Source organism: Triticum dicoccoides, chromosome 6A (assembly GCF_002162155.2).
Source record: "Triticum dicoccoides isolate Atlit2015 ecotype Zavitan chromosome 6A, WEW_v2.0, whole genome shotgun sequence".
NCBI lineage: Eukaryota > Viridiplantae > Streptophyta > Magnoliopsida > Poales > Poaceae > Triticum > Triticum dicoccoides.
Genome location: NC_041390.1, coordinates 34,137,535 through 34,209,623, shown reverse-complemented (window position 1 = coordinate 34,209,623; position 72,089 = coordinate 34,137,535). Strand labels below are relative to the sequence as shown.

At 44.5% G+C, this 72,089-nt stretch overlaps 3 protein-coding genes and 2 long non-coding RNA genes across 11 annotated transcripts; 1 reads left to right on the top strand and 4 right to left on the bottom strand.

The window, feature by feature from the left end:
• The first annotated feature begins 29,642 nt into the window (after positions 1 to 29,642).
• On the top strand, positions 29,643 to 30,628 carry LOC119319232. 2 transcript variants are annotated; one of them, XR_005154395.1, is made up of 3 exons: positions 29,643 to 29,768; positions 29,901 to 30,068; positions 30,257 to 30,628. It is a non-coding gene; the product is annotated as an uncharacterized LOC119319232 (long non-coding RNA). The 2 variants fall into 2 exon arrangements; XR_005154394.1 differs by having other exon boundaries at positions 29,862 to 30,068.
• A 1,334-nt stretch (positions 30,629 to 31,962) lies between these two features.
• On the bottom strand, positions 31,963 to 32,468 carry LOC119314359 (histone H4). The gene has a single exon (XM_037589084.1). It carries the CDS (start codon positions 32,395 to 32,397, stop codon positions 32,086 to 32,088), a length of 312 nt encoding a protein of 103 aa, XP_037444981.1. The 5' UTR covers positions 32,398 to 32,468; the 3' UTR covers positions 31,963 to 32,085.
• Positions 32,469 to 49,044: 16,576 nt separating this feature from the next.
• On the bottom strand, positions 49,045 to 52,116 carry LOC119314361. Its single transcript, XR_005152283.1, has 4 exons — positions 51,842 to 52,116; positions 51,489 to 51,628; positions 50,103 to 50,361; positions 49,045 to 49,305 (listed from the first exon to the last, which is right to left on the bottom strand). It is a non-coding gene; the product is annotated as an uncharacterized LOC119314361 (long non-coding RNA).
• Positions 52,117 to 57,435: 5,319 nt separating this feature from the next.
• Positions 57,436 to 61,205, bottom strand: LOC119314358. Of its 6 annotated transcripts, none has more exons than XR_005152282.1 (5): positions 60,722 to 61,205; positions 60,597 to 60,618; positions 60,392 to 60,468; positions 58,220 to 58,321; positions 57,436 to 57,848 (listed from the first exon to the last, which is right to left on the bottom strand). XR_005152282.1 is itself a non-coding variant. In XM_037589083.1 (5 exons), the coding sequence occupies exons 1-4, from the start codon at positions 61,078 to 61,080 to the stop codon at positions 58,267 to 58,269; spliced, it is 591 nt and encodes a 196-aa protein (XP_037444980.1). In that variant the 5' UTR covers positions 61,081 to 61,205; the 3' UTR covers positions 57,436 to 57,848; positions 58,220 to 58,266. The 6 variants fall into 6 exon arrangements, 1 of the variants encoding a protein (XP_037444980.1); XR_005152278.1 differs by lacking the exon at positions 60,597 to 60,618 and adding an exon at positions 59,989 to 60,092; XR_005152280.1 differs by lacking the exon at positions 60,722 to 61,205 and adding an exon at positions 59,989 to 60,092 and having other exon boundaries at positions 60,597 to 60,711.
• Positions 61,206 to 67,592: 6,387 nt separating this feature from the next.
• Positions 67,593 to 68,201, bottom strand: LOC119314360 (histone H4). The gene has a single exon (XM_037589085.1). The coding sequence runs from the start codon at positions 68,141 to 68,143 to the stop codon at positions 67,832 to 67,834; it is 312 nt and encodes a 103-aa protein (XP_037444982.1). The 5' UTR covers positions 68,144 to 68,201; the 3' UTR covers positions 67,593 to 67,831.
• Between the last annotated feature and the right edge of the window lie 3,888 nt (positions 68,202 to 72,089).

Below are 72,089 nucleotides of genomic sequence, written 5' to 3'. Positions count from 1 at the left end.
CACCATCGCACACTCCATCTGCCTTCGGGATTAGTATTGAACCTAGATAAATGTTATCAGGTGTCTACATTGAGCATGAATATGATTAGATCATGTTCATTACAATACGGTTATTCATTTAAGGTAGGGAATAATGGTTATTCTGATTACATGAATAATACCTTTCATGGTCATGCACCCTATGTGAATGGTTCATTGAATCTCGGTCGTGGTAATACACATGTTCATGCCAAAAGATGTAGAGTTAATAATGATAGTACCACTTTCTTGTGGCACTGCCGCTTAGGTCATATTGGCGTAAGATGCATGAAGAAACTCCATGTCAATGGATGTTTGGAGTCACTTGATTTTGAATCACTTGACACATGCGAGCCATGCCTCATGGGCAAGATGAATAAGACCTCGTTATCAGGTACAATGAAACGGGCAAGTGACTTGTTGGAAATCATACATGCTGATGCGTGTGATCCAATGAGGATTGAAGCGCGTGGTGGATATCGCTATTTTCTCATCTTCACTGATGATTTGAGTAGATATAGGTATATTTACTTAATGAAGCACAAGTCTGAAACGTTTAAAAAGTTCAAGCGATTTCAGAGTGAAGTTAAGAATCATCGTAACAAGAAGATCAAATTCCTGTGATCTGATCAATGAGAATTTCTGAGTTATGAGTTTGGCAAACACTTAAGACATTGTGGAATTGTTTCATAGTTGAAGCCACCTGGAACACCACAGGGTAATGGTGTGTCCGGACGTCGTAATCGAACGTTATGAGATATGGTGCGATCTATGATGTCTCTTACCGATCTACCGTTTTCATTTTGAGGTTACGCGTTAAAGACAACTGCATTCACTTTAGATAGGACACCATCTAAGTCCGCTGAGACGACATCGTGTGAACATTGGTTTGGCAAGAAACCAAAGTTGTCGTTTCGTAATGTTTGGGGCTGCGATGCTTAAGGCTTCAGCCGGAGAAGCTCGAACCCAAAGCGGACAAACACATCTTCATAGGATACCCAAAGATGACAGTTGGGTATACCTTCTATCTCAGATCCGAGGGAAAATTGTTTGTCGCTAAGAATGGGTCCTTTCTCGAGGAGGAGTTTCTCTCGAAAGAATTGAGTGGGAGGAAGATAGAACTTGATGAGGTTGTCGAACCTTTATTTCAACCAGAGAGTGATGCAACACAGAAAGATGTTTTCTGTGGAACCTACATCTGTTGAATAGGAAGTTAATGATAGTGATCATGAAGCTTCGGATCAAGTTGCTATCGAACCCCGTAGGTCGACAAGGATATGTACTACTCCTGAGTGGTACGGTAATCCTGTCTTGGATATCATGTTGTTAGACAACAATGAACCTACGAGCTATGGAGAAGTGATGGTGGGCCCGTATTCCGACAAATGGTTAGAAGCCATGAAATCCGAGATAGGATTCATGATCAGAACAAAGTATGGACTTTGGTGGACTTGCCCGATGATCGGCAAGCCATTGAGATAAATGGATCTTTAAGAAGAAGACGGACGTGGGCGGTAATGTTACCGTCTATGAAGCTCGACTTGTGGGAAAGTATCTTTTCACAAGTTCAAGGAGTTGACTACGATGAGAATTTCTCACCCGTAGCGATGCTTAAGTCCGTCGGAATCATGTTAGCATTAGATGTATTTTTCGATTATGAAATCTGACAGATGGATGTCAAAACGAGTTTTCTTACCAGTTTTCGTAAGAAATAGTTGTATGTGATACAATCAAAGTTTTGTCGATCCTAAGGATGCTAAAAGGTATGCTGGCTCCAGCGATCCTTCTATGGACTAGAGCAAGCATCTCGGAGTCAGAATATATGCTTTGATGGAGTGATCAAAGCTTTTAGGTTTATACAATGTTTGCTAGAAACTTGTATTTACAAGAAAGTGAGTGGGAGCACTACAACATTTCTGATAAGTATATGTGGATGACATATTGTTGATCCGAAATAATGTAGAATTTCTGGAAAGCATAAACGGTTGTTTGAAGAGTGTTTTTTCAAAGGAAGACCTGGATAAAGCTGCTTACATATTGGGCATCAAGATCTATAGAGATAGATCAAGACGCCTGATGATACTTTCAAAGAACGCACACCTGGACATGTTTTTGAAGGAGTTCAAAATAGATTAGTCAAAGAAGGGGTTCTTACCTGAGTTGTAAGGTGTGAAGTTGAGTAAGACTCAAAGATTGACCACGGCAGAAGAAAGAGGAAGGACGAAGGTCGTCCCCTTTGCTCTTGTCATAGGCACTATACGGTATGCCATGCTGAGTACCGCACCAGATGTGTGCCTTGCCACATGTCTGGCAAGAGGGTACAAAGTGAAGGAAATATGCCCTAGAGGCAATAATAAAGTTATTATTTATTTCCTTATAATCATGATAAATGTTTATTATTCATGCTAGAATTGTATTTTCCGGAAACATAATACATGTGTGAATACATAGACAAACAGAGTGTCACTAGTATGCCTCTACTTGACTAGCTCGTTAATCAAAGATGGTTATGTTTCCTAACCATGAACAATGAGTTGTTATTTGATTAACGAGGTCACATCATTAGTAGAATGATCTGATTGACATGACCCATTCCATTAGCTTAGCACCTGATCGTTTAGTATGTTGCTATTGCTTTCTTCATGACTTATACATGTTCCTACGACTATGAGATTATGCAACTCCCGTTTACCGGAGGAACACTTTGGGTACTACCAAACGTCACAACGTAAATGGGTGATTATAAAGGAGTACTACAGGTGTCTCCAATGGTCGATGTTGGGTTGGCGTATTTCGAGATTAGGATTTGTCACTCCGATTGTTGGAGAGGTATCTCTGGGCCCTCTCGGTAATACACATCACATAAGCCTTGCAAGCATTACAACTAATATGTTAGTTGTGAGATGATGTATTACGGAACGAGTAAAGAGACTTGCTGATAACGAGATTGAACTAGGTATTGGATACCGACGATCGAATCTCGGGCAAGTAACATACCGATGACAAAGGGAACAACGTATGTTGTTATGCGGTCTGACCGATAAAGATCTTCGTAGAATATGTAGGAGCCAATATGGGCATCCAGGTCCCGCTATTGGTTATTGACCAGAGACATGTCTCGGTCATGTCTACATTGTTCTCGAACCCGTAGGGTCCGCACGCTTAAGGTTACGATGACAGTTATATTATGAGTTTATGCATTTTTGATGTACCGAAGGTTGTTCGGAGTCCCGGATGTGATCACGGACATGACGAGGAGTCTCAAAATGGTCGAGACGTACAGATTGATATATTGGAAGCCTATGTTTGGACATCGGAAGTGTTCCGGGTGAAATCGGGATTTTACCGGGTTACCGGGAGGTTACCGGAACCCCCCGGGAGCCATATGGGCCATCATGGGCCTTAGTGGAAAGGAGAAAGGGGCAGCCCAAGGTGGCTGCGCCTCTTTCCCCTCCCCTAGTCCTATTAGGACTAGGAGAAGGTGGCCGGCCCCCCTCTCTCCCTTCCCCTCCGAGGAATCCTAGTTGGACTAGGATTGGGGGGAGGAATCCTACTCCCAGAGGGAGTAGGACTCTCCTGCGCCTCCCTCTATGGCCGGCCAGCCTTCCCCCCTCTACTCCTTTATATACGGAGGCAGGGGCACCTCTAAACACACAAGTTGACACAAGTTGATCCACGTGATCGATTCCTTAGCCGTGTGCGGTGCCCCCTGCCACCATATTCCTCGATAATACTGTAGCGGAGTTTAGGCGAAGCCCTGCTGCTGTAGTTCAGCAAGATCGTCACCACGCCGTCGTGCTGACGAAACTCTTCCCCGACACTTTGCTGGATCGGAGTCCGGGGATCGTCATCGAGCTGAACGTGTGCTCGAACTCGGAGGTGCCGTAGTTTCGGTGCTTGATCGGTTGGATCGTGAAGACGTACGACTACTTCCTCTACGTCGTGTCATTGCTTCCGCAGTCGGTCTGCGTTGGGTACGTAGACAACACTCTCCTCTCGTTGCTATGCATCACATGATCCTGTGTGCGCGTAGGAAATTTTTTGAAATTACTACGAAACCCTACAGTGGCATCCGAGCCTAGGTTAATGATGTTGATGTTATATGCACGAGTAGAACACAAGTGAGTTGTGGACGATACAAGTCATACTGCCTACCAGCATGTCATATTTTGGTTCAGCGGTATTGTTGGACGAGATGACCCGGACCAACCTTACGCGTACGCTTACGCGAGACCGGTTCCCTCGACGTGCTTTGCACAGAGATGGCTTGCGGGCGACTGCCTCTCCAACTTTAGTTGAACCAAGTATGGCTACGCCCGGTCCTTGCGAAGGTTAAAACGGAGTCTATTTGACAAACTATCGTTGTGGTTTTGATGCGTAGGTGAGATTGGTTCTTACTTAAGCCCGTAGCAGCCACGTAAAACATGCAACAACAAAGTAGAGGACGTCTAACTTGTTTTTGCAGGGCATGTTGTGATGTGATATGGTCAAGGCATGATGCTGAATTTTATTGTATGAGATGATCATGTTTTGTAACCAAGTTATCGGCAACTGGCAGGAGCCATATGGTTGTCGCTTTATTGTATGCAATGCAATCGCGATGTAATGCTTTACTTTATTACTAAACGGTAGTGATAGTCGTGGAAGCATAAAGATTGGCGAGACGACAACGATGCTACGATGGAGATCAAGGTGTCGCGCCGGTGACGATGGTGATCATGACGGTGCTTCGGAGATGGAGATCACAAGTACAAGATAATGATGGCCATATCATATCACTTATATTGATTGCATGTGATGTTTATCTTTTTATGCATCTTATCTTGCTTTGATTGACGGTAGCATTATAAGATGATCTCTCACTAAATTATCAAGAAGTGTTCTCCCTGAGTATGCACCGTTGCAAAAGTTCTTCGTGCTGAGACACCACGTGATGATCGGGTGTGATAGGCTCTACGTTCAAATACAACGGGTGCAAAACAGTTGCGCACGCAGAATACTCAGGTTAAACTTGACGAGCCTAGCATATGCAGATATGGCCTCGGAACACGGAGACCGAAAGGTCGAGCGTGAATCATATAGTAGATATGATCAACATAATGATGTTCACCGATGAAACTACTCCATCTCACGTGATGATCGGACATGGTTTAGTTGATTTGGATCACGTGATCACTTAGAGGATTAGAGGGATGTCTATCTAAGTGGGAGTTCTTTAATAATATGATTAATTGAACTTAAAATTTATCATGAACTTAGTCCCTGATAGTATCTTGCTTGTTTATGTTGATTGTAGATAGATTGCTCGTGCTGTTGTTCCGTTAAATTTTAATGCGTTCCTTGAGAAAGCAAAGTTGAAAGATGATGGTAGCAATTACACGGACTGGGTCCGTAACTTGAGGATTATCCTCATTGCTGCACAGAAGAATTACGTCCTGGAAGCACCGGGTGCCAGGCCTGCTGCTGGAGCAACGCCAGATGTTATGAACGTCTGGCAGAGCAAAGCTGATGACTACTCGATAGTTCAGTGTGCCATGCTTTACGGCTTAGAATCGGGACTTCAACGACGTTTTGAACGTCATGGAGCATATGAGATGTTCCAGGAGTTGAAGTTAATATTTCAAGCAAATGCCCGGATTGAGAGATATGAAGTCTCCAATAAGTTCTATAGCTGCAAGATGGAAGAGAACAGTTCTGTCAGTGAGCATATACTCAAAATGTCTGGGTATAATAATCACTTGATTCAATTGGGAGTTAATCTTCCAGATGATTGCGTCATTGACAGAATTCTCCAATCACTGCCACCAAGCTACAAGAGCTTCGTGATGAACTATAATATGCAAGGGATGAACAAGACTATTCCCGAGCTCTTCGCAATGCTAAAAGCTGCGGAGGTAGAAATCAAGAAGGAGCATCAAGTGTTGATGGTTAACAAGACCACTAGTTTCAAGAAAAAGGGAAAAGGGAAGAAAAAGGGGAACTTCAAAAAGAACGGCAAGCAAGTGGCTGCTCAAGAGAAGAAACCCAAGTCTAGACCTAAGCCTGAAACTGAGTGCTTCTACTGCAAGCAGACTGGTCACTGGAAGCGGAACTGCCCCAAGTATTTGGCGGATAAGAAGGATGGCAAGGTGAACAAAGGTATATGTGATATACATGTTATTGATGTGTACCTTACCAATGCTCGCAGTAGCACCTGGGTATTTGATACTGGTTCTGTTGCTAATATTTGCAACTCGAAACAGGGACTACAGAATAAGCGGGCATTGGCAAAGGACGAGGTGACGATGCGCGTGGGAAACGGTTCCAAAGTCGATGTGATCGCGGTCGGCACGCTACCTCTACATCTACCTTCGGGATTAATACTAGACCTAAATAATTGTTATTTGGTGCCAGCGTTGAGCATGAACATTATATCTGGATCTTGTTTAATGCGAGACGGTTATTCATTTAAATCAGAGAATAATGGTTGTTCTATTTATATGAGTAATATCTTTTATGGTCATGCACCCTTGAAGAGTGGTCTATTCTTACTAAATCTCGATAGTAGTAATACACATATTCATAATGTTGAAACCAAAAGATACAGAGTTGATAATGAAAGTGCAACTTATTTGTGGCACTGTCGTTTAGGTCATATCGGTGTAAAACGCATGAAGAAACTCCATACTAATGGACTTTTGGAACCACTTGATTATGAATCACTTGGTACTTGCGAACCGTGCCTCTTGGGCAAGATGACTAAAACACCGTTCTCCGGTACTATGGAGAGAGCAACAGATTTGTTGGAAATCATACATACCGATGTATGTGGTCCGATGAATATTGAGGCTCGTGGCGGATATCGTTATTTTCTCACCTTCACAGATGATTTGAGCAGATATGGATATATCTACTTAATGAAGCATAAGTCTGAAACATTTGAAAAGTTCAAAGAATTTCAGAGTGAAGTTGAAAATCATCGTAACAAGAAAATAAAGTTTCTACAATATGATCGTGGAGGAGAATATTTGAGTTACGAGTTTGGTGTACATTTGAAAAACTGTGGAATAGTTTCGCAAATCACGCCCCCCGGAACACCACAGCGTAATGGTGTGTCCGAACGTCGTAATCGTACTTTACTAGATATGGTGCGATCTATGATGTCTCTTACAGATTTACCGCTATCATTTTGGGGATATGCTTTAGAGACGGCCGCATTCACGTTAAATAGGGCACCATCAAAATCCGTTGAGACGACGCCTTATGAACTATGGTTTGGCAAGAAACCAAAGTTGTCGTTTCTTAAAGTTTGGGGCTGCGATGCTTATGTGAAAAAGCTTCAACCTGATAAGCTCGAACCCAAATCGGAGAAATGTGTATTCATAGGATACCCAAAGGAAACTGTTGGGTACACCTTCTATCACAGATCCGAAGGCAAAACATTTGTTGCTAAGAATGGATCATTTCTAGAGAAGGAGTTTCTCTCGAAAGAAGTGAGTGGGAGGAAAGTAGAACTTGACGAGGTAACTGTACCCGCTCCCTTACTGGAAAGTAGTTCATCACAGAAAACTGTTTCAGTGACACCTACACCAGTTAGTGAGGAAGCCAATGATAATGATCATGAAACTTCAGATCAAGATACTACTGAACTTCGTAGATCAACCAGAGTAAGATCCGCACCAGAGTGGTACGGTAATCCTGTTCTGGAGGTCATGCTACTAGATCATGATGAACCTACGAACTATGAAGAAGCGATGGTGAGCCCAGATTCCGCAAAGTGGCTAGAAGCCATGAAATCTGAGATGGGATCCATGTATGAGAACAAAGTATGGACTTTGGTTGACTTGCCCGATGATCGGCAAGCGATTGAGAATAAATGGATCTTTAAGAAGAAGACTGACGCTGATGGTAATGTTACTGTCTACAAAGCTCGACTTGTCGCAAAAGGTTTTCGGCAAGTTCAAGGAATTGACTACGATGAGACCTTCTCACCCGTAGAGATGCTTAAGTCCGTCCGAATCATGTTAGCAATTGCCGCATTTTATGATTATGAAATTTGGCAAATGGATGTCAAAACTGCATTCCTGAATGGATTCCTGGAAGAAGAGTTGTATATGATGCAACCAGAAGGTTTTGTCGATCCAAAGGGAGCTAACAAAGTGTGCAAGCTCCAGCGATCCATTTATGGACTGGTGCAAGCCTCTCGGAGTTGGAATAAACGTTTTGATAGTGTGATCAAAGCATTTGGTTTTATACAGACTTTTGGAGAAGCCTGTATTTACAAGAAAGTGAGTGGGAGCTCTGTAGCATTTCTGATATTATATGTGGATGACATATTACTGATTGGAAATGATATAGAATTTCTGGATAGCATAAAGGGATACTTGAATAAAAGTTTTTCAATGAAAGACCTCGGTGAAGCTGCTTACATATTAGCCATTAAGATCTATAGAGACAGATCAAGACGCTTAATTGGACTTTCACAAAGCACATACCTTGACAAAAATTTTGAAGAAATTCAAAATGGATCAAGCAAAGAAAGGGTTCCTGCCTGTGTTACAAGGTGTGAAATTGAGTAAGACTCAATGCCCGACCACTGCAGAAGATAGAGAGAATATGAAAGATGTTCCCTATGCATCAGCCATAGGCTCTATCATGTATGCAATGCTGTGTACCAGACCTGATGTGTGCCTTGCTATAAGTTTAGCAGGGAGGTACCAAAGTAATCCAGGAATGGATCACTGGACAGCGGTCAAGAACATCCTGAAATACCTGAAAAGGACTAAGGATATGTTTCTCGTATATGGAAGTGACAAAGAGCTCATCGTAAAAGGTTACGTTGATGCAAGCTTTGACACTGATCCGGACGATTCTAAATCGCAAACCGGATACGTGTTTACATTAAACGGTGGAGCTGTCAGTTGGTGCAGTTCTAAACAAAGCTTCGTAGCGGGATCTACATGTGAAGCGGAATACATAGCTGCTTCGGAAGCAGCAAATGAAGGAGTCTCGATGAAGGAGTTCATATCCGATCTAGGTGTCATACCTAGTGCATCGGGTCCAATGAAAATCTTTTGTGACAATACTGGTGCAATTGCCTTGGCAAAGGAATCCAGATTTCACAAAAGGACCAAACACATCAAGAGACGCTTCAACTCCATCCGGGATCTAGTCCAGGTGGGAGACATAGAGATTTGCAAGATACATACGGATCTGAATATTGCAGACCCGTTGACTAAGCCTCTTCCACGAGCAAAACATGATCAGCACCAAAGCTCCATGGGTGTTAGATTCATTACAGTGTAATCTAGATTATTGACTCTAGTGCAAGTGGGAGACTGAAGGAAATATGCCCTAGAGGCAATCATAAAGTTATTATTTATTTCCTTATAATCATGATAAATGTTTATTATTCATGCTAGAATTGTATTTTCCGGAAACATAATACATGTGTGAATACATAGACAAACAGAGTGTCACTAGTATGCCTCTACTTGACTAGCTCGTTAATCAAAGATGGTTATGTTTCCTAACCATGAACAATGAGTTGTTATTTGATTAACGAGGTCACATCATTAGTAGAATGATCTGATTGACATGACCCATTCCATTAGCTTAGCACCTGATCGTTTAGTATGTTGCTATTGCTTTCTTCATGACTTATACATGTTCCTACGACTATGAGATTATGCAACTCCCGTTTACCGGAGGAACACTTTGGGTACTACCAAACGTCACAACGTAAATGGGTGATTATAAAGGAGTACTACAGGTGTCTCCAATGGTCGATGTTAGGTTGGCGTATTTCGAGATTAGGATTTGTCACTCCGATTGTCGGAGAGGTATCTCTGGGCCCTCTCGGTAATACACATCACATAAGCCTTGCAAGCATTACAACTAATATGTTAGTTGTGAGATGATGTATTACGGAACGAGTAAAGAGACTTGCCGTTAACGAGATTGAACTAGGTATTGGATACCGACGATCGAATCTCGGGCAAGTAACATACCGATGACAAAGGGAACAACGTATGTTGTTATGCGGTCTGACCGATAAAGATCTTCGTAGAATATGTAGGAGCCAATATGGGCATCCAGGTCCCGCTATTGGTTATTGACCAGAGACATGTCTCGGTCATGTCTACATTGTTCTCGAACCCGTAGGGTCCGCACGCTTAAGGTTACGATGACAGTTATATTATGAGTTTATGCATTTTGATGTACCGAAGGTTGTTCGGAGTCCCGGATGTGATCACGGACATGACGAGGAGTCTCGAAATGGTCGAGACGTAAAGATTGATATATTGGGAGCCTATGTTTGGACATCGGAAGTGTTCCGGGTGAAATCGGGATTTTACCGGGTTACCGGGAGGTTACCGGAACCCCCCGGGAGCCATATGGGCCATCATGGGCCTTAGTGGAAAGGAGAAAGGGGCAGCCCAAGGTGTCTGCGCCTCTTTCCCCTCCCCTAGTCCTATTAGGACTAGGAGAAGGTGGCCGGCCCCCCTCTCTCCCTTCCCCTCCGAGGAATCCTAGTTGGACTAGGATTGGGGGAGGAATCCTACTCCTAGAGGGAGTAGGACTCTCCTGCGCCTCCCTCTTTGGCCGGCCAGCCTCCCCTCCTCTCCTCCTTTATATACGGAGGCAGGGGCACCTCTAAACACACAAGTTGACACAAGTTGATCCACGTGATCGATTCCTTAGCCGTGTGCGGTGCCCCCTGCCACCATATTCCTCGATAATACTGTAGCGGAGTTTAGGCGAAGCCCTGCTGCTGTAGTTCATCAAGATCGTCACCACGCCGTCGTGCTGACGAAACTCTTCCCCGACACTTTGCTGGATCGGAGTCCGGGGATCGTCATCGAGCTGAACGTGTGCTCGAACTCGGAGGTGCCATAGTTTCGGTGCTTGATCGGTTGGATCGTGAAGACGTACGACTACTTCCTCTATGTCGTGTCATTGCTTCCGCAGTCGGTCTGCGTTGGGTACGTAGACAACACTCTCCTCTCGTTGCTATGCATCACATGATCCTGTGTGCGCGTAGGAAAATTTTTGAAATTACTACGAAACCCAACACAAAGGTGATCTAGGAGTGGATCACCAGATAGCAGTCAAAATTATCCTTAGAGGAATAAGGAAATGTTTCTAGGTTATGGAGGTGATAAAGAATTTGACATAAAGAGTTACGTCGATGCAAGCTTAACACCTATCCGGATAGCTCTAAGTAGAGATACCGGATACGTATAATGGAGCAATAATTTGGAATAGCTCCAAGTGTAACGTGGTAGCAGCATCTACGATATAAAGTTTTGCGAAATACATAGGGATCTGAATATGGCAAGACCCGTTGACTACAACCTCTCTCACAAGCATAACATGATCAAACCCAGAACTCTTTGAGTGTTTATCACATAGTGATGTGAACTAGATCATTGAGTCTAGTAGACTCTTGGATGTTGGTCACATGGCGATGTGACCTGTGAGTGTTAATCACATGGCGATGTGAACTAGATTATTGACTCTAGTGCAAGTGGGAGACTGTTGGAAATATGCCCTGGAGGTAATAATAAATTAGTTATTATTATTATATTTCATTATTCATGATAATCGTTTATTATCCATGCTAGAATTGTATTGATAGGAAACTCAGATACATGTGTGGATACATAGACAACACCATGTCCCTAGTAAGCCTCTAGTTGACTAGCTCGTTGATCAATAGATGGTTACAGTTTCCTGACCATGGACATTGGATGTCGTTGATAACGGGATCACATCATTAGGAGAATGATGTGATGGACAAGACCCAATCCTAAGCCTAGCACAAGATCGTGTAGTTTGTTTGCTAAAGCTTTTCTAATGTCAAGTATCATTTCCTTAGAACATGAGATTGTGCAACTCCCGGATACCGTAGGAGTGCTGTGGGTGTGCCAAACGTCACAATGTAACTGGGTGGCTATAAAGGTACACTACAGGTATCTCCGAAAGTGTCTGTTGGGTTGGCACGAATCGAGACTGGGATTTGTCACTCCGTGTAAACGGAGCGGTATCTCTGGGCCCACTCGGTAGGACATCATCATAATGTGCACAATGTGATCAAGGAGTTGATCACGGGATGATGTGTTACGGAACGAGTAAAGAGACTTGCCGGTAACGAGATTGAACAAGGTATCAGGATACCGATGATCGAATCTCGGGCAAGTATCGTACCGCTAGACAAAGGGAATTGTATACGGGATTGATTGAATCCTTGACATCATGGTTCATCCGATGAGATCATTGTGGAGCATGTGGGAGCCAACATGGGTATCCAGATCCCGCTGTTGGTTATTGACTGGAGAGTTGTCTCGGCCATGTCTGCATGACTCCCGAGCCCGTAGGGTCTACACACTTAAGGTTCGATGATGCTAGGGTTATAGGGAAAGTATGTACGCGGTTACCGAATGTTGTTCGGAGTCCCGGATGAGATCCCGGACGTCACGAGAAGTTCCGGAATGGTCCGGAGGTAAAGATTTATATATGGGAAGTCCTGTTTTGGTCACTGGAAAAGTTTCGGGTGCTATCGGTAACGTACCGGGACCATCGGGAGGGTCCCGGGGGTCCACCAGGTGGGGCTACCTTCCCCAGAGGGCTGCGTGGGCCAAGTGTGAGAGGGGACCAGCCCCAGGTGGGCTGGTGCACCCAATCCCCACTAGGGCCCAAGGCGAAGAGAGAAGGGAAAAGGGGAAACCCTAGGCTCAGATGGGCCTAAGGCCCACCTAGTGGTGCGCCCCCCTCTCTCCCCCCTTGGCCGCCCCCTAGATGGGATCTAGGGCTGGCCGCCACCCCTAGGGGTGGAAACCTAGGTGGGGGCGCAGCCCCTCCCCTCCCCCTATATATACTTGAGGTATGGGGCTGCCCAACACGCGTGATTTGCTCTTCCTGTTGGCGCAGCCCTACCTCTCTCCCTCCTCGTCTCTCGTAGTGCTTGGCGAAGCCCTACTGGAGTCCCGCGCTCCTCCACCACCACCACACCGTCGTGCTACTGCTGGATGGAGTCTTCCCCAACCTCTCCTTCTCCCCTTGCTGGATCAAGGCGTAGGAGACGTCACCGGGCTGTACGTGTGTTGAACACGGAGGTGCCGTCCGTTCGGCACTACGATCATCGGTGATTTGGATCACGACGAGTACGAATCCATCAACCCCGTTCACTTGAACGCTTCCGCTTAGCGATCTACAAGGGTATGTAGATGCACTCTCCTTCCCTCGTTACTAGATTACTCCATAGATTGATCTTGGTGATGCGTAGAAATTTTTTGAATTTCTGCTACGTTCCCCAACATGATTTCCAATAAGTTGGTTGCTCGCTCCATTGTTCCTGAGAACGGAGTCTTGGTCATTTTACCCATGAGGCATGGTTCGCACGTGTAAAATGATTCGTAATCAAGAGACTCTAAAAGTCCATCTGCATGGAGCTTCTTCATGCGTTTGACACCTATGTGACCAAGGCGGCAGTGACACAAGTATGTGGGACTATCATTATCAACCTTACATCTTTTGGTATTCACACTATGAATATGTGTAGCATTACGCTCGAGATTCATTAAGAATAAACCATTCACCATCAGAGCATGACCATAAAACATATCTCTCATATAAATAGAACAACCATTATTCTTGGATTTAAATGAGTAGCCATCTTGTATTTGATACAATGTTCATGCTCAAAGCTGGCACTAAATAACAATTATTGAGGTTTAAAACTAATCCCGTAGGTAAATGCAGAGGTAGCGTGCCGACGGTGATCACATCGACCTTGGAACCATTCCCGACGCGCATCGTCACCTCGTCCTTCGCCAGTCTCCGTTTATTCCGCGGCTCCTGCTTTGAGTTACAAATGTGAGCAACCGCACCGGCATCAAATACCCAGGAGCTACTACGAGTACTGGTAAGGTACACATCAATTACATGTATATCACATATACCTTTCGTGTTGCCGGCCTTCTTGTCCGCTAAGTATTTGGGGCAGTTCCGCTTCCAGTGACCACTTCCCTTGCAATAAAAACACTCAGTCTCGGGCTTGGGTCCATTCTTTGGCTTCTTCCCGGCAGCTTGCTTACCGGGCGTGGCAACTCCCTTGCCGTCCTTCTTGAAGTTCTTCTTACCCTTGCCGTTCTTGAACTTAGTGGTTTTATTCACCATCAACACTTGATGTTCCTTTTTGACTTCTACCTCTGCTGATTTCAGCATTGCAAATACTTCAGGAATGGTCTTTTCCATCCCCTGCATATTGAAGTTCATCACAAAACTCTTGTAGCTCGGTGGAAGCGACTGAAGGATTCTGTCAATGACCGCGTCATCCGGGAGATTAACTCCCAACTGAGTCAAGCGGTTATGCAACCCAGACATTTTGAGTATGTGCTCACTGACGAACTATTTTCCTCCATCTTACAGCTGAAGAACTTGTCGGAGACTTCATATCTCTCGACCCGGGCATGAGCTTGAAAAACCATTTTTAGCTCTTCGAACATCTCATATGCTCCGTGTCTCTCAAAACGCTTTTGGAGCCCCGGTTCTAAGCTGTAAAGCATGCCGCACTAAACGAGGGAGTAATCATCAGCACGTGTTTGCCAAGCGTTCATAACGTCTTGGTTCTGTGGGACGGGTGCGCCACCTAGCGGTGCTTCTAGGACATAATCTTTCTTGGCAGCTATGAGGATGATCCTCAGGTTCCGGACCCAGTCCGTATAGTTGCTGCCATCGTCTTTCAGCTTGGTTTTCTCTAGGAACGCGTTGAAGTTGAGGACAACGTGGGCCATTTGATCTACAAGACATATTGTAAAGATTTTAGACTAACTTCATGATAATTAAGTTCATCTAATCAAATTATTCAATGAACTCTCACTCAGATAGACATCCCTCCAGTCATCTAAGTATAACATGATCCGAGTTAACTAGGCCGTGTCCGATCATCACGTGAGACGGACTAGTCAACATCGGTGAACATCTTCATGTTGATCGTATCTTCTATACGACTCATGCTCGACCTTTCGGTCTTCTGTGTTCCGAGGCCATGTCTGTGCATGCTAGGCTCGTCAAGTCAACCTAAGTGTATTGCGTGTGTAAATCTGGCTTACACCCGTTGTATTCGAACGTAAGAATCTATCACACCCGATCATCACGTGGTGCTTCGAAACAACGAACCTTCGCAACGGTGCACAGTTAGGGGAAACACTTTCTTGAAATTATTACGAGGGATCATCTTATTTAAGCTACCATCGTTCTAAGCAAATAAGATGTAAAACATGATAAACATCACATGCAATCAAATAGTGACATGATATGGCCAATATCATTTGCTCCTTTGATCTCCATCTTCGGGGCTCCATGATCATCGTTGTCACCGGCATGACACCATGATCTCCATCATCATGATCTCCATCATCGTGTCTTCTTGAAGTTGTCTCGTCATCTATTACTTCTACTACTATGGCTAACGCTTTAGCAATAAAGTAAAGTAATTACATGACGTTTATGTTGACACGCAGGTCATAAATAAATAAAGACAACTCCTATGGCTCCTGCCGGTTGTCATACTCATCGACATGCAAGTAGTGATTCCTATTACAAGAACACGATCAATCTCATACATCACATATATCATTCATCACATCCTTTTGGCCATATCACATCACAAGGCATATGCTGCAAAAACAAGTTAGACGTCCTCTAATTGTTGTTGCAGGTTTTTACGTAGCTGCTATAGGTTTCTTGCAAGAACGTTTCTTACCTACGCCAAAATCACAACGTGAATTGCTAATTTCTATTTACCCTTCATAAGGACCCTGTTCATCGAATCCGATCTGACTAAAGTGGGAGAGACAGACACCCGCCAGCCACCTTATGCAACTAGTGCATGTCAGTCGGTGGAACCAGTCTCACGTAAGCGTACGTGTAAGGTTGGTCCGGGCCGCTTCATCCCACGATGCCGCCGAATCAAGATAAGACTAGTAACGGCAAGCAAATTGACAATATCGATGCCCACAACTACTTTGTGTTCTACTCGTGCATAGTAACTACGCATAGACCTAGGTCATGATGCCACTGTTGGGGAACGTAGCAGAGTTTTAAAATTTTCTACGCATCACCAAGATCAATCTATGGAGTCATCTAGCAACGAGGAAGAGAGGAGTGCATCTACATACCCTTGTAGATCACGAGCGGAAGCGTTCAAGAGAACGGGGTTGATGGAGTCGTACTCGACGTGATCCAAATCACCGAAGATCCTAGTGCCGAACGGACGGCACCTCCGCGTTCAACACACGTACGGAGCGAGGACGTCTCCCGCGCCTTGATCCAGCAAGGAGGAGGGAGAGGTTGAGGAAGAGAGCTCCAACAGCAGCATAACGGCGTGGTGGTGATGAAGCTGTAGTACTCTGGCAGGGCTTCGCCAAGCTCTTATGGAGGAGGAGAGATGTTGGGGAGGGGAGGGGCTGCGCCTTGGATGTTGTATGCAGCCCTCCCCTCACCCCTCTATTTATAGGGGAAAGGGGAAGGGGGCCGGCCCCCTCTAGATGAGATCTAGAGGGGCGCGGCCAAGGGGAGGGGGGCTTGCCCCCCAAGCAAGGGGACGCCCCCCTTTAGGGTTTCCCCCAACCCTAGGCGCATGGGCCCTAGGGGGTGTGGCGCCCCAGCCCACTTGGGTTGGTTCCCTTCACCATACAGCCCATAAGGCCCTCCGCAAGAGGTGGACCCTCCCGGTGGACCCCCGGAACCCCTCCGATGGCCCCGGTACAATACCGATATGCCCCCGAAACTTTCCGGCGACCATATGACAACTTCCCATATATAAATCTTTACCTCCTGACCATTCCGGAACTCCTCGTGACGTCCGGGATCTCATCCGGGACTCCGAACAACATTCGCTAATCACATACAAGTCTTCCTAACAACCCTAGCATCACCGAACCTTAAGTGTGTAGACCCTACGGGTTCGGGAGACATGCAGACATGACCAAGACGACTCTCCGGTCAATAACCAACAGCGGATCTGGATACCCATATTGGCTCCCACATGCTCCACGATGATCTCATCGGATGAACCACGATGTCGAGAATTCAATCAATCCGTATACAATTCCCTTTGTCAATCGGTACGTTACTTGTCCGAGACTCGATCATCGGTATCCCAATACCTTGTTCAGTCTCGTTACCGGCAAGTCACTTTACTTGTACCGTAATGCATGATCCTATGATCAACCACTTGATCACATTGAGCTCATTATGATGATGCATTACTGAGTGGGCCCAGAGATACCTCTCCATCATACGGAGTGACAAATCCCAGTCTCGATTCGTGCCAACCCAACAGACACTTTCGGAGATACCTATAATGTACCTTTATAGTCACCCAGTTACGTTGTGACGTTTGGCACACCCAAGACACTCCTACGGTATCCGGGAGTTGCACAATCTCATGGTCTAAGGAAATGATACTTGACATTCAGAAAAGCTACAACAAACGAACTACACGATCTTTGAGCTAAGCTTAGGATTGGGTCTTGTCCATCACATCATTCTCCTAATGATGTGATCCCGTTATCAATGACATCTAATGTCCATAGTCAGGAAACCATGACTATCCTTTGATCAACGAGCTAGTTAACTAGAGGCTCACTAGGGACGTGTTGTGGTCTATGTATTCACACATGTATTACGATTTCCGGATAACACAATTATAGCACGAACGATAGACAATTATCATGAACAAAGAAATATAATAATAACCATTTTATTATTGCCTCTAGGGCATATTTCCAACATGGTGTAGGAGTCACAAGAACATATTTCTGTGATGAACTACTTTCCAATAAGGGAGCAGGTACAGTTACCTCATCAAGTTCTACTTTCCTCCCACTCACTTCTTTCGAGAGAAACTCCTTCTCTAGAATGGATCCATTCTTAGCAACGAATGTTTTGCCTTCGGATCTGTGATAGAAGGTGTACCCAACAGTCTCCTTTGGGTATCCTATGAAGACACATTTCTCCGATTTGGGTTTGAGCTTATCAGGTTGAAGTTTTTTCACATAAGCATTGCAGCCCAAACTTTAAGAACCGACAACTTTGGTTTCTTGCCAAACCACAGTTCATAAGGCGTCGTCTCAACGGATTTAGATGGTGCCCTATTTAACATGAATGCAACCATCTCTAAAGCATAACCCCAAAACGATAGCGGTAAATCAGTAAGAGACATCGTAGATCGCACCATATCTAGTAAAGTACGATTATGACGTTCGGACACACCATTATGTTGTGGTGTTCCGGGTGGCATGAGTTGCGAAACTTTTCGCATCGTTTCAAATGAAGACCAAACTCGTAACTCAAATATTCTCCTCCATGATCAGATCGTAAAAACTTTATTTTCTTATTACGATGATTTTCCACTTCACTCTAAAATTCTTTGAACTTTTCAAATGTTTCGTCTAGATATACATGTATCTGCTCAAATCATCTGTGAAGGTGAGAAAATAATGATACCCGCCGCGAGCCTCAATATTCATCGGACCACACACATCAGTATGTATGATTTCCAACAAATCTGTTGCCCGCTCCATAGTTCCGGAGAACGGAGTTTTAGTCATCTTGCCCATGAGGCATGGTTCACATGTACCAAATGGTTCATAATCAAGTGATTCCAAAAGTCCATCAGAATGGAGTTTCTTCATGTGCTTTACACCAATATGACCTAAACGGCAGTGCCACAAATAAGTTGCACTATCATTATCAACTCTGCATCTTTTAGCTTCAAAATTATGAATATGTGTATCACTACTATCTAGAATCATCAAAAATAGACCACTCTTCAAGGGTGCATGACCATAAAAGATATTACTCATATAAATAGAACAACCCTTATACTCAGATTTAAATGAATAACCGTCTCACATTAAACAAGATCCAGATATAATGTTCATGCTCAACGCTGGCACCAAATAACAATTATTCAGGTCTAAAATTAATCCCGAAGGTAGATGTAGAGGTAGCGTGCCGACCGCGATCACATCGACTTTGGAACCATTCCCCACGCGCATCGTCACCTCGTCCTTAGCCAATCTTCGCTTAATCCGTAGCCCCTGCTTCAAGTTGCAAATATTAGTAACAGAACCAGTATCAAATACCCAGGTGCTACTGCGAGCATTAGTAAGGTACACATCAATAACATGTATATCACATATACCTTTGTTCACCTTGTCATCCTTCTTATCCGCCAAATACTTGGGGCAGTTTCGCTTCCAGTGACCAGTCCCTTTACAGTTGAAGCACTCAGTCTCAGGTTTAGGTCCAGACTTAGGCTTCTTCACTTGAGCATCAACTTGCTTGTCATTCTTCTTGAAGTTCCCCTTCTTCCCTTTACCCTTTTTCTTGAAACTGGTGGTCTTGTTGACCATCAACACTTGATGCTCCTTCTTGATTTCTACCTCCGCGGCCTTTAGCATTACGAAGAGCTCGGGAATCGTCTTATCCATCCCTTGCATATTATAGTTCATCACTAAGCTCTTGTAGCTTGGTGGCAGTGATTGAAGAACTCTGTCAATGACACTATCAACAAGAAGATTAACTCCCAGTTGAGTCAAGTGGTTGTGGTACCCAGACATTCTGAGTATATGTTCACTAACAAAACTATTCTCCTCCATCTTGCAGCTGTAGAACTTACTAGAGACTTCATATCTCTCAATCCGGGCATTTGCTTGAAATATTAACTTCAACTCCTGGAACATCTCATATGTTCCATGACGTTCAAAATGTCATTGAGGTCCCGGTTCTAAGTCGTAAAGCATGGAACACTGAACTATCAAGTAGTCATCAGCTTTGCTCTGCCAGACGTTCATAATATCTGGCATTGCTCCTACAGCGGGTTTGGCACCTAGCGGTGCTTCCAGGACCTAATTCTTCTGTGCAGCAATGGGGATAATCCTCAGGTTACGGACCCAGTCCATGTAATTGCTACCATCATCTTTCAACTTTGCTTTCTCAAGAAATGCATTAAAATTCAACGGAACAACAACACGGGCCATCTATCTACAACAACATAGATATGCAAAATACTATCAGGTACTAAGTTCATGATAAATTAAAGTTCAATTAATCATATTACTTAAGAACTCTCACTTAGACAGACATCCCCCTAATCATCTAAGTGATCATGTGATCCATATCAACTAAACCATGTCCGATCATCACGTGAGATGGAGTAGTTTTCAATGGTGAACATCGCTATGTTGATCATATCTACTATATGATTCATGCTCGACCTTTCGGTCTCAGTGTTCCGAGGCCATATCTGCATATGCTAGGCTCGTCAAGTTTAACATGAGTATTCTGCGTGTGCAAAACTGGCTTGCACCCGTTGTATGTGAACATAGAGTTTATCACACCCGATCATCACGTGGTGTCTTGGCACGACGAACTTTCGCAACAGTGCCTACTCAGGGAGAACAGTTGTACCTTGAAATTTAGTGAGAGATCATCTTATAATGCTACCATCGATCTAAGAAAAATAAGATGCATAAAAGATAAACATCACATGCAATCAATATAAGTGATATGATATGGCCATCATCATCTTGTGCCTGTGATCTCCATCTCCAAAGCACCGTCATGATCACCATCATCACCGGCTTGACACCTTGATCTCCACGAAGCATCGTTGTCGTCATGCCAACTATTGCCTCCATGATTATCGCTATCGCTTAGTGATAAAGTAAAGCAATCACATGGCGATTTCATTTCATACAATAAAGGACAACCATATGGCTCCTACCAGTTGCCGATAACTGTGTTACAAAACATGATCATCTTATATAATAAATTTAGCATCATGTCTTGACCATATCACATCACAACATGCCCTGCAAAAACAAGTTAGACGTCCTCTACTTTGTTGTTGCAAGTTTTACGTGGCTGCTATGGGCTGAGCAAGAATTGTTCTTACCTACGCATCAAAAACCACAACGTGGTATAGTGATTGCTTTTTGATCTTCAGAAAGAACCCTGTTCATTGAATCTGATTCAACTAAAGCTGGCGAAACAGACACCCACTAGCCACCTGTGTGCAAAGAACGTCGGTAGAACCAGTCTCACGTAATGTCGGTATGGGCCGCTTCATCCAACAATGCTGTTGAATCAAGAATCAACTAGTGACGGCAAGCAATATGTATATAGCCACGCCCACAACTCCTTTGTGTTCCACTCGTGCATATAACATCTACGCATAAACCTGGCTCGGATGCCACTGTTGAGGAACGTAGTAATTTCAAAAAAAAAATCTACGCACACGCAAGATCATGGTGATGCATAGCAACGAGAGGGGAGAGTATCGTCCACGTACCCTCGTAGACCGTAAGCGGAAGCATTATGAGAACGCGGTTGATGTAGTCGTATGTCTTCACGATCCGACCGATCCAAGTACCGAACGCACGGCACCTCCGAGTTCAGCACACATTCAGCTCGATGACGTCCCACGAACTCCGATCCAGCAGAGCTTCGCGGGAGAGTTCCGTCAGCATGACGACGTGATGACGGTGATGATGTTGCTACCAACACAGGGCTTCGCCTAAGCACCGCTACAATATGATCGAGGTGGACTATGGTGGAGGAGGGCACCGCACACGGCTTGGAACAATCAACTTGTGTGTCTTTGGGTGCCCCCCCGCCCCCCGCCCCCGTATATAAAGGATCAAGGGGGGAGGCCGGCCGGCCTTGGTGCGCCCCAAGGAGAGGAGGAATCCTCCTCCTAGTAGGAGTAGGATTCATCCTTTCCTAGTCCTACTAGGAAGGGCAAAGGGGGAAGGAAAGAGAGGGAGAGGGAAAGGGAAAGAGGGGCCGCGCCCCCCTCCCCTAGTCCAATTCGGACTCCTCACGAGAGGGGGCGCGCCACCTCCTAGGCTGCAGCCCTCTCTCTCCCGTCAGGCCCACTAAGGCCCAATACTTCCTCGGGGGGTTCCGGTAACCCCTCCGGCACTTCGGTTTTCTCTGAAACCATCCGGAACACTTCCAGTGTCCGAATATAGCCATCCAATATATCAATCTTTACGTCTCGGCCATTTCGAGACTGCTCGTCCTGTACGTGATCACATCCGGGACTCCAAACTATCTTCGGTACATCAAAACACATAAACTCATAATATCGATCGTCACCGAACTTTAAGCGTGCGGACCCTACGGGTTTGAGAACTATGTAGACATGACCGAGACTCGTCTCCAATCAATAACCAATAGCGGAACCTGGATGCTCATATTGGTTCAACATACGTTGTTCCCTTTGTCATCGGTATGTTACTTGCCCGAGATTCGACCGTCGGCATCCTCATACCTAGTTCAATCTCGTTACCGGGAAGTCTCTTTACTCGTTCCGTAATGCATCATCCCGCAACTAACTCATTAGTTGCATTGCTTGCAAGGCTTATAGTGATGTGCATTGCCGAGAGGGCCCAGAGATACCTCTCCGACAATCGGAGTGACAAATCCTAATCTTGATCTATGACAACTCAACAAGTACCATCGAAGACACCTGTAGAGCACCTTTATAATCACCCAGTTACGTTGTGACGTTTGGTAGCACACAAAGTGTTCCTCCGGTACTCGGGAGTTGCATAATCTCATAGTGAGGAACATGTATAAGTCATGAAGAAAGCAATAGCAACAAACTAAACGATCATAGTGCTAAGCTAACGGATGGGTCAAATTAATCACATCATTCTCTAATGATGTGATCCCGTTAATCAAATGACAACTCATGTCTATGGTTAGGAAACATAACCATCATTGATTCAATGAGCTAGTCAAGTAGAGGCAAACTAGTGACACTCTGTTTGTCTATGTATTCACACATGTACTAAGTTTCCGGTTAATACAATTCTAGCATGAATAATAAACATTTATCATGATATAAGGAAATATAAATAACAACTTTATTATTGCCTCTAGGGCATATTTCCTTCAGCTGCTGCCTGGAACCTGCTGCCTCTACCTGGAGCACCTGCCTCTGCCTAGAGCTGGTTGGAGCTAGATCTGCTGGATTAGGAGAGGGCAGAGAGGGGCAGAGGTGGAGGCGGAGGGCGGATGTGTTGCTAGCTGGAACTACTGGCGACAGAGGCGGAGGGAAGAGCTGCTTGCTGGCTGGATCTGGGCAGATGGTCGAGAAGGGGCGGAGGTGTGAGGTAGGAGACAAGGGGCAGAATTCAAATTCTGAACAAGGGATAACCTAGTCTTTTTTCATTTTTCACGTGGTTGGAGAATGTCTTAAACGTCATATACTTCAAAATGGAGGGGGTATGTTATAAGAAAGTGTTGGTTTGCAAGGAAAAATGGAGAGGAAAATAAATCAGTGGATAAGACAACCAACATGGAGGGGTGGTGGTGGAATGTGGAGGCGAAAATAAAACATGGGTAATGGCTTGCTACCAACTCTGAGTAGAGATTACACAACGAGTAATTTATATGTTTGGGCAAACTTTGCGGGAAGGAGGGCGAGTTATCGGCCAAGTCAGCCTACGCTGCAAAGTTTACGGGAATGGAGGTATCGTCCACGGCTAAATTCACATGGCAATGGAGAGCTCCACTTTGACGTTGTTTCTTTGATTGGCTCGCTCTCAAGGATAGGTGCTGGACCTTGGATTGTCTGGCGTGACCGCCGGAATGTGCGCTAGGCAACGCATCCATCGACAACATGCGAAGACGGTGTGCATAATCTGCCTCCTAGCCATGTGGGAGATGTGGAAGCATCAAAACGCCATCGTCTTTGACGAAGTACCACCTTGCCTTCGGGAGGTTCTAGGGCGGATTGCGCGCGAATGCAAGGACTGGCTGTCAGGGTTATGATCCTGACAATGAGTACTAGGGGTACGAATAAGGGGCAGAGACTAGCTACGGCGTAGGTGTAGCACTCGGTTTTTAACGAGTTCAGGCCCCTCTCAGCGGAGGTAAAAGCCCTACGTATCATGTCCTGAGGCTTGCTTTGATTTGATGGGTATGATTACAGAGGTTGAACATGTCCGGCTATGGAGAGGGGTGCGGCTTATATAGAGTGTGTTGCAGGTCCATGTCTCCCATGCTGCCGAGGCAATTAATGTCATTGAATGAGACAATTACTAGTGTAATGAGCCTCTACTACAGCAGTTACAGGTAACGGTAGCTATAATTTTGTGGATGACTTAGGATTCTTCGACCGTTGCAGCTCCCACGACGTCCTCTTGTTCTCTACATCTGAGTGGTTGTGCGTCTGCCGAGTGACGTGTGAATGTCCGAGTGCCACAGACAGTGGCGACGCCAGGAAATGAAGGTTGGGTATTCACCCAATTTTTTTGCTCTAAATATAGTATATGAACCAAACAACATACCACAAGCAATATATGAACAAAACAACACTACGATGACGGCAGTAGCAATATTTCAATGTATCAGACCATAACGACATGAATACATAAGTACCTTTTGATTGATAAAGTGATGATATCCTTCTTACAATATAACTTTGTGGTCGCCTTTCTGGAAGAGATTGATGGCATCTTCATCCTTCACTTGATTGAAAAATTTTGCTCAACAAATGTAACCAAACAATTGTTCAAATATTCATCACCCATTTTGTTCCTTAGCTTATTCTTCACATAGCTAATTGAAGAGAATACCCTTTCAACACTAGCAGTAGCTACTGGGAGAATCAATACCAACTTAAGAAGCTTGTAAACAATATGATATAGTTCATGCTTGTTTGTCTCAACAAGCATAACTGAAAGCTGACACAGGTTTTTCACGTTTTGAAACATTTCATATCTACACACATTAGTAGCATACATGTTTAGTTGCCATGGAAGTCTTGCCAGTTCATCACTTGTAAAATCGGAAGCATAAAACTTTGTAGCAAGCCTAACCAACTTCTCTTGGTCATAAGAAGCAAATAGATGAAGTGGTCAAAATGCTGCCATGCAAGAAAGTAGCTCCGTGTTTACCTCAACAAACCTGCCATTCAACTCACTGATTTGCCTATCAATGACACCTACAAAAATATCAACCTTCAAGCAGTGGTAATTGATCACACCATTACATAAATCCCTTCTAGGCCGGCCAACGGGAAAGTAAGGACCCTCCATATCAACAATTTTGATCTTATGATTTGTACAAAAAGATTTGACCTTTGTGAGAAAATCATCCCATCCAGCATCGGTCCTCAAAGCCTCCAAGTAATACTTTGTGTCACTAACAAGCTCAATAGCATGAACAATATATTCGTCTTGCTTTTGCAAAGCTCTACACAACTCATCTGTGTCTTCAAATATTTCTTGCATCAAGTGTGCCATGAAAAAAAACTCAAATGATCGAAATATTGTCTCTATGGATAGAGCCGCTTGTGCCTCCGCACCATGGTACTCGTCTCCAATCTTGCGAAGGACTCGTCATAGTGCACCATACATAGAGATGACATGGTTCACAGTTTAGAAGTGAGACCCCCAATGTGTATCACATGGCCGTCCCAAACCCATTTCCTGATTCAGCCCACTCCCTGTTTCTACTTCTTCCAATTCCAGTGCATCAATGAGTTCTTCAGCCTAAGCTATCCGAAGCATTCTCATCTTTTTACAAGACATGCCAAGAGCATTTAACAAGTGTGCAAGCTGCTGAAAGAACCAAGTACAATCACCACTCTCCTTAGCAATAGCAACAAGAGTTAACTGTAATTGATGGGCAAAACAATGAACATAGTAGGCAGAAGGGGACTCATCCATAATCAGTTTTTTCAGGCCATTAACATTACATCTCATATTACTAGCTCCATCATACCCTTGCCCGTGAACCATTGTAAATGTCAAATTGTAGTCCATAAGCATTTTCTGAATTGCAGCTTTTAGTGTCAAAGAGGTGGTATCTTCAACATGAGCAAGACCAAGAAATCTTACAACCGCCCTTCCTTTCTTATCAACATAACACAAGCAAACAACCAATTGTTCATTCTAATACACATCACTAGACTCATCTGCAAGTATTGCAAAATTACCACCATCAAGTTCTTGAATGACTAGTTTAGTAGTCTCTTGTGCACAACATTTTATCACCTCTTGTTGTATATAATGGTGAGTCATCTTGCAGTTTTGTGGAGCATTCTTGAGAACAACCCTGTCAACCTCTTCAAAATTTCCTGCTAGCCAATTTAGAAGTTCAAGGAAATTTCCTTTATTTAGCGAGTCTTCACTTTCATCATGCCCCCTAAATGCCAAGCCTTGGCTCAATAGAAATCTCACACACTTGAGTGTCCATGTCAAATGTTGTTTATACAAAGCCTTGTATTGCTAGGTGTTTGGAGCAATAGACTCCCTAATTGATGTTGTAGGTGTAGTGAACATATCATATTTTTCTTGAGCTTCAGCGTGAGCACTACTAATAGCTCCAATATGCCTCTTCAATCTTGCTTTCATGTTCCAATTATTAAACCCACCATTCACAAATGCATCTCCTCCGGGATTTTTTGTTTTATCCTTGAGCAAGTAGCAAACAAAGCAAAAAGCAGCCTCTTTTTGCATGATGTACTCAAGCCACTTATGATCTTTAAACCAAGTAGGGGAAAAGCGACAAGAATGTCCACTAAAATCTCTAATTTCAAACTTATGGCCCTTTGGTTTACAAGCTCCCAAGACAATGTATCTCCTTCTAACTCTATCCTGGTCATTGACACAATATGAACATATAGGAAGTCACTTGCCGGGATCACGTTCCAGAGCAGCCAAATCTGCTTCAAATTGGGGCATCGATTCATCATCTTCATCAACCGCATCATCATCTTCTATAATTGAGGTTGGGGAGCCTCTCTCCCTCTCCGATTGCAGAGCTTTATCATGTGTGTGCACTAATGCTAGCTGCAGATTGCTCTCAATCTCAACGGAAAGAGAAGTTGGTGTGGATGTAGAAGTTATTTTCCTTGCCTTCGAAGATATGTCCCACAATTCAAACAAGCTAACATCCTTATTCTTCATCTACATCACATTAACACAATCAAGATAAGTAGTTCAGTGTCCATCTAGCAATCATTTGTGGTCCATCTAGCAATCATTTGATAGTTCAATTTTAATTTACAAGCAATTAGTGAAAATTCTTCAGATTTGTTTGAGAACAGAGGGAAAGAATACCTAGTAGATGCAGTACTGGATGTGGATCCGTGGATGGATCTGCAAACTGGATGGAGGCCGTGAAGGCCAAACGTGGTCTGCCTGTCCGCCGGCTGGCGCTTGCTGCCTGGCGGAGCGGTGGAGGAGAGGGCCGGAGGCCGAGGGACGAGGGCGGGGGAGGGAGAGGGACCGGCGGGGACAGTGGAGGGGAGGGGCAGAGGGGCAGAGGGAGAGGCGCGGGAGAGGGCCGGCCGGACCTGGGCGCTGGAGCAGTGCTGCCGCCGCCTTCAGGCTTCAACCAGTGCTCGGGGAGGGGAAAGAGGATCGATTTGGGATGGGGGGAGGGAGACGAGGACACTCGCGCGCCTAACCAGACGCCCACTCTATTGCGTCTGGTTTTGTGCGTGGCTGCCACGATTGCAGTTTGGGCTGCACTTGAGTCATGGGCCAAATCATCACCGTATAATATATGTAGTATATTTATTTAGACGAATTTTTTTGGTATTCCAGGGAAGTCTCAGGAATACCCCCAGCGCCGCCGCTGGCCGCAGAGTCGTCCAAGTGATCCTCCTGAAGTATGCATTCAAATGTTGGCACAGTCCAGAGACCTACCTATGATGATGATGGACCCCATATGGGTCTTAAATGATGGGTCCTTGACCCTATATGTAATAGGTGACCACATCACTGGCAGCTGGCGGGCCTGCTACGAGGGGAGCTGGATACTTCTTTCGTTGTGGCACTAGAGTGGGCTGGCGAGTAGTCGTGATTATGTATTGAGCGTGGAGTGGGGTGTGATATTTTATAGTCATATCATACAATTCAGGTCCTCACTTCCCCCCTCCCTCGCGTCGCCCCTCTCGGGCGGCTCGAGGGCGACAACCCTAGATCTCGCCGCCTCCCCCCTTCCTCCCCTCCCTCCTCGCCGCCACCAGAGGCATCCGCCGGGCAAGCCCGGGGCGTCGCCAAGGAAGGTGGCGGCGGGGCCTCTGCTGCTCCGTTTCTCTAGCGGGAGGCGTCGGAATTCGGGGCGGCGGCCTCGTTCGGTGAGGCGCCACCATCTCCTCGGCTGGTGGTGGCGCGGGTGTGGTCTGGTGGGCTTGGCTGTGCGGGCAGCAAGCTCCCCAGCGGACGAGATCCGCGGCGCCGGCGGTGGGGCTTCTAGCCTCTTCGGCTCCGGATCTGGCCGCCCCTTCCCCCTTCTGCTGCCCTACGTGCTCCACCCCTTCAAATCTGGTCCGGGTCGACTTGGTTCTCCGGTGCCTGGAGCTGGATGTGGTGTTGGTGGTGTGGAGCCTTGACCGGGAGAAATCCATGGCGGCGACGTCCATGGACGCCGCTCCCCTTCTTGGAGGCGCCATTCAGGTCTTTTGCTCCACCCTTCCCTTCCCCTAGCCTCCTGGGTGAAAGCTCGAACTTTGTTGGGCGGCGACGGTGCTCTTGGCTCCGTTTGCTTCTTGAAGTCGTCGCCTTGGATGCTTTTTGGATTGTGGGCACTACGGTGTGGTGGTTGTCGGGTGGCGGCGACTGTGTGCCCCAAGTGGCGGCGGCAGCTTGGCAGGTCCGGCAATGTTCGGGTTTCTTCTGGTGCTCTCTGTGCAACTGGTGACAGCTTGGTCCGGCGGCCTCTGGCCAGGAGGGGATCGGGTTCCCCTCCTCCGGCGGCTACAGTAGTGCAAGTTGTGAGTGTCGGGGAGTCATTCCTCGGCCTTGGCCCTGCCTCCTCATTGCTCCGTCCTCCCTAGACACCCTGTTGTTGTCTGACCGGCATCTTTCTCCTCTCCAAAGGATCATCAGTGGGCAGCGGTGATGCGGTGTTTCTGGTGAAGTTTCTTAGTCATGTAGGGTGTGCTCTGTTCCTACTCCTTTTGGTTGCATCCTTCCATCCATGTTCTAGGGTGAGCAACCCATATGTCGACGGTTCGGCGCCTTTCGAGCCAGGCGAGGAGGCAGGGGCCTCTTTCGACAGTGGGAATGGATGGTGATGTTGTTCCAGGGCTTTGGTGTTTGGTGCCGTCATAGCCTATCCTCGACAGCGGGCGCTTCCCGGAGCCCCATTTCTCCTTCCCTGGTGAGCCTTGGGTGGACGAGGGCCTCTGCGTGCTTCAGCTCATGCTTATCATGTGCTATCTCCTAGCTGTAGTATGTGAGGTTTTGAGAGTTGCCTTCCAGCACCCTTGTATCTTGCCATGTTTTGTTTTTTGTTTGTTCGAATTTGTAATGTAGTGGTTGTAATCCTAACCGGTTGATGGCTTTGTTAATTCAAAGCCGGGCTCTTCTTGAGCCTTCGTTCTATAAAAAATATCATACAATTCAACTGCGGAGGTGTTCTTTTTCCCCTTTCCCAATATATGATAAAAGACTCATGCGTATTCGGAAATAAAAAATTGGACCCAGCGAGATGGATTGCGTGTGTCATTCATGTCGGATGGTAACGATTCTAAAAATATAAGTATGTCGGATCGTCATAAGTTTGGGATTTCTTTGTTTCAACTGCCCACACCACGCACGCAAACCGTCCGTCCCTATCCACTTCTTCCCCTCGTTTCCTCTGCTCTGCTCTGCTTCGTTCCCAAGCGAAGCAAGGCATCCTCCCCATCGATCGATCGATCGCTTCTCTCGCCGGCGACGCTGCAGGTGCGACCTCAAATTCCTTCCTTCCTCCCTTCCTTGCTGTCGTAGCCGTTGTTTCGTCTGCTCACATGATCTATCCATCATTCCATCTGACAGCGAGCGCCTCTGTTCCTCTGTAAATCTTTCCACTGACAGAGAAAGCAAGAAGAAAATGGCCGACGCCGACGCCATTCCGCAGGATGTTGACTCTAGTGCTTAATTTGGATTAACACTAAACTGTTGCCGATGATTGGTTGTAGTGCAACCAAGAGTTCCATGTACAGCAGCCATTGAAATGACCAGACAGTAAAGAGTGAATTGATGGTAATGGGTCTGCAAATTTAAGTGGCTAGTCCTGTGTGCCTATCTGCTCAGTCATACTGTTGTACATATATGTTAGACTGTGAATAACCTGGGAAATTACCTTTGCTTGTTGCAAGTTGCAAATACTGTACAATCCGTATGAATTCTGAACCTATAACATCTATGTTTGCTATGGTCAATTATTTCAGAAGATAAGCTGCACGACGAGTGAGACACTTGGTCAGGTGAAAGTCAGCATGCTTGGTGGAAGCCCTGCCAGTAAATAACTGCATAAGTTGCATAGTATATGCTGATGATGATGACAGCAACGAAAAACTAAGTATGGCAGCTAAGAAGTTGATGATGATGACGACAAAAACTCAAAAAGGGTGTGGTAATTCTTTCTATATTGCTACTTACCCTGATATGTAAGTGGAGTAGCACTTAATTAGTGGCTAGGCAATGTAATGAACATGTATGGGTGAGCAGAAGTAAGTACTCCGACTTCAGATTTCAATCTTCTGAAGTACTGGATTTAAACTGGCAGCATGCAACTATCATCTGGCCAGGCCAGCTGGTTAATTCCACCTTGCTAGTACTCTGACTTCAGATTTCAATTTTCTAGGACTCTATAGTTAAGATATTAAGGATAGTCTTATGTGATTTCCGAAAATTGAAGTGGAGGCTCCATTGGTGCCTCCAACTAGTAGATATAAGAAATTCCAGTATGGTTCAGTTTTGGAAACTCGGTTGGTTTGAAACTTATCAAATTCAACTCTGAAATATTGATTTCAAATGCTGTGGTGCCAATATGATAGTGAATCATCTCTATTGGCGTTAAAATGTCCCTGAGTTGCAAAATGCACATGAGTGGTGCTACTGTGCCATCGCAAAATAAAACATAGCCTAATCTCAATACAGTTTCCAGACTGCTCTTCAGATGCAAGTTCTAACTAGCTGTTTATATATCTCAGCATTCAGGCAATGTAAACATGCTAGTTAGAACATGATTTCGTAATTTTAAGTGTACTATTCTATACAATGTAAACATGCCAAGGTTACTATGAGTTACAAAATGTAGACTGGTGGTGGTACAGTGCCATCATGAAATAAAAAATGGCCTAACCTCAATTCAGATGTAAGTTTTGACTTGTTGTTCATATATCATCGTGCTCCTTTGGTCATTTCAGGAAGCCTGAAATCTCAGCATTGGTGCAGTGATAGAGATCCTTGGATGCATGAAAACATGGGAAACTGTAAACCAAGCCCACTGGCCATGAGCCTAATGTCTGCACCTTGAGCTCCACTCCGGTCCATCTTTTCCATCCGCAATGAGGTGATATCTGCAGCCAAAGAAATCAACTGCTAACCATGATTCAAAAACTCGGGTCAGGTATTCAGAAATCCATGCTGGGCCAAAGAAATCAGATGCCTCTTATCAGAATTAAAAATTGCATCAGATGGCCAGCATCTATGTTCAAAAACTAGCAAAACAAAAAAAAATCAGGTGATTCCCGTGCACTTGTTCAATTGCAGAGCACTCGACATTCAAATGTTCAGATTAGAGTAGACAGCTAGGTCTCAAAAGGGCACTTGGTTCACTTGGCAGAGCACAAGATGAAAACGTGATAGCAACCATGGATTTGGGGAAAGTTCCATCAGACTTTTAAATCAGCTCATGGTGGGCACCTCATAGCTGACACAGAAATGCAGGTACGGTTCGAATCAAGAGCGCACTGACACCAACAGGATCCATTTGGGGGCAGAAAATTACAGCGACAGACAATGGGAAATGGGGAACGAACAGAGCAAGAGATTTAACAAAGCGCACTGCAAAGATTTAAGAACAGAGCAAGAGATTGCAGACAAATTCAGGGATAAAATGCTGAGATTTCCATTCCATGCTAGAAGTACATCAAAACAACAGACAGCGGCGAGATGCGGCCATTCCATTACACCGAGGAACATGAACACTGAACAACCATGGCTAGCTAGTGAATCTGGCGGCGCGAGGTGGGTTCTGCTGGACCGGCATGGCCTAGCCGCCGAATCCGTAGAGGGTGCGTCCCTGGCGCTTGAGGGCGTAGACGACGTCCATGGCGGTGACGGTCTTGCGACGGGCGTGCTCCGTGTAGGTGACGGCGTCGCGGATGACGTTCTCGAGGAAGATCTTGAGCACGCCCCGGGTCTCCTCGTAGATGAGCCCCGAGATGCGCTTCACGCCGCCCCTGCGAGCCAGACGGCGGATCGCCGGCTTGGTGATGCCCTGGATGTTGTCCCGGAGCACCTTCCGGTGGCGCTTGGCGCCGCCCTTGCCGAGCCCCTTCCCTCCCTTGCCACGGCCCGACATCGTCGACGCTTCCCTCTCCGGCGAGATTGGCTTCTCTGTGTGTGTGTTGCTACGGCGGTGTGGTGAGATGAGATGGACGGAGATGGGGCGTGGGGGATTTATAGCTGCGAGGTTTCCGGGGAGGAGATGGGGGCGATCCGCGTGATGCAGGGTGTGGGCCGTCGGATGTGAGATGGATGGCTGGGAGTGGGGGAGGAGGGGTGGCGCGGATCGCTGACGTGGCGTGGGTGGGAGGAGGTGTGTTTTCTCACTGGTTGCCCCGCTGTTTTGGGCCTTGGAAGCAGCTTCGAACCCGTTAACAGCTAAAAAAAAGGCAGCTTCAAAACAGTTCCGTTGAATGACTGGCTCATGTAAAGATTCTATTGTTGCTCAAAAAATGTAAAAATTCTTTTTCAACAGGTTTAGAAAAATGTAAGAAAATTATTTCGACTGGTCTTGTGAAGCTTCCGGATTTATTTTTTTCTATGTATGTTTATTAGGTTTTCGCTCGCGTTCTGTCTGGCCTTTTGGTTCATTTTCATAAAAAAAATCTAAACACTTTTAAATTTGTATTTTTTAAATTTTTTGAACTTTTCTTAATTTGCGGGGATTTTTCAAAATAGTGAACATTTTTAAAATTTTGAAATTATTTTAAAACATATGGACCCATTTTAAATTCATGAGAATTTTTCGAATTTATGAATATTTTTTTAATTCATGAACTTTTTTTACTTCACCATTTTTCCAAAAACTAACACAAAATCGGATATCTGCTCCCTCCGTAAAATTTTAGAAGACGTTTTAGGTCACCAAGTAGAGGTAGTATTTTTCTTCCTCGGGAAGCGCACGGGAACGAGCACACAAAAGAGAAAGCCGAGCGAGCGGTTCGGGTAGCAGTCGAGCGGTTTGGGCGCCGCACGGTACGAACGAGGGCACTCGTACCATGCGTCATCTTGCGCTCTGGTTGCTCTCTTAGATTTTCGCCAAAAGAGAAAGGTGTTGGGGATCGTAGCAGAAATTCAAAAATTTCTACGCATCACCAAGATCAATCTATGGAGTAATCAAGCAACGAGGGGAAGGAGAGTGCATCTACATACCCTTGTAGATCGCTAAGCGGAAGCGTTCAAGTGAACGGGGTTGATGGAATCGTACTCGTCGTGATCCAAATCACCGATGATCCTAATGCCGAACGGACGACACCTCCGCGTTCAACACACGTGCAGCCCGGTGACGTCTCCCACGCCTTGATCCAGCAAGGGGAGAAGGAGAGGTTGGGGAAGACTCCGTCCAGCAGCAGCACGACGGCGTGGTGGTGGTGGAGGAGCGCGGGACTCCAGCAGGGCTTCGCCAAGCACTGCGAGAGACGAGGAGGGAGAGGGGTAGGGCTGCGCCAACAGGGAGATTGAATCGTATGTTGGGCTGCCCCTTTGCCTCCACTATATATAAGGGGAGAGGGAGGGTTGCGCCCCCACCTAGGGTTCCCACCCCAAGGGTGCGGCAGCCCTAGATCTCATCTAGGGTGGCGGCCACAAGGGGGAGAGGGGGAGGCGCACCTAGGGTGGGCCTTAGGGCCCATCTGCCCTAGGGTTTGCCCTCTTCCTCTCTTGGAGGCGCCTTGGGCCTTGGTGGGAGGCGCCCCAGCCCACCTAGGGGCTGGTCCCTTCCCACTATTGGCCCATGTAGGCCTCTGGAGCTGGTGGCCCCACCTGGTGGACCCCCGGACCCCTCCGGTGGTCCCGGTACACTACCGGTGATGCCCGGAACACTTCCGGTGCCCAAAACCATACTACCTATATATTAATCTTTACCTCCGGACCATTCCGGAACTCCTCGTGACGTCCGGATCTCATCCGGGACTCCGAACAACATTCGATAACCGCGTACATACTTTCCCTATAACCCTAGCGTCATCAAACCTTAAGTGTGTAGAACCTACGGGCTCGGGAGTCATGCAGACATGGCCGAGACAACTCTCCGGTCAATAACCAACAGCGGGATCTGGATACCCATGTTGGATCCCACATGCTCCACGATGATCTCATCGGATGAACCACGATGTCAAGGATTCAATCAATCACGTATACAATTCCCTTTGTCTAGCGGTATAGTACTTGCCCGAGATTCAATTGTCGGTATCCCGATACCTTGTTCAATCTCGTTACCGGCAAGTCTCTTTACTCGTTCCGTAACACATCATCCCGTGATCAATTCCTTGGTCACACTGTGCACATTATGATGATGTCCTACCGAGTGGGCCCAGAGATACCTCTCCGTTTACACGGAGTGACAAATCCTAGTCTCGATTCATGCTAATCCAACCGACACTTTCGGAGATACCTGTAGTGTACCTTTATAGCCACCCAGTTACGTTGTGACGTTTGGCACACCCAAAGCATTCCTACGGTATCCGGGAGTTGCACAATCTCATGGTCTAAGGAAATGATACTTGACATTAGAAAAGCTTTAGCATACGAACTACACGATCTTTGTGCTAGGCTTAGGATTGGGTCTTGTCCATCACATCATTCTCCTAATGATGTGATCCCGTTATCAACGACATCCAATGTCCATGGTCAGGAAACCGTAACCATCTATTGATCAACGAGCTAGTCAACTAGAGGCTTACTAGGGACATGTTGTTGTCTATGTATCCACACATGTATCTGAGTTTCCTATCAATACATTTCTAGCATGGATAATAAACGATTATCATGAACAATGAAATATAATATAATAATAACTAAATTATTATTGCCTCTAGGGCATATTTCCAACAGTCTCCCACTTGCACTAGACTCAATAATCTAGTTCACATCGCCATGTGATTAACACTCACAGGTCACATCGCCATGTGACCAACATCCAAGAGTCTACTAGACTCAATGATCTAGTTCACATCACTATGTGATAAACACTCAAAGAGTTTTGGGTTTGATCATGTTATGCTTGTGAGAGAGATTGTAGTCAACGGGTCTTGCCATATTCAGATCTCTATGTATTTCGCAAAACTTTATATTGTAGATGCTGCTACCATGTTCCACTTGGAGCTATTCCAAAATATTGCTCCATTATACGTATCCGGTATCTCTACTTAGAGCTATCCGGATAGGTGTTAAGCTTGCATCGACGTAACTCTTTATGTCGAACTCTTTATCACCTCCATAACTGAGAAACATTTCCTTATTCCTCTAAGGATAATTTTGACCGCTATCTGGTGATCTACTCCTAGATCACCTTTGTATCCTTTTGCCAGACATGTGGCAAGGCACACATCAGGTGCGGTACTCAGCATGGCATACCGTATAGAGCCTATGACAAGAGCATAGGGGACGACCTTCGTCCTTCCTCTTTCTTCTGCCATGGTTAAGCTTTGAGTCTTACTCAACTTCACACCTTACAACTCATGTAAGAACCCCTTCTTTGACTGAACTATTTTGAACTTCTTCAAAAATATGTCAAGGTGTGCGTTCTTTGAAAGTATTATCAGGCGTCTTGATCTATTTCTATAGATCCTGATGCCCAATATGTAAGCAGCTTTATCCAGGTATTCCTTTGAAAACCACTCTTTAAACAACCGTTTATGCTTTCCAGAAATTCTACATTATTTCGAATCAACAATATGCCATCCACATATACTTATCCGAAATGTTGTAGTGCTCCCACTCACTTTCTTGTAAATACAAGTTTCTAGCAAACATTGTATAAACCTAAAAGCTTTGATCACTCCATCAAAACATATATTCCAATTCCGAGATGCTTGCTCTAGTCCATAGAAGGATTGCTGGAGCTAGCATACCTTTTAGCATTGTTAGGATTGTCAAAACCTTTTATTGTATCACATACAACTTTTCTTACGAAAATTGGTAAGAAAACTTGTTTTGACATCCATCTGTAAGATTTCATAATCAAAAAATACAGCTAAGGCTAACATGATTCCGACGGACTTAAGCATCGCTACGGGTGAGAAATTCTCATTGTAGTCAACTCCTTGAACTTGTGAAAAGACTCTTTCCCACAAGTCGAGCTTCATAGACGGTAACATTACCGCCCACGTCCGTCTTCTTCTTAAAGATCCATTTATCTCAATGGCTTGCCGATCATTGGGCAAGTCCACCAAAGTCCATACTTTGTTCTGATACATGGATCCTATCTCGGATTTCATGGCTTCTAACCATTTGTCGGAATACGGGCCCACGATCGCTTCTCCATAGCTCGTAGGTTCATTGTTGTCTAACAACATAATATCTAAGACATGATTACCGTACCACTCAGGAGTAGTACATATCCTTGTCGACCTACGAGGTTCGATAGCAACTTGATCCGAAGCTTCATGATCACTATCATTAACTTCCTATTCAACAGACGTAGGCGCCATAGAAAACATCTTTCTGTGTTGCATCACTCTCCAGTTGAAGTAAAGGTTCGACAACCTCATCAAGCTCTATCTTTCTCCCACTCAATTCTTTCGAGAGAAACTCCTCGAGAAAGGACCCGTTCTTAGTGACAAACAATTTGCCCTCGGATCTGAGATAGAAGGTGTACCCAACTGTCACCTTTGGGTATCCTATGAAGATGTGTTTGTCCGCTTTGGGTTCGAGCTTCTCCGGCTGAAGCCTTAAGCATCGCAGCCCCAAACATTAAGAAACGACAACTTTGGTTTCTTGCCAAACCAATGTTCGACGTCGTCTCAACGGACTTAGATGGTGCCCTATCTAAAGTGAATGCAACTGTCTCTAAACGCATAACCTCAAAATGAAAACGGTAGATCGGCAAGAGACATCATAGATCGCACCATATCTCATAGGGTTTGATTACAACGTCCGGACACACCATTACCCTGTGGTGTTCCAGGTGGCTTCAACTGTGAAACAATTCCACAATGTCTTAAGTGTTTGCCAAACTCATAACTCAGAAATTCTCATTGATCAGATCGTAGGAATTTGATCTTCTTGTTATGATGATTCTTAACTTCACTCTGAAATCGCTTGAACTTTTCAAATGTTTTAGACTTGTGCTTCATTAAGTAAATATACCTATATCTACTCAAATCGTCAGTGAAGATGAGAAAATAGCGACATCCATCGCACGCTTCAATTCTCATTGGATCACACGCATCAGCATGTATGATTTCCAACAAGTCACTTGCCCATTTCATTGTACCTGAAAACGGGGTCTTAGTCATCTTGCCCATGAGGCATGGCTCGCATGTGTCAAGCGATTCAAAATCAAGTGACTCCAAACATCCATCGACATGGAGTTTCTTCATTCATCTTACGCCAATATGACCTAAGCGGCAGTGCCACAAGAAAGTGGTAATATCATTAATAACTCTACATCTTTTGGCGTGCACATGTGTATTACCACGACCGAGATTCAATGAACCATTCACATAGGGTGCATGACCATGAAAGGTATTATTCATGTAAACAGAATAACCATTATTCTCTAACTTAAATGAATAACCGTATTGCAATGAACATGATCTAATCATATTCATGCTCAACGTAGACACCTGATAACATTTATCTAGGTTCAATACTAATCCCGAAGGCAGATGGAGCGTGCGATGGTGATCTCATCAACTTTGGAAACACTTTCAACACACATCGTCACCTCGCCCTTAGCTAGTCTCCGTTTAGTCCGTAGCTTTTGCTTCAAGTCACCAATAATAGTAACTGAACCGGTATCCAATACCCAGGTGCTACCGAGAGTACTAGTGAGGTACACATTAATAACACGTATATACTTTGTTGAAGTTGCCAGCCTTCTTATCTACCATGCATTTGGGGTAATTCTGCTACCAGTGACTGTTCCCCTTACAATAGAAGCACTTAGTCTCGGGTTTGGGTTCAACCTTGGGTTCCTTCACTGGAGCGGCAACTGGTTTGCCATCCATGAAGTTTCCCTTCTAGCCCTTGCCCTTCTTGAAACCAATGGTCTTGTTAAACCATCAAAACTTGATGCTCCTTCTTGATTTCTACCTTTTGCGGTCTTAAGCACTGCGAACAGCTCCGGGATCAACTCCATCCCTTGCATGTCATAGTTCATCACGAAGATCTAGTAGCTTAGTGATAGTGGCTAGATAACTCTATCAATCACTATCTTATCTGGAAGTTTAACTCCTACTTGATTTAAGTGGTTGTAGCACCCAGACATTCTGAGCACATGCTCACTAGCTGAGCTATTCTCCTCCATCTTGTTGGCAAAAGAACTTGTTAGAGGTCTCACACCTCTCAACACGGGCATGAGCCTGAAATCCTAATTTCAGCTCTTGGAATATCTCATATGTTCTATGGCGTTCAAAACGTCATTGGAATCCCGATTCTAAACCGTAAAGTATGGTGCACTAAACTATCAGGTAATCATCAGAATGTGTCTGTGAGGTGTTCACAACATCCAGAGACGACGTTGTAGGGGTTTGCACATCGAGTGGTGCATCAAAGACGTAAGCCTTCTGTGTAGCAGTGAGGACACTCCTCGGACTACGGACCTAGTCCGCATCATTGCTTACAATATCTTTCAACTTAATCTTTCTCTAGGAACGTATTGAAACAGGGAGCTACAACGTGAGCTATTTATCTACAACATATTTGCCAAGACAATTTACACTATGTTCATGATAATTGAGTTCATCTAATCAAATTATTTAATGAACTCCCACTCAGATAGACATCCCTCTAGTCATCTAAGTGAACGTGATCCGAGTCAACTAGGCCGTGTCCGATCATCACGTGAGACGGACTAGTCAACATCGGTGAACATCTTCATGTTGATCGTATCTTCTATACGACTCATGCTCGACCTTTTGGTCTTCCGTGTTCCGAGGCCAGGTCTGTACATGCTAGGCTCGTCAAGTCAACCTAAGTGTATTGCGTGTGTAAATCTGGCTTACACCCGTTGTATTCGAACGTTAGAATCTATCACACCCGATCATCACATGGTGCTTCGAAACGACGAACCTTCGCAACGGTGCACAGTTAGGGGGAACACTTTTCTTGAAATTATTGCGAGGGATCATCTTATTTAAGCTACCGTAGTTCTAAGCAAATAAGATGTAAAACATGATAAACATCACATGCAATCAAATAGTGACATGATATGGCCAATATCATTTTGCTCCTTTTGATCTCCATCTTCCGGGCTCCATGATCATCATTGTCACCGGCATGACACCATGATCTCCATCATCGTGTCTTCTTGAAGTTGTCTCGTCATCTATTACTTCTACTACTATGGCTAACGCTTTAGCAATGAAGTAAAGTAATTACATGACGTTTATGTTGACACGCAGGTCATAAATAAATTAAGACAACTCCTATGGCTCCTGCCGGTTGTCATACTCATCGACATGCAAGTCGTGATTCCTATTACAAGAACATGATCAATCTCATACATCACATATATCATTCATCACATCCTTTTGGCCATATCACATCACAAGGCATATGCTGCAAAAACAAGTTAGACGTCCTCTAATTGTTGTTGCAAGTTTTTATGTGGCTGCTATAGGTTTCTAGCAAGAACGTTTCTTACCTACGCGAAAACCACAACATGATATGCCAATTTCTATTTACCCTTCATAAGGAACCTTTTCATCGAATCCGATCCGACTAAAGTGGGAGAGACAGTCACCCGCTAGCCACCTTATGCAACTAGTGCATGTCAGTCGGTGGAACCAGTCTCACGTAAGAGTACGTGTAAGGTTGGTCCGGGCCGCTTCATCCCACGATGCCGCCGAATCAAGATAAGACTAGTAACGGCAAGCAAATTGACAAAATCGACACCCACAACAACTTGTGTTCTACTCATGCATAGAAACTACGCATAGACCTAGCTCATGATGCCACTGTTGGGGATCGTAGGTGAAATTCAAAATTTTCTACGCATCACCAAGATCAATCTATGGAGTAATCAAGCAACGAGGGGAAGGAGAGTGCATCTACATCCCCTTGTAGATCGCTAAGCGAAAGCGTTCAAGTGAACGGGATTGATGGAGTCGTACTCGTCGTGATCCAAATCACCGATGATCCTAGTGCCGAACGGACGGCACCTCCGCGTTCAACACACGTGCAGCTCGGTGACGTCTCCCACGCCTTGATCCAGCAAGGGGAGAAGGAGAGGTTGGGGAAGACTCTGTCCAGCAGCAGCACGACGGCGTGGTGGTGGTGGAGGAGCACGGGACTCCAGCAGGGCTTCGCCAAGCACTACGAGAGACGAGGAGGGAGAGGGGTAGGGCTGCGCCAACAGGGAGATTGAATCGTATGTTGGGCTGCCCCTTTGCCTCCACTATATATAGGGGGAGAGGGAGGGCTGCGCCCCCACCTAGGGTTCCCACTCCAAGGGTGCGGCAGCCCTAGATCCCATCTAGGGTGGCGGCCACAAGGGGGAGAGGGGGAGGCGCACCTAGGGTGGGCCTTAGGGCCCATCTGCCCTAGGGTTTACCCTCTTCCCCTCTTGGAGGCGCCTTGGGCCTTGGTAGGAGGCGACCCAGCCCACCTAGGGGCTGGTCCCTTCCCACTATTGGCCCATGCAGGCCTCCGGGGCTGGTGGCCCCACCTAGTGGACCCCCGGACCCCTCCGGTGGTCCCGGTACACTACCGGTGATGCCCGGAACACTTCCGGTGGCCAAAACCATACTTCCTATATATTAATCTTTACCTCCGGACCATTCCGGAACTCCTCGTGACGTCTGGGATCTCATCCGGGACTCTGAACAACATTCGGTAACCGCGTACATACTTTCCCTATAACCCTAGCGTCATCGAACCTTAAGTGTGTAGACCCTACGGGCTCGGGAGTCATGCAGACATGGCCGAGACAACTCTCCGGTCAATAACCAACAGCGGGATCTGGATACCCATGTTGGATCCCACATGCTCCACGATGATCTCATCGGATGAACCACGATGTCAAGGATTCAATCAATCTCGTATACAATTCCCTTTGTCTAGTGGTATAGTACTTGCCCGAGATTCGATCGTCGGTATCCCGATACCTTGTTCAATCTCGTTACCGGCAAGTCTCTTTACTCGTTCCGTAACACATCATCCCGTGATCAACTCCTTGGTCACATTATGCACATTATGATGATGTCCTACCGAGTGGGTCCAGAGATACCTCTCCGTTTACACGGAGTGACAAATCCCAGTCTCGATTCGTGCTAACCCAACAGACACTTTCGGAGATACCTGTAGTGTACCTTTATAGCCACCCAGTTACGTTGTGACGTTTGGCACACCCAAAGCATTCCTACGGTATCCGGGAGTTGCACAATCTCATGGTCTAAGGAAATGATACTTGACATTAGAAAAGCTTTAGCATACGAACTGCATGATCTTTGTGCTAGGCTTAGGATTGGGTCTTGTCCATCACATCATTCTCCTAATGATGTGATCCCGTTATCAACGACATTCAATGTCCATGGTCAGGAAACCGTAACCATCTATTGATCAACGAGCTAGTAAACTAGAGGCTTACTAGGGACATGATGTTGTCTATGTATCCACACATGTATCTGAGTTTCCTATCAATACAATTCTAGCATGGATAATAAATGATTATCATGAACAATAAAATATGATATAATAATAACTAATTTATTATTGCCTCTAGGGCATATTTCCAACAAAAGGTGCTCCAAATATGTCCATTTGCCAGCATATTGATTGGTTTCCTTCCATATTTTTTTTTGCACATCAACAGTGAAAACAAATTTTCTTATTTCTCGAAGGATTAGCATTAGAAAAGCGTGAGAAATATCGAAAACCCCTATGAAGACCACATCAAAACCCTCTTATACAAATCTTGCTCGTCCTCGAGCAACTGAGAAATAAAAAGAGCGAAAGGGAGTTTGACAAATGAGTACAAGGGGTTTACCGGCTCATAAAAGATATGATATATCGATTCTCACAAATCTTGCAGTCTTAATTAAGAAAAGATTTGCATTTGAATGATTGCACCTAAGCTCACTGCATAGCCACAGATGGTTTAGTAGTAGTTCAAGTTCACAAGTTAAACCTTGCTAGTTAACTAGGTGTGGAGCAAACGAGAAATTATTCTCTCAAGAGAATGGATTTGCATTTTGGAGCTTTTTGAAACATAAACATGACCATGGGTTTTGGGGAGAACAAAACATATTACTCAAGTATCACATTAATATTCACTTGTACTGCCTAATCATACCTCTCAAATTCTTCCTTCAATCATTGTCTCTATTTTTGGTGACAGGATTATACCAAACAAATTATACGTGCAAACGGTGGGTTTTCGTTGCCACTTCCAATATTAACAGACTCTCATAGCCGAAATCCGAGCCGAAACTCCAGTGGATCATTCATTTGCGAGCGGAGACCTTAACATGACTCAAGAGAGATGATGAAGTAACAATTACGTGCGTAAAGCAACATATAGCGACAAGGCCATGGAACCGACAAGAAGCTGAAGCGCCTTCTATTGTAAAACAGGTTTTTGGCATAATCGCAATCACTTCAAATTTTCATTCCTCTAGACAACTCTATCAGTAAGTATCATCAAGCCAATCAAGCTAAGTTATATAGAGTTGAGTGTCTTATGTGCTAGTTCTCTCCAAAATCTGAGCCCCGGATTTTCTTTAAAACTTTTTCATTCTTTCTGACTAGATTTTTCTTTCAAAGTCATGCTTGACATCAAAGTTTTACTAGCAAGACATGGAATGGGAACCAGAACCAAATGATATTTGACTAATGCGGGGAATGAAGCTTAGGTGCAACCAACCAGATAAAAGTATTAACTAACTTAAACTTACGAGAAAAGTGAATATACGTATATTATACCTTCTTGATTGCTCTTTTCTCAAGTCATGTGTCCTTGCTTTCTTCTCATTTATAAACTGCTAGCGGCGTTCAAATCTATAATAAGCTCATAAAAAATACCAAGAAATGAAACCAAAAGTTTTCTCTAAATTTTATTATGCAAAACTGGAATTAAACATGACAACATAAAAAGTAAATAAAAAAATATGCATGTAAAGGTAACTAGGGGAGTGAGCTTCCTCCAAGCTTAGGCTCTTGCCTAGAAAGGTCTACTCGTTGCCACCACCGTGGTCATGCTGTGAGTGGGGCCACTGAAAAGCTGGTGGTGGTCCACTAGAGGAGGAAGGTGCAGCACCGGGCTGCCCGGCGGATGGACAAAGAGTGGTGAAGACTTGAAGGTTGCAGAATCAAGTATACGTTGTTATTGGCTTGGTAGAGTGTCATCTTGACACTCACAACATGTTGTACTAGTTGATGATACTTCGTTCTAGGTACACACTCGTAACCATAGCCATAATGCTACCATGGCGCCTTCCAAACGTGCCCTCCACCGCTGCCCCAACCGTGCCCATCGTCAAAATCGGCACCAACACCGGTGGCGGCGTCTCACTGGGGATCATTCGCGGGCTCAACAAACTAGCCCGCATCAGACCTAGCCTGGTTAATCTGATCCAAGGTGAGCACCCACTCCTGGCGTGTACTCACATCAAAAGCTCGTGTAAGGGTCAAGCCAACAAGTATTTGTCCCCTGTCAATCAGGGGACACATAAAAAATTTAGTTTTTACTTTTGTTAACCGAACTATATTTGATCGGTTTGGTTTTCCGTTGGTAACCGAACATGCAAGCACTACAGCACCAAGAGTGTTTCTCCTGTGTGCACGCCGCTTAAAGGGCATGCCAAGTAGCGACCATCAGGGCTCATTTAGTTGTTGGGGTGGGACAAAACAGTGCAATAAACCCTAGGGAGAGATTATCCTGTGCAGATGGGATCCCCGCCACGGGGGAGATGTTCCCACTACCCCATGTGCCCAAACGGCAACGGGAGGGGAGAGAAGACCTCACGTACAACATACAAACATAATAATCCCTCCGTCCGAAATTACTTGTCGCCAAAATGGATAAAAATGGATGTATCTAGAACTAAAATATGTCTAGATACATCCATTTCTTTGACAAGTATTTCCAGACGGGGGAAGTACAACAATCATGGATACATTTTTTTAAAACAACTATAAGAAAATTAGAAGCATGCATAAAGTTTAGAATTTAAGTAAACTAGAATTAACATACAAAAAGTTCAAAATTCATGTGAACTAGAATTCGAAAAATATTACAACTGATATCCATCACTAAACCAAAGTTCAAATGTCGTCTAGCCCGCACTTATTGTGACCGAGTGTTGGCCTAAACCATTTTCTTGCTTCAACATGAAAACAATAATTACAACTAGCGTTGATGCATCATTGTTCAAGTTTGTTCACTGGAAAAGTTTTGAATTATCAAGTCGATCGTCATGTCTGAGGCAGAGACACTGTCAAATAAGATGAGCTGCAAGGTGACAATCAGTAGTCCTACTCAAGTCTTTTCTCCACTCTTCATTGACCCTCAAAGTACCACATCTCGATGTTGTCTGAACTACGAAAAAAGTAAGTTAGCACTAGTTCATAATTTCGGTGCACTATTTTGAAGTATAAGAAGATTAATATGAAATAGTATCGACCAACATATGATCTGTGCATTGTGCATAAAATAAATCAAGACTACATTGCTTGCCAAAAGAATATTTCAAAAGATATAGTTTCTTCAAGCTTCACTGAACTACTACGAAGTACTCATATTCAGAATGTCCTAAAGAACCAAAATATTACTTCTAGTCACTACAAAGTACTCGGATTGTATATTCACTTGTCAAGGGATAAAGCACAGCTTTTTTACATATTTCTTATTTGATATGTGTGCGTGCGTGCGTGTGTGTGCGCGCGTGCCTGTGTCATCCAACAACATGTAAAAACACTAGATTGTCACCGAAGCAATCAAGAAATATAATTACAAGCTGCTATTGAAAAGCACCACCATTGTACCAAATTACTACGGGGATGCCAAATTACTAATATACACGTGGTACGTGACCACACTCCACTGTTGTTCAAGTAAATTCTCTGATGAGTAAGTCTGTAATTTCGTGAGACTTTTTCTTAATGAATATACAAACTACCAACAGGTAATAAAGGACGACACAAATTTTCGAGGGGACTCTAATCAGGTTCAAAGCACTGTTAAACCTTATATAACTGCAGCTAGGATGAAGCAGCAGCAATATACATTCAAAGAGCCAATAGCTAGCAGGCTCAGGAATAAAACACAAAGATGGTAATATACTAACCTCCCAGGCTCCTTTCAAATGATACTAATGGACATGTTCCCTTCTCTAAAGTATTGCTGTGAGATGGAAACCATAGACTGAAAAAATAATAAAAAGCATTGGGGTTAAAAGCACTGCCAATCCATATACAATTGCAACTAGCAAAAACCTGCAGCAAAAGATTCAAGCCATTGCCAATAGATCATGTAAACTGTAGGAGAACTAATGGTAATCTAAAGTTACTAAGTTTTACATTGTTTCATGACGCATTTTTTGACAAGGTTTAGAAAACAGATGTTAAATCACACACAACTGCTCAAACAGAGAAATGGCAAATTACACACAATCGCTCATAGTCCGGCTTGAAAAACTGAACCTTCTATTAGTCAAAGCAGCTTCGCAGTATGAGCCAGGGTACGAGCCCAAGCAACCACACCTTGGTCCATCTCAGAAAGTTAGGTTTTCTATAATTCTGGGCAATGAAGCGGTATGAGCAGGAGTATGAGTGTGAGCGCTCGTACTCTACTCCGTCGTTTGCTCTAGAAGTTTGTTGCTTCTCCTCGATGCCTTGGTACTACGACCGGTAGTACGAGCGGCTGACTCGTACCATCAGCCGTCTTCTGCCATGTTTACTCATAATATCAGACTTTTTATTTTCTCTTCTCTTCTTCCAAATTCTTCTTCCCTGGTTTTCTTCTTCTACAAAGCATAGCTCAACGGTCCTTTCCATTAGGTTATCAAGCCGAACACTTGATAGAGAGTTTCGATGCTAACAAAACTAAACTGTTTCCTTCTCCCTCCCCTGCAGCCACCGATGATGCATTTGCAACATGCGGCATGTTGCAAAAGGCTTTGCAATATGATCCATGTTGCAATTGGTGACCAAAGGCCCACATTTTTGCAATGTCCTGCAACCTAGAGGTGACTACAACATGGTCCATGTTGCAATGAGTGAGCACAACATGGTCCATATTGCAATGGGTGATCAAAGGCCCATGTGTTTGCAACGTTATGCAAGTTGGAGGAGACCACAACATGATCCATGTTGCAATGAGTAACCACAACATGGTCCGCGTTCTGATGATCCAACGGCTACATGAGATAGATTCAACGACTCGCGACCTAGGCATTTTTTGCCAAAGATCAATCGGCCGTCGGTCAAATAATTTCTTCCTAGTAATGTGAAATAATACTGGGTCCTCTTTGGATTGTAGGACTTTGTCAAAACTTATAAATAGGAAAGCGAAACACATGATTGGAATGACAAGACTGTGTTGAATTCTACATGACAAAACACAAGTTGTTGAGATAAAGCAGTTGGACGCTACATAGAAAGAAAGAATGGGGAAATCTATCAGTATGATTTTCTGCTAGTGTTAAATTTGTACGCTAGATAGAAAGCCGAGGCATTCTTTGTAAAAAAAACAGTTAAAGATAAAGGTAGAGGATGTAGTTAGGGCGTGTTCTGAGACTCTCCAGCTTCTAACTCCACCAACTTCAATAGTTGAAATTGACCTTGGCTCTGAGAAGCTAACTTCTCGAAGCTGAGCCGGCTAGCAGTGCAAAAATCTGGAGCGACCAAGGCTCGGCTCCACCAAAAAGAAAATCTAGAGTTTTCCCAAATTACAACCATAGTGCCACCGCCGAACATAACGATTCGTTGCCCACTTGCCCACTCCTCGCCTGATAAAAGAACTATTGCTGGTTCATGCGGTTCCCCTCCCTTTGTCGACATCCCCCTGTCGTCCCGAGCGCTAATCCTACCCACCACCACGAGCCCCACCGTCGCGACCCTGCCACTGCATCACCAACTAGCGCTCCTCCCGACGGCATATCCAGCCGTTCCAGGTCCATCCCCGCCAGATCCCCTCGATGCAGCCCCCAGGAGCAGGACCGACACAGCTTCCCGACCGGCAATACGCACCCCGACCCCCATTAATGCCAGTGCTCATCTCGCCGAATACCCAAACTGGGTTGCTTCTCGGCCCAAACAGGCGGCCAATAGGTCAGCAGTCTCCCCAACTGGGTTGCTTTGCTGCGAGAAGCAATGAACGTCCCGAACACTTCTAGTTCGCTAGGTGGAGTTGGAAGCTGGATTTGCGGATTTGAAGAAGTTCGGAGAGGTTTCGAACACGCCCTTAATATCATAAACATGCCTTCGGAAGGGGAGATCCCTAATATTAAATGAAGGCATGCAAGCAATACGACCAAGTCTGAAAGAAAAAAGAAACAAGCCAAACTGTTCGCAGCATACATAGACCCAAAAGAGGAGCAATTAATTACAAATAGGGATGGCAATTTTATCCATGGATCTGGATATCCATGAATACCCGACCCAGTTGGGCAAGGGTATGGGGCACATTTCTGCCCATGGGTCCGTGGATATGGATACCCGTGAACAACCGGGTTGGACACGGTTATAGTTTGTGCTCCATGGATATCCAATGGATACCCGTATTACATGTGGGGCCATATGGCAGTGACAGTAGAAAGAGCGAATCAATGGGAAATGGCAGGCAATATTCAACTGGTGCCATAAGCTATATGCTATAGAATCAACCCCTAGTATGTCACACTTACAGACTCATCGTATTACTTGTTGCCTACTTATGCATGTAGTTTATGTTGTCATTTGTGAGTGAATGATGATGAGTTAATTTGATATTTGGGAAGACTTCATGCTGACTTTTTTATGCCCATGGAGCTCCATGGGTATGTGGGTATCCAGCGGGTTTGGACATGGGCACAAGTTGTGCCCATGGATAATTTGGTGGATGGGCAGAGGGTAGGAAGATGGGTCATGGGTTGGATTTGGACCAGCTCCACCCGCCCCAAACCCGACCCATTGCCATCCCTAATTACAAAGGGTTAGTGCAACAAATCAAAGAAAACGAAGGATCTCCAAATGAACACTTCATGACAAGGTTCACATTGTGTGCAATCAGTGGCCTACTTTGTCTAATTATAAACTTAAAAGTGAGCTAAGATTACTTGAACCTTATGTTGGACGATAATGATATAAGTAACATAATTCAGGCAACCATGATGCCTGATCCCTCAATGAGAGCTTAAAGCAGTACAAGGTCAATAAACAGAAATTTTGTTGGTAATCTCACTCTCTTAGAGGTAATACATAATGCCTAGTTATTTCTACTGCGTTCCAATGTAGTTGTGCTATGGTTTTCCAACTCAATCATTTTGACTGTGTTAGAATGCAGGTGTGGTACTAGGAGAAATTCTATCACTACAAGAAATCTGTTAATACATGACGGTCATCATCCGTCACAGACTAACAGAAAACTGTCATGGCTGCCCACCCATAACGGACTTGAAATCTGCTGCCAACGTGGACATCTATTTTTCGTCATAGAAACCGTCATCAATTTAAGCAAAATTTAAATTTAGTTCAGCCCATTAGCCTATTTAATTCGGCCTAATTTTCACCAAGTACATTTTTAAGCATAATGCATTACAGAAATCATAATGCAAACTTTGGCCCAAGAAAAGTATTTCCAAAATTACATTCAACCATCGAGAGGTATCTACAACATAGTAGTTTACAAAAACCTCCATAAAATGGTAATTTTACAACATAGCTTAACAAAATATCACTCAAAAAAATTAAGAAATAGTACAATCCAGTTCACACAAACTATACATTTAAACTATTGAAGTAGTTATTCATGTTCTTGCCGTCGACACTCCTGATGGACGCTATCTATCACGTCATGCAGATTGTGATGGGCAGCACCAAGTAGCCCGCTATGCAATCATACCTAGCATATTTACAAGACCGTTAGATATTTGTAGATATGAATAGATAGATGTAAGAGAAGTGCAACAAATTTAAAAAATAAATCACGTGTTGTCCAAAATTCTTAGATCTTACACTAGCATAGTATTTGCTACATATAAGTATCATGTAGATCTGTATTAATTAACACAACCAAGTTATGAGTAAACAATGAAATGCTAAGTACTTTGCATATCGTCCAAACAAGAAACAGAAAAACACTTGTCTCACAAAGGGGGACAATACATAATGCAGTGCACAAGATTCATTCAATTGTCATATGTCCAATGCTCCCTGATGATATGTTATGAAGATACAAGAAGGGATAGTTATGCGTTGAGAAGACAAACAGCGACAAACAGCTACATACATCTACAGTTGTCCAATTGTACAATATTTTTCCAGTGCAGTGAGTAGGAATGGATCAACTTTTCAATACTTATTGAATGGCGCCTTTGGGTACCACCGATTTTCATAAATTAGGTTAAGCAACCACAGAATCTACCCTGTTAGAGCATTAAGAAAGCATATATGCCCTGAAGAACAATGTCCACATCTTGTTGAGACTTGATAGTTGAAACTTAGAACAAAAAAAGATATAGTAAAAATAAAATCAAAAGGCTATGAAGGACACAGCAATTGACCTATCTAAGAATGTTGACATTTTGCCCATACATTTCTCTTGCAGCCACAAGAGATCATCAACAGTTAAGCATACAGCTGAAGAATTTGTATTCGACTAGAACAATAATAAAGCAATAAGTGGAGATGCAAAATTACCAGCAGTGGTGAGGTGATACGTTTCTCACAGCCAGGACAACACCATCCTTAGTCTTCAAGGCGCTAGTAGTGGAACCAAACTAAAATCCATAGCAGAAAGATCAACATCATAAACGTGGCTTACATGTAGCGAGGGGCGCACAAATCTCAGCACCAAAATCTAAAGGTCTGCAGTCCCATCCTAATTGTCCAACATCAGGCTCCACAAATCTGGGTGTTGAGAAAACTGTATATCAACCTGGGTGTCCATGAGATAGACCTGGGCAAAGCAACTGACAAAAATTAGTATACTGTTAAACCAAAACTTTTGACAGAGAATTATTATTGACACAAAGAAGAATTTCATTGGAGGCCAAAGTGCAATGAAAACACCAATATTGTTATTTGCTGCAAACAAAAATCAAAATTTTCGAAGCTGCAGATTATTACACTATCTCATTATCTTTGTGTGCCTCTAAATCTCCAAAGCTGCAGATTGCTACACTTTCATTATTTCATTTTAGAGCCTCAATCATGTTGAGTGTATTAGCTTATTCAGTGGTGAATCTTGTGCCTCCCCCTCCAGGTCAGGGAGCAGCTTATTCGGTGGTAAAATTGTGTGCCTCTCCCCCTCCCTCTCAGCTTTTGTAGATGGAAGGAAGTTACTTCTAAAGCTTGCTGTGGTATGTCGAATTGCATAAATTTCAAACAAGACCATATACCAACATATATTGCGAAAATGTGACTTGAATGTCACACGCACACACCAAAAAACGTCCAGCATTAATTCAGATAGGAACATGTACAGATATATGCAGGAAAACAAATTCATTATTACCGATCAGTATTAAGCGAGGCATTGTCAGAACTAAGAAATACTACCTCAGTTTAGCCTACAAAAAACGCATTATATTTTGAAATGGAGGTAGTATATCTGAACTTATCAGAACCTTAACAATACACTAAAGCCGAAGGAGATTTTTTTACCGAATGTAAGCATTGATATTTGATCCTAATAGCAACAAAGATGAGTACATCTAACTTAGACAAGTTCTGCTGCAAATAAAAATGCACACTGGTATACTGTATCAAACAGCCACTTCTTAGTGAAGAACATACACAACGTCAATTATTAGTTTGCAACTATGCCAGGGAGTAAAGTGGTAAATAATATTTAAAAATATAGAGATATGCCAGATTTATAACAACAGAAAAGAGAAGAACACTAATATGATTTATTCATCACTGGCATGGTCTAATTTTTTGTTAGGGACTGAACGTGAACTACCACACAACTTGTCTTCTTCTGCAGACATATCTTTTAGGAAGATATGTTTTATTTTAGTGTTTTTAAACCATATATACGACATACAAATAAAAAATTTGTATCAATAAGAAAACACTTACACAAATTCAGGATTTTCTACAGTTCTTGGCTGCTTGCCTTCACTTCCGAAGTGCTGATGGCGCTGCTTGTGCTAGCCAAGAGGGATGGTCGTGGTGGTTCAGATGGTGGACTTCCCTGGATGTTAGGTGCGTGTGTGCACCTGCAAGATGAAGGAAATCAATCACGCAAGCACGCAGCCCATCACCTAGCAACCACGTATGTACTCCGGAAACAACAAGCACGCATGTACTACGGCAGCAGCAAGCACACATGTAGTATGTCAGTAGGAAGCAAGCGCCCAGTGAACAAGACGACCACGACAAGCAGCAGCACGAGAGGACCTGGAGGTGAGCAGTGGTTGGGACGAAGTTACCTTGCTGGCAAGTGGCAACGGGCGGCGGCGACAAAGCGACTCCACGCAGCGGCAAGGCAATTCCATGCGGCGGCGGCATGCTCATGCGGTCACCATCGATCCAATCTGCTTGCTCTAAAAAAATCAGCATCGAGGAGAAGGGAGAGAGGAGCGAATCTAGGTGGGGATAGAGGAGGGAGAGAGGAGCGAATCTAGGTGGGGATCAAGGAGGAGCGAGAGAGGAGCCGGTCTAGGAGGAGTGACAAGACGAGGGGGTGGCGGCGGAGGGGGAGAGAGATTGGGGAAGAAGTGTCTTAGGGTTAGGTTTTATATACGAGGATGGGTTTGGGCGGGCTTTTGTGGGCTTGCGGGCTGTACTAGGTCACCCGTGACAGTTTTTGAATTTGTCATGAGAAATCCGTCATGTATTAACAGATTTTTTGTAGTGTATGTGGACAAAGTTAAACACAATATAGACATAGATTACTCTCCTCGTCAGAAGCCTTTGATTCAGTTATGGGACAAGGAGAATGTGGCAAAGATGGAGAAGGCCCAGCTTGCGGAGGGAGATGTATGTAAATGATTTGCTACATGTCCACTGCCACAGAATTTAGTTTTACTTTCTTTACTACAAATACTAACCATTCATCTTGTATTCTTCAAAATAGATTATTGAGGACCTCATGAGTGATGTGGAGTATGTACTACACAGACCTGTCCATGCCAGCAATGAAGTACGCACAATTCGAACCCTATTTATTGCATTTTCATACTACAAACCGTATTCTAATTATATCCATCCTTCTACACGGTCGCATATTGCAAAAAAATATACAACTATGCAAGTGATAGAACATAACACCACTCAAAAATACACGGACGGACATAAGTACTTCAAGCCACTTGTAGATGGTTTAACTGACACTGAACTCAATACAAACCCGACCAACAAAACACTACTCCATGTTGTAAGTGAATAGAGGTAAAGTCATATTCACAAATGCACAATTTTATCTCACATTTTCGTGTGAAATAAAGCACCCCTTATTTCCAATGCAGGATAATAAGTTCGTTCAGCCCGACATAACAGATTAAGAAATTCAAGTTATTTAAAAGATATTCTACTTATCTATTAGTGTGGTTCAATGCATGTTAACCACTCGTTCTCCTTTATGTACAAGCTTTTGCAAGAAGGGTGACAAGTGCACATGGCACAAGGGAGCAGACGAAAGACATGAGTAAGGAGAATCTACCGAACATGACAGTGACACACCTGCCAAGTGACAGTGAGGTCATCAAGCACTAAATCGTCATCTGCAGAAGAAGATACAACACATATAGGTGATGAGGATGACACATTAATGCCAATGGGACACTGTGCTGGTCACACCAAATCAACCTCTGTTTTCATTAAGGAAGATGGGTATTCCTACTATGACCATGAAAAGAGGCAATTTCGTGGTATGTCGCACACATTTTTCCAATCATCTATTATATAACATTGTTCTATCTAGAGTTTGTAACATGGATAAATTCACATACTGAGTGCGGGTCAGAAAGAAACACTAGAATGGGTAAACAAAAGATGATAAAATGCCTTAGGGTAATTTTTCAAACCTGCACTTAGTATGTGGATTTATCCATGTTAAAATTATAGAAAGAGCAATGCTATATAACTGGATGATAGACAATGATGTGTGCAACATACCACAATGTTGCCTCTTTTCATGGTCATAGCAGGAATACTCATCTTCCTTCTTGAAGAGAGATGTTGATTTCCTATTTGAGCGGCGCAACGTCCCATTGGCATTAATGTTTGTGGTACCCTCATCAGCTAGACGTGTTGTATCTTCTTCTGCACATGGCAAATTAATTTCTAAAAGCCCTCGTTGCCGCTTGGCGGGAAGGGGAGCCTTGGCGCAGTGCTAAAGCTGCTGCCTTGTGACCTTGAGGTCACGGGTTCAAGTCCTGGAAACAGCCTCTTACAGAAATGTAGGGAAAGGCTGCGTACAATAGACCCAAAATGGTCGGACCCTTCCCCAGACCCTGCGCAAGCGGGAGCTACATGCACTGGGGCTGCCCTCGTTGCCGCTTGGCGGGTGTTGTTGTCATGTTCGCTAGATTATCTTCCTCTTCATACTATCTTCAGTGTGGTCCCTTATGACATGTACACTTGTCACACTTCCTAGAAAAAGGCTTGTACATAAAAGAGAACCGGGTGTTTAACATGCAGTAAGCCACACCAATAGATAAGTAAATAACTTTTAAATAACCTTAATTTCTTAATCTGGTATGTTGGGATCTATTATCATGAATGGGAAATAAGGGTGTTCTCTTTCACATAACAATTTGCAAGATAAATTTGTGCATTTGTAAATATGGCTTTACCTCTAAACAGAGTAGAGTTCTATTGGTCAGATTTGAATTGAGTTTAATGTCAGTTAAACCATCAACAAGTGGTTTGAAGTACTTATGTTTATCCTTGTATTCTTTTTGGGTGGTTTGATGCTCTATTACTTGCATAGTTGTATGACTTTATTGCAATATGTGGCCCTACATTAGAAGGATGAATACAGTTAATACGTGCAATAACTAGGGTTCAGATTGTGCGTACTTCATTGCTGGCACGCAAAGATCTGTGTGGTACATTCTCGACATCACTCATTAGGTGCTCAATAATCTACTTTGAAAAACACAAGATTAATGGTTAGTATGTCGTAGTAAAGAAATTAAATCTCAATTTTGTGGCAGTGGACATGTAGCAAATGATTTATATACATCTCCCTCCGCAAACAGGGCCTTCTCCCTCTTTGCCACCTTCTCCTTGTCCTAGAACTAAATCAAAGACTTCTAAAGAGGAGAGTAATCTATGTCTATATTGTGCAGAGCAAGGTTAGCAACAAAATTTATTACTTATCGCTCTTGTACTGCTTTATGCTCTCAACAAGTTATAAGGGTCAGGTTTACCCAATTTATACAATTTATGTAATCGTAGTTGGACATAGTAGGCGACTGATTGCGCACAATGTGAACCTTCTCATGAAGTGTCCATTTGTAGATCTTTTGTTTTCTTTGATGTGTTACACTAGGCCTTTGTAAGTAATTGCTCGCTCTTTCGGGTCTTTGTATGCCGCGAACAGTTTGGCTTCTTTCTGTTTTTGTTTCGGGCTCGATCGTCTTGTGTGCATGCCTTCGTTTAGTTTCAGGTGCCTCACCTTTGAAGGCAGGCCCATGATATTTACTACTTACTCTACCTTTTTCATTGACTATTTTTTGTTTTCCTAACAAAATTTGTTTTCTATTGACAACAAATACCTCAACTTCTGCAATGAAAGCTAGCATCTTTACTTGACGAATTTGAATATTGCATAGATGTAGTAATAACCCCTTAAGATTAGGTTTGCAATCTTTTTCCTCTGATTGCCATGCAAGACTTCCCAAATAAGGTCATAATAACACCTTGATAGTAGACCATGCAGTGTGACAAGTTGTTAATAGCAAAATATATATCATAATAATTAGATAAATTACAAAAAGTAAGCAAAAGGAAAATTTTAGTGTGACAAGTTGTTATTACGTACATGTGTTGTTTTTCAATAAAAAATAATATATACATACCTTCTCTCTAGCCGTTGGCCCTTTATTTACACAAGCTAGCCATGACGGGTGATGTATCCTAACATTAGCGGATGACAAAAAAAATTAGAAAGGTCATAATTTTTTTTCTTTGGCAACAAAATTCCATATCGTACTAAAAGAAAATTGGGCTTATATGTACCTATGCTTTCCGTGGCTTCGGTGTGGTAGGAGTGTGTGAATCAGTAATCCCACTTTTCTTCCTCGAAGAATTCATGGCAGGTGATGCTTGCTGATAAGAGGCACACCACAACAGATACATGTCAATCATATGGGAAAATCTGAAGAAGAAGAAAAAGTCAAATATATGTTCTTATTCCACCCTACATTGCCTAGCTTTAACTAACAAAAGTTTCATTAATGACGATAATTGGAGACCAGAAAAAGGAGTTGCATTGTTCCCTATACATGATACTCCCACCTTTCCAGTTTAAATTAAGAAGAGTTCTGTCAACAACAATCAGGGCCGGCTCTATGTCTTTTAGGGCCCTAAGAAGTCGCGATGTGGGCCTTTAAGACTATCTATAATGTATATAGATGTATATACACATATATATCTAATTTCATATGAAAAACTTCTGGTGCTTAAAAACACAAGTTTCATTGCGCATTTCCTGATGCAAAATCACGCGTATTCAAGATGGCATGCCACTGTGCCGTCTTCCTCAAGTGCAAAACAGAGGCCGATGCGTGAAACATGGATACTAATTGCATAATGCTTTCAGCAATCAGAGCAAAAGAGATGTGCTAACATGCCAGTTAAGAAAACTGAAACTACAGGGTACGAAGCTATACTTCAAACTGATGCCGTGATACGGCAATAGAGTTTAGCTAGACATAATTCTTTCAGCAAATAAAACAGCGACTTGACCAATTGGATGAGTTCAAGTGTTTAGCACTAGATAGATCAATTACCTTTGCAAATAATGAGGACTAATTAGCAGCTACTACTACAAACTTAAAACCAAAAGTGTAGCGATTAGTCGGCTAGCAGTACTACCGATTCAGCAAGTCCTAAACCCTGCTACTGAGTAACAAAAGCATCGCATAAATCGTAGATCTGACCTTGTACCCTGGAGCTGAGCGGCAGGTTTCCCACGATGGCTGCACTTGTGGTATGTGTGCGGGATTGAAACGATGCCAACCGGCAAGAGTAGCAAAGACGCCGTCAGGACGGCAACCGGCAACGATCCTCGGCAGGGCTTGAACTAGGCAGCGGCGGCGATCGGATCTTCCTGAGCGGAGGCTCCTATTTATCGCCTTTTTTTTAGAAACTCCTATTTATCGCCTAGGTCCACAATTGTCGACCAAACGCGCACCTCTCCCCTCTCCCTCGCTACCGGAAAAAAATTATATGAGACCAGGTCTCATATAAACCAGGTGAGACCCGTCCTGATGGATGACATGTGGCATTCACATTTCAGGTGAAGGGTGGGGTAGATGCTTTGTGATTTGTAAATGTCATGTGTCATCCATCAAGATGGGTCTCACCTGCTAAACCGTGAGACCTGGTCTCATAGAATTTTTTTCCCTCGCTACCTGACTTTGGGTCAGCCCAAGTAGGGCAGGCTCACTCTTTCGGTTATGGGGAGGTTTATCTTTTTTTCATGTTTGTTTATATATACTCCCTCCGTCCCGAAAAACACGTCAGTTCATTGCCAGTTTTATAAAAAAGCCCTCGCAGTTTCAAAACAATCACAGACAAGCCCCTCCACCCCGTCTTCTTCCTCCGCCGTCGCCCGTGCGTCTCCAGGGGCCGGCGCCGCCAAGCTGCGCGATTTGCAGCCCACCAGGAAGTGTTCCGCCTCCGTCGCCACGTACCTTCAACGCCGCTGCCGTCGCCAAGTACTTACTCCGCCACCGCCGCCCAGACCTGCGCCGCCGCGATTACCTGCGGGCGTCGCTGGAATTTCAACCACGATCCGGTGGAGCAGGAGCTCCCTCTCATCGTCCTCGAGCTCCCGCGAGTCCACCTTGAGCTGCCTCCCGTGCGCCACCGCGATCCCTCCCGCCGTGATCCACCTACGGGCATCGCCGGAGCCGGCCCCCACGATCTGGTGGACAGGAGCTCGCGCGCGTCCTCCGTGGTCTCCCGCGAGTCCTCGTCGAGCTCCCACGCGTCGCCGTGGTGCTCCTTCTTTGCCTACGTGCCTGCCGGTGGTGCTAGCCCGTGCTGCTGCATCTTGTTTCTCCTCTGTTTCTCCCCTGCCGCCGGTGGAGCTAACCCGTGCTGCTGCTGCTCCTCTTCCCGTGTTGATGCTACTGCTCCTCTGCCTGTGCTTCTGTTGCTGATCCGTGTCGTGTTGCTGTTGTTGTTGTTGACTCCCGCCGTGACTGCTGCTGCTGGTGCTATTTGCACTCTGAAGAAGGTACTCCATCAGAGTACTGCTACCTGACAATTTGTGAAATTGATTTACTGTTAACTAAAAGCTTTCAATTAATAGCAAGGCCTTGAGTAAATTTAAGCAATTGCCTTGTTTGCAAATACTCCAATGATGATCAATGAAGTGTTTGTTTCCTTTGTGCATGGTTCTTTCCAAAATGTGGGAAAAACTAACGGAAAAAAGCATGTTCAAACATTTACCATGGTTCTTTCCAAAATGATGATAAATTGAAGTGTTTGTTTCCTTTGGGAGTAATTGTTTCAGACATATTAAAACGTTAAGACTGCTGACTGTTGCTCCTTCCCAAATTGTGGGAAAAACTAACTGAAAAAGGAGAATATGGACAAGTTTCTGAAAACACTTCTCTGGATGAGCATACCTATAGTTAGGAAACAAACACTTCAATTCTAGCATAAACTTCAGATCTCACTGCTTCAGAAATGATTTCAGAGCCACAATGTACTCCATGCCAAAGTATTTCCTACAGAGAAAAAACAAAAATAAACAAACATAAATTACTTAATGAAAGCTTGGGTATAAAGTGGAGTACATATAAATTCAGTTATTTGAATCATTCAAATTCAAATGCATGCATGTTGGTTACACAAATGCATGTTGTATGCCTTGTCTAATCCTTGTATATAAACTCCTTGTTGGAATTTATTTGGATTAATTTGAATTAATCAGAATAATCTGAAAACTTTGGTCACTGCAGGGCCACTACACTACTATACATGGCCACTACACCGCTCCATGTCAGTACTGTTCAGAAACAAACTTGGCTGAAAATTCAGTCATTCTAAAATTTGCTTCAGTCAGTTTACTCCTAAAATTCAGTAAACAACTACTCTGCATACATGCTGGAGATCAACATCAACAGCTACTCTGCATATTTTCCAAGATGTTTCAAAGATATGCACACTACTGTACTTGGCGGAGTATGTCTAACATTTGCAGCTACACTCATTTATAAGAAGAATGCATTTTTTTTCTTCTTTTTCAGTTTATTTCCATTATATACCCAGTCACCTAGGCAATACCAAAATGATAGGCAACAGCTAATTTGGTTAGTTGAATTTGTTTCTGATAAGAATAAACCTAAAGGACAGGAAACTTCACTGGAACTAAAACTAAATTTGTGATGCACACAACAAACAGAACTTTTTTGCATCTAAGAAAACCTCATGGATTGTCCTAAATACTCCGTGTCAATAATTGGTTTTATTTAGTTAAGAGGTCCATTTCATGCTATCAAGGACACTTCCAGTTTTTCTTAGTTTCATCAAAGGTTCATCAATACAGATGCTAAAATCTAGCATATCTCATGGAATGGATCAGCTTAAAGCCTAAAATAAGAAGTCTAGATAGGAACACTTAAAGACCATCTCCAGAATAGTCACACAATAATTTGCAAGAAATAATACTTTCTATACTTTACTAAATAAAATGACTTACTCCAAAGATAGGTTATTGCTACTGTCAAAATTTGTTTCAAACAGTTTTCTGTCAACTTGTGAGCAGGAAAATGGCTTCAGAAAATTCAGTTAACTGAGACTACAGTGAATATTCAGTTTTCTATCAATTTAAATGGATCCATCCAATATCTGTAGTCCAAGTTTAAATGGGCTGCAGTCATGTCCAAGTTTAACTGAATATGTGCGTGCACGTCTACACTGTTCTGCTCTGCATTCATCCAACGACATTACCGATGTTGACTTGACGCCTAACCAAAATGATTTTGCCATCTCCCATCTGTATCCAGCTCCACAGATAGATGGAGATAGCCCCTCCTTGATATCGACCCGTGTTGGGAATGACCTCTCACGTTCTATTCTTCAACAAATATCACCGGCCGGCAATAACCAGCTTACACACATTGCAGAAGATAGATTTTCCTTTTTTACTGTTATTATTAAAGATCACCTATGCTCTCTCTCTCTCAGTTCATCTATTATCTGAAACTGCATCCACTAACAAGACAGACATCTAGTATCTGAAACTCCAAAGAACAAGAAATCTTTGAGGATTGATGGAGTCAAGCAAAACAGCAAGTAAAAAAGCCTTTGCAAAATACACTATCCTTACAAACATAATTCCCTTCCTGACAAGAAGCATTTAAAAATTGTAGAAAGAGACGTGTTAACTTACCCTAAGCAAAAGTATAACCATACTCTAAACTCAAGCACTGTCAAAATTAGAGAAGACATGGCTGTTCCAAAACCACGCCCACCAAGAAAAACTGTATCTGCTTCCTGCCCAGAAGCAGTTTGTAGAGTACTGTCAAAATTCAGAATGGTGACTGATTTTTTCAGTAAAGTTCATATGGGAAGGTAATAAATCAGTTTTGATTCTATTGACAGAGTACATTGAACTCTGTCAACACAATTAGACATGAATAAGAACTCTGTCTAGACATCCAGTTTTGTCATAAATAAGAACTCTGCCTAGACATGAATAAGAACTCTGTCTAGCATGGCCATTGACATGTTGATGGCACTTTCTTTGACAACTGAATTTTGACGGTAGTAAAAATGAAAAATTCAGACTTTACCCAATGCAGACTTGCAGAGCACTTGTGCACGAGTCCGATGAGCATGAGGAGGAGCCGTCGTCGTCGATGGGCTAGACCTGCAGAGCCACAATATAATCCATGATTCAGTACTGCACAACAATGAGCAAATCTTATTGAACTTTGAGACAGTACTAATTTCAGAGTCAGAGTTCATGGATGAATTTTGAGACAGTACAAATCTTACTAAAATGTTGGATTTGGGTCGCCTATGTGTACAACTCCGTCAGTAAAAATCATCAGGACAAAGAAAGAAGGAAGATAACAGAATAGAGCATGCCACGGGAGGGGAGGGGAGGGAGGAGGGCGGACCGGAAGAGGGAAGAGCGGCTGGTGCTGCCGGACTTGTGGACGAGCCCGTTGGAGCGGGAGCAGCTGGGCGACAAGGACAAGCTCCTCCTCGGCCACAATCCGGTCCCCAAGAAGAGGGGGAGGGAGCGTGCTGCGGTGTAGCTCCGGCCGGCGGCTTTGGGTTGGGCGGGAACGGCTGCTCCAGGGAGGGAGTCGCGGCTGAGCGAGAGGGGATGGTCCGGGAAGGCAGGCGGCCTCGCGGAGAGCAGATCGACGGCGGGAAGGGACAGCTCCAGCTCGCCAAGCTCGGGGAAGGCCGCCGCCGTCGGAGAGCAGATCGAGAAAAAAAATCGAGCCTTCTCCTTCCCGTGGTTCACCATGGGGAACGAGCAAGGGAACAAGGAGAGGGAAGCAACGCGGTGGAGGTGTGGGGCGAGGCAGCTCCGGCGACGCGCAGGGGAGCCGAGCAGGGGAGCTCCAGCGCGGGGGGAGCCGAGAGGAAGGGCTCCGGCGTGCAGGGGAGACGAGTGAGGCTGCGAGGGAGACGACCAGGGATCGTGGGGGCCGGCTCCGGCGATGCCCGTAGGTGGATCACGGCGGGAGGGATCGCGGTGGCGCACGGGAGGCAGCTCAAGGTGGACTCGCAAGAGCACGAGGAGGACTCGCGGGAGCTCGAGGACGATGAGAGGGAGCTCCTGCTCCACCGGATCGTGGTTGAAATTCCAGCGACGCCCGCAGGTAATCGCGGCGGCGCAGGTCTGGGCGGCGGTGGCGGAGTAAGTACTTGGCGACGGCAGCGGCGTTGAAGGTACGTGGCGACGGAGGCGGAACACTTCCTGGTGGGCTGCAAATCGCGCAGCTTGGCGGCGCCGGCCCCTGGAGACGCACGGGCGACGGCGGAGGAAGAAGACGGGGTGGAGGGGCTTGTCTGTGATTGTTTTGAAACTACGAGGGCTTTTTTATAAAACTGGCAATGAACTACGCCTGCGACGTGTTTTTCGGGACGGAGGGAGTATATAGAAACTCTATTAATAACCCTGGGTGAAGAATAAGTAATTCTTCACCCTGACGCATCCACCGAGCCACATGGTCTGGCTCATGCAAACCTCGACCGCGATAAAATTACGTTTCACCCTTGTAAATTTACGTTGATGGGAGTGCTTTGCTGGTCGTTTAGGAGGTAGCCCACCCCGCCATTACGGGGTCTCTGCCCAGGTTACAAGTTCATGTACCTGTATCTTTTCTAACCCACTCGGCTTGACACCGTTTCTCTCTCCCTAGTCCATCCTCCGATTGCGGCGGCGGCGGCGGCGGCGACTGTGCCGGTGGGACAACCCGGAAGCGAGGGCTACTCTCCACCCTGGCGCGTGGTGTACTCCCCCATTCCCTCTCTCATGCTTGCAGGAGGCGAAGTGGACAGTGCAAAGATCCGACGCGAGGTCGGCGGCGACAACGGCCTTCTCCTGCGTCCATCCGCACCTCCGTCGGTCTTCTCGCCGGTAAGAACTCCCTCTTCCTTTTCCTGTCGTTTCCTCATCCATCAATTTCTGAATTTTTAGGGTTAGGGTTCTTGATTGTTTAGGAGCGGGGCAAAGAAAGAGGACGAAGGCCAAGAAAGGATCCCGGGTTGCCCAAGAAGCTGCTCCTCAGGTTGCCACCGCACAATGAGGAAGCAGTGGACGGGAAGGGTAGAGCTCCGTTTTGATCTCAAGGGCAAAATTTGGGGTTCGGCCCCAACAGAGCCCTCATTCTGTCCGATAAAAAGAAGCCCTTATTCTGTACGCAGTTCATCCTCACTTTTCTGCTAGATTTCGCCGTCACATCAGCAAACCTATGGACTAAAAGAAATCACGCAACAAAAGAAAAAAAAATACATTCCCTTCCCCTAATAGTTCAACACTTCTTCAGACTTTATGCAAATATTGTGAGTATTGTTTCTATCCTCTGAAGGTGTTAAGACTTATATCCCGAATGCCAGTGCAGTAATTAATTAGATTCTCGGAGTTGAAAGCATTCAGTCATGATTATTTTAAATCTTTTCTCATTGTAGTTCATATACCTGTCCGTGGATCACTCAGGTGTCATTTTTTTAATAACTCAACTTTAGTTTGCCAGTAACTAGTTTCAAAATGTTTTGTAAATGCTACTTGCATTCAGGAAGAGAAAATAGTATACTGAGAAGTACCTACCATGCCCCTAGCCCCCTACTATGATTTGAGCATAGTTTATGGTATACTAACAAGTACCTACGATATGACGCCTCTGTATTTTTTTACCTGGGCCCTTATTTTAATCTCAGCTGTAGTTAATGGTAACAAGCACCTACGACGCCCCTATTTTATTTACCTGGGCCACTAATATAATTTCAGCTCTATTTGGTCTTTGGAAATGGTATATCTGGAAATAAAGAACTATGTGTGTAATTCTATCATTCTGCAAATTAGTCAATTTTGTAGTTTCTTTCTTTTCCTCAGTGATATGCCAATATGTTTCAGCTCAGCGCATGGAGTAATTTAATGGTCCTTCTCCTGTGATTTACTAGATTGTCAGCAATGATTCAAAAGGTCAGTTCCTTTAGACATAGATGTGGAATAAAGCATCAACCTATTTAATAATGTATCCATCCATCTAGCAACAGGTAGCGTAACAAGCATAAGTAGATAGTGACCCAGACAAAGAAACCCACTAAAGAGATTGCAGGAGTATTGGTGAGCGCTCTGAATCTACAAATTCCTTGATCCATTTTTACATTATGCAAGCATAACAGAAGAGATAAAATGTAGACACTTTTAGGCACATACCCCAAATATGCCTGACGTTAGATCCAGATCAGTAAATTAACAGTATGCCAACTACACATAGCAATTCAGACGAAAAAAATGTAGACATAAAATGGGAGCACAGTAGCCAGACACTTTGAACTTCAAATATCATAAACTCCTATATGAAAAGGTAAATTCTGACTGATGCTTGTGCAATTTCTGTTACCATCTAGTTTAATTCTCTGTATGTATATGCTATGTATAAGTAAAAATATGCATGCGTTTGTTTTCCTCAGGGAAGAGCATTCCTCTATTTATTTTATCATCTAATTTAATTCTCTTTATGTATACATGTTATAAGAAAAATCTGCATGTGTGCTTTTCTCTAGCAAAGAGCATTGCTCTATTTATCTCGGACCATCATGTCTCATTCACTAGGTTGTTGGTAAGAATATATCCATGTTTTAATGTTTTTCTGACTACAGTTTATAGTTGTAAAATCTGACATTAAGCTTCAGCAGTTCAATCTTGCAAGCTTCTTTGAAATGCGGTCTGCCTGAGATTACCCCATTGGCTTTGACTAAGAGTTCCAATTAATTGTTAGGTTGCTTATCCTAAAGTTCATGATCCTGCATGCGAGCAAAGGATGTGATAAGCGCAGTTTTGTCTCTGTAGTTTTCTAGACTTTATTCATCATGACGATTTTATGGAGTCTGAACAATGTGTAGCTGCAAGGGAGGTTCCAGGAAGACTTCAAGATGCTAGGCATCATCCATTTTGAGGTCGTTTTAGCAAGACCTGATGTTTCAGTGCATATAGCGCAGTGTAACATATCAAGTCAGTTTGTTTCTGTAATTATACGGCCTTGTCCATATGTTTTACCCCAACCATCAGTATTTTGCATGATGCCCTAGGTAATTTGTGTTCGGAAATTGACATTGTGTATCTGCATACTTGGCTGGCAATATCATTACCTGACAGCCTCCGGACACATTCCTATAGAATCTTAATTCTCAAAAAAGAAACCCTATAACCTTAGGAGTTATTTCATTCTCAAAAGTATACTTTTGTTGCAGGGGTAGTATATTGGAAATCAGGGGCAGAGCTCAGCCACCAGCTTCATCTACTCGCACGAACAACAATTTTTGCACACATGTGCGCAACTGTATTTGCTTTCGTACCAATAACTGGAAAGATAATATTAATTTCCTTGATTTCACCGACAATTGCAGCATATGACGCCAATATAAATTGTCCTGCCAGTTCTTTAACAGAATTAGGAGTCAGGTTTCCAAACAATTATCTGAAACTTACCTTCTCTGACCATCCTCACCTTAACTTTACATCGCACCCGCCTTGCGAGAAGGACAGGTTACTCGGCTCCGTGTCGTAATTTTGCCTCACAAGCGTTTTGTTTCTATGGTGGATGTGGCACCCACTCGAATATAATTTTACCTCAAACAACTTTTGTTTCTTACGGTGGTTGTGGTGTGGTGTAATTTTACCTCAGACAGCTTTTGTCTCTTATAATGGTTGTGGCGTGGTGTGTGTAGCTCGTACAGCGTGGCTGGGGTGAGGAATAAGAATTCCTCACCCAGGGTGACGAATAGCGCGACCCTATATATATACTCTTAGGAGTATGTACTCCCATCCTCAATATACCTCATATACGCATTAATTATACCTCTTTATTATTCTCAATATACTTCATTAAATATTCTTAAGATACCCCAATATGAGTTTAGTTCAAAAAATATCATCTGCGTGATTTATTTTCAATCATGAAGATTTCCTGAATTCATGATTTTTTTAATTGTGAGTATTTTTGAAATCATGATTATTTTTCAAAATGGAGACCATTTTTCTACAAATTTGTAACATTTTTGAAGTCATTAACAGTTTTTAAAATTTACAAACTTTTTCAAATCCTGAATTCTTTTTTGAAATCATGAACATTTTCTGAATTCATGAATACATTTGAATTGTGAATATTTTTTTAAACGATAACTATTTTGTGAAATAGGGACCATTTATTTTTACAAATGTGTGACATTTTTTAAATCATGAACTTTTTTCGAATTTTACCAAAAAAATTGGATTCGTAAATATTTTTCAAGTCATAAACATTTTCCTAAATACTGACCATTTTTACAAATTTGCTAACATTTTCTGAAATTCACAAACATTTTTATTTAAACTGCTGAACATTTTTTTATTTGATAAAAAATTAAATTCATGAACATTTTCATAATTCATGTACATTTTCACAAATTCATGAACATTGTTTGAATTTAAATCCATGGAAAAAATTCAAATTCAGAATCATTCCTGAAATTTGGAACTTTTTTTATCCTGGACATTTTTAAAGAAGAAAAAAAGAAAGATAAACAAATAAGGAAAAAATCAAAAAAAAATCCAAGGCACCCCGCCCCTCCCAAGAACCGCTATCCAATCTACACGTCCTTTGATCATTTTCAGACTGATATATCAGCATTAAGGCAATAATAAAAATCCTTGGATACATGACTACGTGGGTAGCTTTAAAGCAAACCCATAGCCCATGAGCCTAATGTTTGCAACTTGAGGTCCCCCTAAGTTCATGTATTTTTTTCATCCGAATTTGGCTCATATGTATGTTGTGACAAAGAAACCAGTTGCTTCTTCCCGCATTAAGAAAAAGAGAAGAAAACAATTGCTTCTTATCATGACTCAAATTTTAAATAGTTGGATGAGGTAGTCAAGAATCCATGTTCAGCCGAACAAATCTCGAAAGTCGAAACACACTTTCGCCCCCCTTTATAGATAAAGTTACAAACGATCAAACCGATACATGGTGTGAGAAAACCATCATACAAGCAGGTCGGAAAGAAACATAAAAAGACATTGGGTGAGTGGCACAAGTGCCACTAACTCAACACCAAACATGAAAAAGCAGGAGAGGCCACCCCTAACACACTACAACCAACACTACTGAAGAGGACCGGAACCATGCCGCCAAGAGAAACCACCGTGCCCGAGGACCTGAACACACCGAGCCATCTCCGGAGAGGGCTAACTCGCTGTCGAGAAAGCCTCTTTTCTCCGGGCCATGGAGCGCCGCTCCTCCTAAGAGACGGCAAGGATCGAGAACGGAGACAACGAGGACACGTCTACAAGATAGGCGGTCAACGGAACCACCCCTTCGAAAGGCGAGGATGCACTACGCCAGCAAGGCAAACTCGACACCATTAGCCATATGCAACCCAAAGGTACCTGGGGTCCATAACGACGCCCTCAAGAGGGTGATGACGTCGGGCGCCACCCTCGTCAAGCCCGAAAGATTCAATATGATTTTCATCCCGCACTGCTGGCACTTTGAGGGAACCCATAGCAACGCCCTCTGGAGGGAAGCGACACCCATAGGTGTCGCCGTTGCTAGCGCCTGAAACCCCGAGCCCTCCAGCCGCACGTGAATGAGGGGGGCACCTTGCGTCACCCGAAGAAGCGAGCACGCCGAATCGCCGAAGAAATCTGCTGCGTGTTATCACAAGACGTATGAGATGGTCAATATCCATTTTCAAAATGCCCACAATAAAAAATCAGCAGCTCGCCATCATCACAATTTGTGAAGAGTCCCAATTAGAGCAACTGGTGGTGAGTAGTAATTTGGTTTGAACACAGGGTACACTGAAGCAAACACGATCGTATTTGGGGGCAGAGAATTACACAGCAACTGGCTGCAGAGCTGAAACATCAACAGGGAATTGGAGAACGCATTGGTAGATCTGCATTCAGCTCATATATATTTTCAGCAGAAGAAATCAACTGCTTCTTATCATGATTCAGAAAGTTGGGTTAGCTAGTAAAAAATCTATGTTTAGCCAAAGAAATCGGCTGCCTTTTATCACAATTCTTAAAGAAGGATCAGATGGTCAGCATCTATTTTCGAAAACAAGCACACACAAAAATCAACTGCTTCCCATGATACTAGTTCAAATGTTCAGGTTAGACACTCAGATCTGAAACTTGGTTCAATTGGCGGAGCAAAAGTAACAGCCAACAAGATTCATTTGGAGACGCAGCAAATTACAGAGTGAGAGATTGCAGAAGAATTCAAGGGTAAACTAGTAATTCAGGGGCAAATTACAGAGTGGGAAATTAGTAATTTCTGACTGCTCACACAAATCAGCATCAACAGAGTGAGAGATTGGAGAAGAATTCAAGGGTAAGCTGCTTCAATTTCCATTCCATCCCAGAACTACATCCAAAGAACAGTCAAGGCCAGGACATACAGCAGCGAGATGCGGCCATTACACCCAAGCCCATGAACACTACACAGCCATAGCTAGCTACGAGCACAAATCTGATGGCGGGGGCCGATTCGCTTGGCCTAGCCGCCGAATCCGTAGAGGGTGCGGCCCTGGCGCTTGAGGGCGTAGACGACGTCCATGGCGGTGACGGTCTTGCGGCGGGCGTGCTCCGTGTAGGTGACGGCGTCGCGGATGACGTTCTCGAGGAAGATCTTGAGCACGCCCCGGGTCTCCTCGTAGATGAGCCCCGAGATGCGCTTCACCCCGCCACGCCGAGCCAAACGACGGATGGCCGGCTTGGTGATGCCCTGGATGTTGTCCCGGAGCACCTTCCGGTGGCGCTTGGCGCCGCCCTTGCCCAGCCCCTTCCCTCCCTTGCCGCGGCCCGACATCTTCGACGCTTCTCTCTCCGGCGAGCTGCGCTTGACTGCTGTGTATCGGTGTGTTGCCGGTGGTGGTTGTTGCGGTGGTGTGGTGCGGTGGATTTATAGCTGCGAGGTTTCGGGGAAGAAGAGGGGCGCGATCCGCGTGATGCGGGGTGTGGGCCGTCGGATGTGAGACGGATGGCTAGGAGTGGGGAAGATGGGTGGCGCGGATCGGTGACGTGGCGTGGAGCGGGGGCGTGGGCGGGAGGAGGTGTGTTTTCTCGGGGTGTACTGGAGGGAGTAGCTCGGGCTTCTGTGTTTTTTGTTTTTTAGGGGTACTCGGGCTTCTGTGTAGACCATCCGCATACGTCACTACTGTTTTGGGCCTTGTGAGCAGCTTCGAGCCCGTTGAGAGCTCAAGCCGTCGACAGCTTTCACGTGTGTAGCCCTTCGTCCGCAAATACTCGTCAACAAATGAATGTATCTAGACATATTTTATTTCTAGATGCATCAGTTAAGCATGTGAATACTTTTAAATCCAAATTAAAACCAATCCAGACCACTCGACTTTCCTTCCAACAATCAATCCAATCCAAATATTGAAGTACATAATCTAGATTGAACCAAGCCAAGTGTCTTTCCCATCCAAACCAATTCAAACCGTTCCACGCTTCTGAATTAAATTCATAGTTTGAAATCGTTGATAAGATGCTGCATTGTTAGCGTGAAGCTAATGGACAAAGGCATGGGTCAAAGAGAAGAACGGGGCTTAATGTCGCCATCTCCGCCAAGTGGGTCAAAGAGAAGGAGAGGGTGGGGGTGGGGGTGGGGGTGCGTTGCCGCTAGACCATGAGGCCGAGGGAGGGAAATGCGGCGGCCGGAACTCCAGTAGCAACGACGATCCGCCGTTGAAGCGCTAGTCTCATACGTCTTTTTTAAGAGACGCTGGTCCGTATGTAGTCCGTAGACTCTGATAGCTGGTTTATATTACAAGATCGAAACGATTTTGAGACTGCTTGGTCTGTGTCAAAACCGATCCAATCCAGTCCAATAATAACTGTTAAAAAATCCAAACCAGACTAGATTAAATTACCGCTTCAGACCATTTAAACCAATTCAAAACAACCCACTAGGAAAACCAAACAAAAACTTAAGTTTGAGCCCAAACTATTCCTAGGCTTAATAACACTGAACACTCTCTTTAATGTAAAGATCCATTTCAACAGGTTTTGTGAAGCTTTTAGATGAGTTTTTTTTTCTGCCTTAAAAAAAAGATGAGTTTTTTGTTTAAAAAATGTGTTTCTTAAATCGGTTTTCACTCAGATTTTTTGTCTGGTTTTCTTTTATTTTTAGAGTCACTTTTAAATTAAGAAAGATCTTTTGAAAAAATTATTAAAAAAATAATATTTTAAAAATTCACAAGGATTTTTCAAAATCACGTTCAAAAAATTGTGACCACCGTTTAAAATTCATCAAAAAAATCATGAACATTTTAAGTCTTTTCTCCCTCCGCAACTTGGACTTCTGAGGCCAGGGGGATTCAAAAGAGGGATGTGGCAATGGAGACCAGTGCGAGAGCCAACGCGGCAGTATTTTTTTTTGAAACGGAGGCAAAAGCTTTGCCTCATCTCATTAATAAAGCAGAAGAGAGTTGCCCGGTTAATAAACGGAAAACCGGGCGAAAACCGTCACAAACCGCTGAGCGACACACACATAATACCACACACACCTCACATAGAGGGTCTCATCAACATCACACACCGGTGTTATCGTCATCACTTCTCCCCAACAGGCGTCATCGCCCTCCCTAATCTCCGAGCAAGCGACTCCGACTTCTCCGAAGACAAAAGTCGACCCAACCCACACCGTAGAGGTTGTGTGAAACACAAGAAGCCCCGACCAAACTCAGCCACCCGCGCCAAGGACAGCACAACTCTGACTAAATGATAGCTTCGAAGGAGAACTATGCAAGGTTGGCGTCGCCGAAGACCACCGAACAGACCACCTGCTGCCTATCATCGTCGCCACAGGGGCCCCGCCGCCGCAGCTCCGACTTCACCGCAACAAAACAACCCGAGGTAATCCCACGAGCACGCCGAAGAAGAGCCGACTATCGCAACCATTGTCGCGTCTCCGTCATCGCACACACCCATCATCGTTGCCTCAGAAGCCTCGACCCCAACTCCACCAACTTCCATCGGTCCCACTTGATGATGCCTAGCTCCAAAGACGAAGCCCCCGAGAGGGGATACGATGCTAGAGCACCGTCATCGTCCGATCCCATGGATCTAGGGTTTCCCCGAAGCTGCGAAGATTGGAGCTGAGGGTACCTGGACGATGCCAACAAGAAGGAAACGACGCTTGAAAGCGTCGCCATCGCTGGCTCCGGACACGCCGGAAACAAGCTTTCGCCCGGGTCAACCTCTCGAGCCCCGCACATCAAGCATCAGCAAACCCTCCATCGAGCCACCGAGGTCCAATCCGTCTGGATCTGACCACCTTCACACTTCGCAGCAGATCCGCTCCGCCCAGCACCGCAAAACTGCGTTGTCTCCACCCCGGGCTGCCGCACTGCCCAAGCAGTAGCCACTGACCACGTGGCCGCGCATCCTCACGACGGCCGAACCATGCCGCCGGGCACCTCGTGCCGAACCTTCCCGCACAGATGCACCAGGACTGGCCACGCCCGCACCTCGTGCTGCACCTTCCCTCTGGCCGCACCTCCCAGCCAGAGCAGCACCGCCCACGCCCGCGTCGTGCTGCGCCGGACCAGATCAGCCGCAACACGGGCCACAATCCCACGACGCCAGGGCAGCCACTACAGGCCAGCCCAGCCCGCACACCACCAGATCCGGGCGCGAGGGCCCCGGATCCTCCGCCCCCGCCGAAGGAGAGGAGCCTCAGCCCGCCGCTGCCGAGCTCGCGACGACCACGCGCCGGCGCTGCACGAGCCAGACATGAGCCGCCCGCCCCGTGGAGAAGAAGCCCCGCCGCCGCCGCCGCCACACGGGCTTTGCCCGGCGGCGGCGAGGAAGGGAGACGACGGAGGGGGTGGCTTTCGGCGGTGCCTTGGGTCGCCGCCCGTGTCGCTCGTGCGGAGCGACGCGGGGGCCTTTTTTTCCTCTGCTTCTTTTAACGCGGCAGTATTTGAAAACATCGTCTCTTTGTCTTACTGTTCACGTTGGTGCATGTGCGCGTGGAAACAAAACTCCATGTCCCGCACTGTGATAGCCGGTAGTCATACAAAGCAATGAGCAAAACTCACTAATTTGCCTATCTGCTGCCCGTATACTTATTTACTTTTTGTAGCTAGCCAGGTGAGAGTTGATTCGTTGTCTGTATGGCTAAACAATCCTCCTAATTTCTTCTTCTTCTTCCTATTGTCATTGGCGGTATAAGTGTTTATTTCCGGATAAATAGAATATTGGATACAAACAGATATATTATGGTATCTGAACTCACAAACATAAAAATGATCCTAAACAAATGACCTATGACTATATGCCTCAAAATTCTTGCCAGAGCCGCAATTAAATTTATTGTCATTGCACCACCATAGCTTAACATCGAGAAATCCAGCCATTAAAGTACTAACAAAGACCTATAGAGAATTTTTTTGCTGCAATAGTAGACCGTTGCATACGATGGAGATTGGTAATGTGCCAAGCATATGGGGGGGGGGCTTTTTTAGCGCCGGCGGCGAAAAATCGGCCCAGTCGCACCCACAGGTCCTTATTTATCGCCGGTTTGGGCCGAAATAACAGTCGCAAACCCGAGACGAACCCAGCCCCCCCGGGGGGCGCCTGGGGGCGTCGGCAAAGCGAAAAGTCATGTGGGCCCGCTCTGTCGGCGACAAACATGCCTTTTCCTGTCGTTCTCTATCGTTTCTTCACAACTCTCAGGTTTACGTAACCTCCTATGGAACGTCTGCTAATGAACTCACAACTTCTTCCAGAATTCTTTTCTTCAACAA

What these genes read in the sequence shown, in the direction of transcription:
- LOC119314359 (XM_037589084.1), bottom strand. Translation starts at nt 32,397, where the DNA reads ATGTCGGGCCGTGGCAAGGGAGGGAAGGGGCTCGGCAAGGGCGGCGCC.
- LOC119314358 (XM_037589083.1), bottom strand. Translation starts at nt 61,080, where the DNA reads ATGGTGAACCACGGGAAGGAGAAGGCTCGATTTTTTTTCTCGATCTGC. An exon ending in AGCCGCTCTTCCCTCTTCCG is followed by an intron (nt 60,469 to 60,721) that starts GTCCGCCCTCCT and finishes GTGGCTCTGCAG; the next exon opens with GTCTAGCCCATCGACGACGA. An exon ending in GCTCTGCAAGTCTGCATTGG is followed by an intron (nt 60,089 to 60,391) that starts GTAAAGTCTGAA and finishes CTGGGCAGGAAG; the next exon opens with CAGATACAGTTTTTCTTGGT.
- LOC119314360 (XM_037589085.1), bottom strand. Translation starts at nt 68,143, where the DNA reads ATGTCGGGCCGCGGCAAGGGAGGGAAGGGGCTGGGCAAGGGCGGCGCC.